The sequence below is a fragment of the Patiria miniata genome, unplaced genomic scaffold (genome assembly GCF_015706575.1).
Source record: "Patiria miniata isolate m_02_andy unplaced genomic scaffold, ASM1570657v1 HiC_scaffold_29, whole genome shotgun sequence".
NCBI lineage: Eukaryota > Metazoa > Echinodermata > Asteroidea > Valvatida > Asterinidae > Patiria > Patiria miniata.
The window spans coordinates 22,414,269-22,475,216 of record NW_024037068.1 but is presented as its reverse complement, the minus strand read 5'-3'; the positions used below and the strand labels follow the sequence as shown (position 1 = coordinate 22,475,216).

General features: G+C 39.9%; 2 protein-coding genes and 1 long non-coding RNA gene across 5 annotated transcripts in view; 1 reads left to right on the top strand and 2 right to left on the bottom strand.

Annotated features, from left to right (window-relative positions):
- The first annotated feature begins 507 nt into the window (after positions 1–507).
- LOC119735123 (adhesion G protein-coupled receptor E5-like) lies at positions 508–14,107 on the top strand. The gene is made up of 13 exons (XM_038208816.1): positions 508–747; positions 1,004–1,053; positions 5,544–5,659; positions 6,831–6,927; positions 8,260–8,353; positions 8,494–8,644; positions 9,363–9,429; positions 9,664–9,730; positions 10,073–10,158; positions 10,587–10,713; positions 11,148–11,189; positions 11,527–11,599; positions 13,341–14,107. Exons 1-13 carry the CDS (start codon positions 574–576, stop codon positions 13,367–13,369), a joined length of 1,173 nt encoding a protein of 390 aa, XP_038064744.1. The 5' UTR covers positions 508–573; the 3' UTR covers positions 13,370–14,107.
- A 6,654-nt stretch (positions 14,108–20,761) lies between these two features.
- LOC119735464 lies at positions 20,762–37,477 on the bottom strand. Its single transcript, XR_005272178.1, has 4 exons — positions 37,350–37,477; positions 30,566–30,726; positions 29,790–29,878; positions 20,762–21,588 (listed from the first exon to the last, which is right to left on the bottom strand). It is a non-coding gene; the product is annotated as an uncharacterized LOC119735464 (long non-coding RNA).
- A 19,474-nt stretch (positions 37,478–56,951) lies between these two features.
- The window catches only part of LOC119736238 (calmodulin-like protein 3), a 12,151-nt gene continuing 8,154 nt past the window's right edge, over positions 56,952–60,948 (bottom strand). For 2 of the 3 annotated variants that reach the window (XM_038210278.1, XM_038210275.1), the window contains exon 5: positions 58,744–59,357. The gene's annotated coding sequence lies outside the window, so the exon portion shown is untranslated. Of the gene's footprint in view, positions 57,038–58,743; positions 59,358–60,948 lie in introns of those variants that run through there. The other variant, XM_038210276.1, reaches the window with a different exon arrangement.

The window sequence follows — 60,948 nt, the reverse complement described above, 5'->3', positions numbered from 1 at the left end:
ACAGTAGCAGCAACGCCGCGACAATAGCAGCAGCATCAGCAGCAATCAAAGCAATACTACTTAAGCAGCAAAAACAAATGCAACGAAACATCAGCATGCACAAAAACATTAGAGGCAGCTAGCAGCAGGTAATAGCAACAGCAGCAACAGCAGTATTAGATGCAGCAGTGCCAAACGGAGATTGGTAGGCCTTGCAGTGGCAGCTTCAACAGCAGAAATAGCAGCAGTAGCAGTGCAACACCAATACAAGCAGCATGAGCAAGACCAGTGCCAGTGACAGCAGCAGTAACAACAATAGCAGCAGCTGCTTCAACACCCGCGATGACATTTTATAGCAACATCAACAGCGTCAGCATCATCACCAACACTAACAATGTAAGAGGAGGCAGCGGCAACAAGAGAAACGCTCAAGTGCAATATCAGCGACAAGCAATGCAGCAGCCCAGCAGCATGGCAGCTTTCTGTGTCTGTTGGCAAAAATCCCTTAAAAACACGAAAATCCGGCATTCGTACCGACATAGGGCCTAAACCAATTGAAACAATTTCATATTTCCTCGTATAGCTGTTGTTATCATGGCCGTGTACACATCACTGGAGAGTACCTCAGCCCCTCTCCTCAAAAGCGACTCCAAGCAACCTGCTCGATTCGGTAGTCTGATCGTCGATTTGACAATCATAAGTGAAAATGGAACGCCGTTCACTGACTTCAAAGAGGCGCCTTTCAACCTGACACTGCCAGTTTTTGAGGTGAGTCATGAGTGTAGCATGCATAACTCTGTTTTCTGTATTCAGTGATCTTCAAAAGGTTTTTCCAGTAACTAAATAGACAATCAATTCATACTGAAAACAGATAGACCCTACCTTGATGACCATTGTAATCTTTAAAACACATTATATTCTGTAAATACTTCCATAGGAGAAAATATTTAAAATTTGAAATATCACGGTCACATTATCTGTAGGAGTTTAAAAACGTAAGCCCTATTCTGTATTCCCTTTGTAGATCTATGACAACGAATTCGCAATTTGCTCTTTTCGTTCTGGTGACGACCCGTAAGTAAACATTGTTCCTTTTTCATCTTTCTTGGACATTTTTCGCCCATTTACATTCGAAGCCTCATTCCCTGTGGATATTTCCATCTTTAGGCAAACTGAAAATTTTAAATACTTTTTTACTTTTGTAGAGAACCGTGTTTACACCGTTTTCTTTGGTAAAAAAGAAAAATAACAGTGCGTAGAGAAAGAAAATGGCATTTCAATTAAAGATGTCTACCCCGTGCTCTTCAAAAGAAAAATTCAAATTCAAATTCAAAATACTTTATTTATCCATAAAAGGCAATTGCGAATGGTTGGACATCTCATAAGTAGATTACAAGCCGAGTAAATATATAACATTTGAAACAATCACAAACAACATGCATGTACTTATCTCGATTTTGATTGGTGTAAAACTTCTCTAAAAACATACTACCTTATACTTTATATACAAATAATTAGACGATGAATGTACACACGACGGCATAAAATGTAAAATGGCAAGTAACAAAAATAAATTCAAATGATGGACCTTTAACATACAGATATCCATTACTTTATGGTATAATGGCCACGATCTGAGTGAGGTTAAAAAAAAACGACCGACAGCAATTTCTGAAATGAAGTTCATTATTTATGTGTTATTCATTTCCAATTTATTTGCTTGAAAAGCCTGCATTGTCCTCCTGTCAAAGGGAGTTGTGACAGAATATGAATTACCAATAAATATCAAAATAATCAACGAGAGCACTGTGCGTTTGTCACATATTCTCGGTAAGTCCAAAAAAAGTCTCCGGTTTCTGGTATGCGCGCGCGTCGCCGTAGCCATGCGCATCGGCCAATTTTTTTTTCTTCATTTTTTTTCATTGTGGATGATGTCTCAAAACCACCAAAACTCACTGGTTTGACTGGAATCCTGCTGCTGCACAATTTTAGAGTGTTTTTAGATGGGGTTACGATCGAGTAAAAGCTTTATGTGGCCTCTCTAGGCTCCCATATATTTTGCACTTAATTTAGTCGGGCACATTTTATAGTCATCTGCAACATCAGCCGACATTTGAAGCAAAAAAAAGTATTTAAAAAAAAAAGCCGCGTCGCCGCACCACTTTTGGGGCAAGCTCCATACCAGAAACCGAAGACTTTTTTTGCCTAATGGAGTATTATAGCTCTTGTGTGTTTTTTTAATAATATTTTGGCTTCGTCGTGGTCTTGCCACTGAGGGCAAAAGAGCCTGAACTAATTAGACAATGAGCGCATCAATAAATGCCCGTTGTCTTGGTTGCATTGTTTGTCTGACGTCTCGTTAACGAGGAGACAGAAAAGGTAGCATCTACGATCTATCAAGATTGTCACATGCCTCGAATGAGAGCCATAACTAGCTCTTTTAGTAAAAGAAAGGAGAAATGAACCTTTGATGGTAAACACGGTGTAACAAGATGCATTTCGTTTCAGGCTTGATCATAACGCTCCTGTAGGGAACGAATTTAGTAAATTTACCAGTGTTGTAGTCGAGACCGGATAGTCCGAGACCGAGACCAAGACCAAAACCTGAAGTTGCGAGACCGAGACCGAGACCGAGACCGAGACCAGCCCCTTCAAGGCGGACGGAGACCGAGACCAATATGGTCCGAGACCGAGACCGAGACCGAGACCGCGGATAATAAATAACAATAATCTAAATAAACAACAAGACACTAATTACAGCTGAACAGTCTGTCCTTGAGATGTTGATGTTCATGGGGATGTGAAGGAAGTGATTGAAAGTTAGGAATCACTTGTACCTGCTTAATTGTATCATGCGAGTGCTCTTCGTGTTTGCTTCATGCCATAAATTACAACATGGCAACAGAATTTGTTATTGTCACAATCAATTAAAAAAAATTGGAAACAACCTAATTCAAAGAAGGGGAAAACCTTATTTGATGAACTCCATATATTTTGCCACTTTTTTAAAATGTTTTTTTTTAAATATTGTTTAACTACTATAAAGTATAAATCTGATGAAGAAACTCTAACTTAGGAGTACGACAATTTGTACTAGTTTTTGCAAAACTTGAACATGTTGAAACTTGACAAAAGTAAACAGTTAAAGGTGGATGTTTCATCTGTTATAGAAACTCGGACCCTAAACTCCACAGCCACCCCTTGGTTTCAGCAATGACCACTAACGGATATTAAAATGCAACTTTAATTTTACATTGGACCTCCTTGTAAACCTGATTCGAAAAAAATTTGGAGCAAGAAAATATTGATTTATTTTTTCAGTCATGGAATATAGATGTGTACATGTAGACCAACAAATTTAGAGATGGTAGCCAGATATGGATTGGTCTGCCCCCCCCCCCATCCCTCTTTGTGATTCTCCTTCCAACCCTGCATGTTTGTGTGTCCCCTACATGTTTGTTTCTTGTTCCTCTACATGTTTGTTTCTTGTTTACCTCTGAAGAAGGCCTGGCTAAGGCTGAAATGTAATGCCACTTTATTTTTGTTTAATGTCAATAACGTTACATTTACTATAGAAGATTGATGAACCATATTTGCCTGATCTATCTTCTGTTAATCTGCCCGCCGTCATCATCGTCATTAGCCTATTTGAGAATATGGCCGACACAATATAGAAGGGCGCTGTCACAAACTGAATGTTGTGGGCGAGATGTACTCGGCTACTTTGCTGGGCAATTTACTTGAATATTTTAGTGATTAACAAGTACGACATATTGCCAATATATTAATAGTCTATTGTGATGGCCGTAAACAGCATATAGCGATTAATGGAACACAATTCTTCTCGACTCATGCAAATGCAATTGACATTTAGAAAGGAGACGAGGCAGGCAATTAGACTCTATTTTTGTGTGGCCATGGCAGTAGCTAAATTTGTGTTTATCATAGATGAAAAGATGAATACATGGCGAGTCAAAAAGAAAGTGACCGTATGATAAAAACAATGGCACGCTCCATTTTGTAAAAAATATAATTGGGATAAAGAACATGTTATTGAGTAGTAACTGTGAACCTTTCACGTAATTTGCATACTCTATTCCCAAGTCGTGTCTATTTTAATAAAGAGATCACAAAATTGAGCTGTCCACCACTAATACCAATTTAACGGTCTACGAATGGATGAATATCCATTAATAAATATAATGAAAAAAAAACGTTTTCCCGCCTCCACGAATAAAGGAAAAAGTGAAAACGGAAAATAGAAAAAAATCACCAATATTTCTAGGGGAAAAGAGTTGAATTGTTCCCCATATTCAAAATACAAAATCTGACGGTAAAAATAATGTTTCAGTCTTGATTCATAAGATATAAATCTCAGTTGTATTTGGAATTAATGAGGATGGCTATAAAGTGCTTGTTTCAACAGACCATCCCACAATAAAAACGAGAAATAAGAAGAGGAGCAATGGTTATTGGACTATGCCTCACTCACTAGAAAGTGAAGAGAGACATGTCCATTAACACCACACTGCAGTCACATTTGCCCTAAACTGATTCTTTACTTAACCCTAAAAGGGCCGGGGGTGGAATCCGCCCCCTCACTTTTTGGCTGGTCTCGACTCGAGACCAACCAAAATATCGAGACCAAAGAGGACCGAGACCAAGACCGAGACCACAGCTCCCGAGACCGAGACCGAGACCGAGACCGGCAAAAAGTAGTCTCGAGACCGAGACCGAGACCGAGACTGGTATCGAAACATACAACACTGGAATTTACCTTACGTTTTTCGTAACCTTAAACCATCTTTTCCCCCATACCCTATCGCCCCAACACTCAAAGACAACTTTCATGGTTCATTTAATTTCTGGGTTTGCGGTCATAAGCATAATTGTAACCAAACGATCTGACCTTGGTTAAAAATGATACCGATTCCTAATACCATTTGTTACGCTTCGTGAAAATTGTACATGCATTTGATTCACATAGGACTATTGTATAACTACATTTGAGGAAAAGTCATTCCTATGAACATAATAGCGACCAGGCCCCCATGGATGTACAATGTGCATATCTCATAGTCTGAGCATTTGATTTAATTGTTAATGAGTATTGTTATACCTCTGTCTTGCATACTGTATTTTCATTGGCCTAGAACAATCACGTGTTAAGTTTGTAAAAAGTCATGGCGCACTCCCTGTGGGATATCACGTGATATCCCACAGGGAGTGTGCTATGAGTTTCTGCGTACGGTACGTACGTGTCAAACGCTTGTATTGTTGGTACCCACGCTATTTTCATCATGTTTTTACACATGAGTGGGAGCAGCGAACTAGCAGACGATCAGCAGTTTCGAGCACACTACATGCATGTGAGTTGACGTTCGTTTGTCATGATTGCTGTGTTTACTGCTGTTCAGTGTTTTCGTGATTTTTGCATCAAAATCAAAAGAATCCAAGACAGAGGTATAACAAAACAATTGTTTACTGTTATGCGTCCCGCGGGTGTTCAAAACGTCATATCCCACATCACAGCAGTCAACAATTGTTAAATGCTTCCTGAGCAGGATCTGGTATACTGATGGTTGCTGGGTTACCAGCGTTGCTGCCGATGACGTCACATGCAGCTGTGACCACCTGACACATTTTGCCATTCTTCTGCAAGTGAAGGAGGTGCGATCATAAATCCAGTGATGCTATATGTTATAGTACAACTCCCAAATTATGAATGAATGTATTTGAACTTTGACTTTCGAACCTTATTTGGCAATCACTAAAACAAAAGTTGTCTGCTTGAAATTTTAAATGTTTATCTGTGTATTTTGGCATTGGTTGTATACATAACATTATCCCTAAGAATCTTTGGAACTTGCGAATTGAAATTAAAGCAAAGACATTAAGTTAATTATAAATTAACACCGGTCTGCCCCGATGAGTAATTTAAAATTTGTGATTAAGCGTACCCTAATGTTTTAAGCCACATAAAAATAATAAAGTGAGACTAGGAACGCATAAATAGTCTGGTACCATGCCATTCAACAGTTAACATTAATATACATTCAGGGAACACGATCAAAAATTGCTTCCTCGTGAAAAGGGGCGCAACCAAAATAGGCCAAAAATCCGTCCGCCGAGCTCATGAAAAAAATGTATACACTCAAATTCTTCTATATTAGAGAGTTCTTAGAGCCATGAAATTGGGAAATTGAAAAGATATGGCAATGCACCTCTGGCCCGCACTTGGGGCTTGCAATTTCGAGCTATTTGGATGCAATTGGGCCCGACTGTGACGCTATTTAGCAATGTTGTGGAGGGATCTTCTTTTTTTCCAAGAGGGCTGCCTTCCCACGTTCGGAAATATCACTCGTTTTAGGGGTCGTCTTCCTTAGGTGAGAATTTCTCGAAAAGTCATCCGTCAACCCATTAAAAAGTGAAAAGAACATTAAAGATGACATGCTGATCATCATTTTTCTGTGCAACCTGAATACCTTCGAGAGTTCTGATTATTTTAAAAATATTTTTGAAATATGGGGATTTAACACCGGTGTCTATGGGAATTTATTTGCCTGGGTGTACCCATAAGGCGTAATAAAACTATAGTCAACAGCTTAACTGGAGTTTTTTTGTAATAGTGTAGCTGGATTTCAAGCCAGCTCTCAAAGAATTGACTCTAATCCCAGTCGCTGTGTGAAGTTGCAGACTGGGACGCTGATTGGGAATCTAGTCTCTGGTGCTACCAAAAAAAAAACCAAATTGACTGCAAGTTAACGAGTGTGTAAGATTGTTTTATTCTTCCGTATGATCGAAACAGGATTGAAATCGAGTATCTTTTCTTCTAAAGGTGAATCTTGATGACAATCACACCTTTATTCTAAGTCTTCTGACGCGTATTGGCCTCGGTCTTTCCATTGCGTGTCTCGTTGTCACACTGATGACGTATGTATTCTGTCGGTAAGCCATCTTTTGCTAATTCTTCTAATATGCAATCTGACAAAAAATGCAACCCTAAAGGGGTCAGTGGATTTTTATGTTTTGGGTATCAGATTAAAGCTGAGAGCTTTTTCTTTCAAATACTGAAGAAAAAAATCATGAAAAGAGCACTTTGGGTTGCTGAGAAAGCTTCAAACAGTGAAACGTTTTACTGTAAGCTTACTGTGCAATTAGCCTTCATGCTGAAAGGGTTTAAAATAGGACTAAAAAGGATGAGATACCTGTTCATTTGGAAAATAAAAGGTATTTTCATCAAATTCATTTGTTCTCTCGTCATATTATGTGCCATGTTGTTTGTAAGGATTAGGACATGCATAAATAGGTAGAGTGAAAATCCCTTACTGTGGTAATTTTTTTCAGGATGAAAAATGACTACTTTACATAATTGGCATTTTCTCTGCAACATAAAGTGCTATTTTTACATTTTTATTCTCAGCATTTGAAAGAAAAAGTTCATGATTTTTTCAGTATTTGAAAGAAAAATCTCTCAGCTTTAATGTGATACCAAAAACATAAAAATCTACCGATCCTTTTTTTAAGGCAAATGTTATAGGGTTGTATTTTTTTTGTCACCCTGTATTTTGCCGGAAGTATTTTTTGTAAATGAAACTGCTCGAGCATTGTAAACAGAGCTACGGAAGACGGATAGTGCCACTCAATGAGTGTGAATATATTTTGTTGGTGCGTGTGAAAATATTTTTTTGTACAGCGGCCGCCACTTATTATGTGGCGGCCGCCACATAATTAGTCGCCATAATAAGTGGCGGCCGCTGTACAAACAAATATTTTCACACGAACAAAAAACATATATTCACACTTTTTTATGTGGCGGCCGCCACATAAGTCGTCATAATAAGTGGCGGCCGCCACATAAAAAAGTTTGAATATATTTTGTTTGTACGTGTGAAAATATTTTTTTGGACAGCGGCCGCCACTTATTATGACGACTTATGTGGCGGCCGCCACTTATTATCTGGCGGCCGCTGTACAACAAAAATATTTTCACACGTACAAACAAATATATTCACACTTTTTTATGTGGCGGCCGCCACTTATTATCTGGCGGCCGCCACATAATAAGTGGCGGCCGCTGTACACAAAAATATTTTCACACGCACCAAAAAAATATATTCACACTCATTGAGTGGCACTATCCGTCTTCCGTACAGAGCAAACGATGGACCATGTAACAACTTTAATTGTCTAAAATGTGTCTCTGATTCATCCTATTTTCAGTGATTTTACACGAGAGTAACCGTAAACTAATATACATAAAATGTTTTGTACCTACAGACTGACCAGTGATCGCATTTTAACCCATGCGAACTTGGCATTGTCACTGATGGCGTCACACGTTACATTTCTGTTCACTGGAACGTCAAATGAGGTGGGTTTCTGGGAACAAATTTGAATCAAAACTTTTAATAAAAGTGAAGACTATATACCAAAATTCAAGGATTGGTAACGATCTCAAATCGTGTTGGGTTTTGGTTATGATTGTGTTTTCTATTTTTCTTTCCTTTTTAGACCGCGTGCACGGCGGTCGCCATTTTGCTTCATTTCTTCCTGCTGGCAGCTTTTACCTGGATGGCACTAGAGGGCGTGTTTCTCTACATCAAGTCCACGCCCACATTCCGCTGGACGATCCGAATTCCAGTCTGGCTTTCGATTGGATGGGGTGATGTTTTTGATCAACAAAAATTAAACCAATATACTGATAATCATGAACATGTTTCATCAGTAAATCTTACATTGTAAAAAGGCGAGAACTGAAGGTGCAAAATATTGTTCACAACGAGATGAATATTGTGAGGAATTTCTCAAACTGCTGGTAAAAGAACAATTAACAATACTTACATAGCCCGCTAAAACATGAAATCTTGAACTAAAGTAAGGGAATAGAAAGATCATACATCTCTGAATTGACAGATCGAAATTTTTGTCCAGAATAGAATTTTGATTTGAGCACTTTAAGATGATACAGCTTATCAGAATGTGGTTTAATTATGTCACTACAAAAAAAACACCCCTGTTTTATGTCAATTCATCCCGTCACCACGTCCTATTGTTGTTCAATCCGCTGTTATTTCCTCCCACTTTTTGCTGGTCCCAGAGAGGCTGGGCCGGCCTAAAGTCCTCTTTGTATCTCAACTCACTGACTCACTGTTCACTTGCGAGCCGGGTAGTGCTATCGTATAGAATTACCCCGCACCCCGCAACTCCAATGGATATGCTAAATCAGGCTCATTCATATAAAGACTTTTATTTGAAAGCCTTTTTGAATCGATTGAATAGACTTTACCACACCTCTAGTTTTGGCTTGTCTGGTCTTGTTTTCCTTTTCTGAAGTTCACCGTTATTTCCATTTTTTACGTATTTGAATTTGACTTTGGCAGGATGCCCAGCGGTTGTAGTTGGTATCTCTGTCGCAATCCGGTCACGTGACTACACAAGGCCCGGCAGGTAAACCCCCTGTTGCTTTCTCGAAACTCGCCACATCACTTTATTCAGTATCATTCTCCATTCAGTTTTCGTGTATTTCAAACTGATTCATGGTCGTTAGGGAATAAAACGTCTCGTGTTGTCCAGCTTCATTCAAAGCAGGGGGCCCGTGTTCTTATGGTCAGTGATTGTTACATTACTAGACTGTATTTTTGCCGGTAAAATTGTTTCTTTGTATCTTTTTAATTTCATCAGCTGCTGGCTGTCCTTTGATGGAGGGTTGGTCTGGGCCTTCTTGGCTCCGGTTATCTGTGTTCTCATTGTAAGTATATATAAACCAAGCCTTGGCTGTATTCAAGATCCCAAAAACCTTAAAATCGGTCGGAGACGTAGACGGAGACGTGGTTTGCTTAAATTGTGGACGCCATCGTGGGGATGTCTTTAATCCGCCCGGAAACAAATTGTGAAACTGAACAAAATGTTGCCGAAGTGATCCTCTGTTTTCCATGTTAAATTATTTCAACACTGTTCAAAATAATGTTGATCTAAAACGGTTTACAATGTTTTACAAGGTAATCCTCTGTTGTTTTAAAGACTGTGTTGTGTAAATAATTTCGAATCTTCATTCGTTTTTTTTTTTTTTTTTTTTTTCATTTTCTTGAAGGGGAATATTTTCGTTCTTATTCGACTCATCCGGATATTCTACTCGCTGAAGAGCAACCAGGACAAATCGAAAGTAATGAAACTGAAGTAAGTCACTTCGTTTAAAACGATCGCTATAGGTTGATTGCATTAGAACAAAACATTGTTTATCTAATCGCTTAGGGCCTACTCGTTGATCAGGAAACTCAGCGGCTAGATATTGTGACAAAACGCCCAATTTCACACAGATTAATCTGTCGAAACTATCAAATTGATTTTGTGATGCCGCCAAGACACGGCTGCTTACATGATGCCCACTTGCGGTCTTCTTAAGATCGTTGGTTCAAATTCTTAAATCATTATGTTTTTTTGCAGCCTGATACAGTATTTTTTTCGGAGAAAATTGGTCGTTAATATCGCTCTACCTTTGCTTTACCCGTTGAAAAATTACGGTAATTTTAAGAAATGCTGATATCTACTTATGTTAATGGGAATCTCAGTTTGTTACTGTCTCCTTTTTAATTTTTTTTCTCCAGGGCCGGACTCCGAATGATGTTGGTGTTGGAGCCGCTTCTGGCCATGTCCTGGATTTTCGGTGTGTTCTTCATCGACGAAGCCACCATCTTCTTTGCGTATGCCTCTGTAGTCTTGAACACTCTGCAGGTATGCAATTCACATGCAATGTTGGCATAACTTTGATGAGCCCCACCCAAATGTTTCCATGAAATACCTCAAAGCATCAGACTCACAGAACAATTAAAAAAAGGAGATGTTTGATCCAAACATCACTAAGTAAGATCCAAATTGAACTAAGATTGTTTTGAAATACTAAGATCAAGAGACATGAGGCGTTGTCAACAATGGTGTGGCAGAGCTTCTTACTAATTTGCAGGGGGGGGGGGCGGGCTTGGGATACCGCTTTGTATATTGGGGCACTCAATGAGCTGTAAAAAAAAAAGCTCAGTTCTGAATTCCCCAATTTCAGAGCGGGAAGGTGGCGGGGAGCACACGGCCAACTCGAGCAGAAGAGGGGTCTGAAAACTGTTCCTTGTTATAAAACTGCGTCGTTTCGGTTTTCTGTTTTTCTTAATCAACAGGGCGTTTTCGTGTTTTTGTTCCAGTGCGTCTTTGATCAAGAGGTAGGTATTAACCGACTATTTTCTCATTTAATTTTTATTTATGCAAATTTGGGACCAAATCACATACTCCCTATATACTAAATATTATTTTTAATCTGTCAGCAAAACAAATGGCGACCCCTAGCGATAACCTTGATGATACTTCGTCCAGTGTTACTTCATCCCACGTTTATCGACGTTTATTTTTTTTTTTTTGCACAAACATGTTTACAGCCGAGCCTTAGACAATGTCCAATAAAAAAAAAAATAGTTCAGCGCCACATCACCCTGCATTAGTCACAAAGACAAACGTAAACCTCCAGTTTTCCAATTATTTTGATAAAATATTTATGTCTAGGTGAGGCAGGCATTTGCGATGAGAGCATCCAAGGTCCAAGCGATTAACATCCGTTTGGAAAACACTGCCACGAGTAAGTTATATTCAGATAAAAAAAGACTAGTGAAGCGGGTCTTAGAGTGCACAAATATATATATATGTGATGGACGAACTTCAACCGGCCATCCGGGATTCAAGTTGACAATTTAACTATAAAGGACTCGGTAAATTAAAGGCAGTGAACACAGACTTTTCCGTACTCAATAATTTATTAATTAAACAGAACAAGACGTACCGAATCCATAAATACACAAACTGCAGTCTACAGGGAGCTATGGTGACCACACGCCTCTGGAACACAGACAACCAGCGTGGGGCTAGACCGTGGGTTTTATACAGAATTAATACGGCTGGGTTATATAATCAAATTCCAAGGGATATAGTGAATTCGGATTAGGAAGCACATGTACTCGTTCCGCAATTACGTAAGTAAATAATCAGGTGAAGGCACTGTAAAATAATCAGGTGCATCACACTATTCAGAATGGTTATTATGTAACGGAAAGTCTTGGCGCGCGTGCGGCCTACACAATGGCCGGATTTGACCCATTCATTGGCGTTACTTTTTGTTGCTGTATACAGGGCGAGTCAAAAAAAGCGGAACCCAAACCCCAAAAATATATTTCATATGTAAAAAAAATATGTAGCACCAAAATTAATAATGACTGGAAAGCCAATTTCATAAGCTACTTTTAGATGAAAAGAAATACTGAAATTGCTCATTCCGTTCAAAGAATATCACCATTTAAATGCAACGACCCTAATAAAACCTTTCTCGTCCAAAAAAAAAAATTATTGTGTGTTTTGACTGTTTGGAACAACAAAGAAAATGACACAGAATACTTGTTTCAACAACTGTACAACTGTCACCACCTGTAGTGCACAATATCTTTATTAACAACCCCGGTTAGGCAAACAATATAATTTATAAAATCAACCTTTTTAAAAAAAGACGGGCCTTCAAAAAGACTGTTGAATATTTAAACGTTTAAACTGAGATCTTATCGCTGGTGATGTTTAAAGACAATTGTGACGACGATTCTTGAAATCGCATTTTTTTTGGACGAGACAGGTTTTAGGGCCATTGTGTTTAAATGGTGATGTTCTTTGAACGGATTGACCAAGGTAGCTTATAAAAGTGGCTTTCCAGTCATAATTATGTTTGGTGCTACATATTTTTTTAAACATGAAATATAATTTTTGGGGTTTGGGTTCCTCTTTTTTTGACTCGCCCTGTATTTCAGACTTTGTGGCAAGGTAAGAGTTATAGCAAGTCTAATTTTATAAGGGTCAGTCAGTGGGTTATGAGTCGGGGAGTGAGTCAGTCAACGAGTCAGTCAGGTACAAAGAGGACTAACAATATTTAGATTGTCACACAGTCTTTTTTATGAAATTTGCTTGTGTGCACTTCGGAAACGTGAGATGTGATTTTTTACCGTCAGAGCCATAAGGAGCGTCCAAGGATTCCTCAAAATAAAGACGATGCAAGTGTGTTATATTACAGGAAGCAAAGGGGATGTTCGTTATAGCTGAATGTTCGTAATAGCGGTGTTCGTTATAGCGGCGTCACAATGTCATATTATATTATACTAACTTCCGGGCTGGACGGAATACTTACAATTTTCACAGTGGACAGGGTTTTAGTGTGGGATCAGACCCCGTACAAAGAGACTTTGGGACTTTTTCCACTACATTTCCATATGCAGTGTAAAACGAATAACTTGCCATTTAGTTAATGTACGACATTTTGTTGTTTATTTTTTTTTTCTGAACAGCAATGGCAGGATCCACGTCTCAGCATTGATCTGATCAGCTCTGGTAACAGACACCAACAAAGATGACTGAGGAGGAACGCAGGAGAAAGATGCGAATAAAATACTGCTATTGGCTGTTTAACCGTACAAATTATTTGAGATTTTAGTTAGCATCTATAGTGAATGCATTATCATAACGAGTTTCATTCTCGACCAAATGACGAACGCAATATGTTGTCAATGTTCCAGAATATTGAAAATATAAATTTAAATGGTCTTTTTTTCTGAAAACATACAAAAAAAATTCGGATTTACTTTTAGTAGAAAACGTTTTGCCGTATTGACAAACAAATTTGTGTGTAGTTAATTGTACACCAGTCCTGACTCGGGCTGATTTCACGTGTTCAATCAGATGAATGTAATTGGTTAGCTTTAATCAACGATGTGGAGTACATAGGAGCTATGTTGAATTCCCATAATCCTTTATTGTGTCCATACGACAATCTGTCTTGAAAATTGACCTGCTTGCTTGCATTAGCGATGGGCATGAATACAAGTGAAAGCTGCGTAGTTTAAGCGTTCGTGCTATGTCATGCTCTTAGTAAGTGCTTTGTAATGCTCTAAGTGATTACTATTTAAGGACTCAGATTTTCAACCAATTTTATTGTCTTGAAACAAATTGTATTAAAATGTTGAATGTTCGTACAAATAGTAGTTAACCCTTCGTTTTTAAAGAAGCCGAGTCACAGCAAGGGCGGATCCGGGAGGGGGGGGGCCAAAGGGGGCCATGGCCCCCCAAAAAAACGAAACCATTTTTTTTTTTTTTATGTGACATCGCAATAAAGGCAGGCAATGAGTACACCACCATCTTTTCCTCAAAAAAACATTGGTTAAAGTGGTCAGAAATTGCCTCAGATCGCACCACAGAGCATCTAGAATCCAAAAAGTTTTCGGGGCCCTTAAGCGGGCCCCGAACCCCACGCCGTAATTTTTTTGACCCACTTTTTTGGGGAACCAAATTTTTTTTTGGCTCCCCCAAAAATTGTGTTCTGGATCCGCTCTTGAGTCACAGCGTCATGTAGCAATTGTAACTATGCTTGCTTGTTTTTAATACCGCTATTAGATGTCTGCCCTCGATAGGGGAAAGAAGGCCTGGATCGGGTGCTCAATCGGCCATTAAAGATTGTTTTCAAAACGTGTGCTTGTCTGCAGCTTTAGGTTGCGAATCACCTCTCATAATCACTTAGAAGCTAATGTCGTCCAAGCCAAATAGAAATGCACTTATTAACTCCGGCCACGTATAGCAGGATTTTATATTCTTGCTGCAAAATACACAAACCAATGTTGGAGTCCCAACATCAGGGGTCCTAAACCTCTCGAAACCACAGCCGGAGACAAACCAAAGCTTTCAAAAACCAAATCTATTCGGACGAATTCAGTTTATATATAGTATACAAATATTGAATGCTTCGAGTGGTGTAGTAAAACTAGCCTCCCGAGGTGATCCATGGACATTCTATTTTAGAATATAAATTGGTCCATGGATCATCGAGGGAGGCTAGTTTTACTTTTTAGTTTTTACTAGTTTCTCCACGAGATAAAGCATTCAATATTTGATTTATAACACTTCACCCACAGATTCTGCTTGATTTTAATATTTTAAATTATTTAAATCTGAACACAGTTGAAATAAACTTCAATTTCAATACAAAATTGATGGAAATGTATTTCTCTCTTCCAAACTACCCCGTCACGAAATGTTTGAACCCAAGTCTGCGGCGCGCTCTCTTTGGAACAATACGCGCTACGCGCAACGCGCAACGCACACACAAGCATCCATTTGCACACAAATACCGCGCCGTGGAAATAGTACTTTGGTTGCCAATGGTATAGTACTTTGGTTGCTACGGGTATAGTACTTTTGGCCGTGCACAGAAAGTTAGCAAAATTAGAAAGTAACATGTGACTCGCTCTCGGCCAATCAAGACACAGAATCTGTGGGTGAGGTGTTATAATTACAGTTAGGGGTTGTACCACGGTCTTACATAGGTGGTACACACTAAATGCGACCAATAGGGTTGCCAAAAAATGCACGTGCGTCTCACTGCGTGTGTTCTATGCGGGCGAGCGAGTTACCATCTCAGTATAGCTTATAAACTATAGTATAGTTATATACTCTATTATAGGACCTCCCTTGTTACGCATTGGGAAATAGGCATTTATCAATACGATGAAGGCAAGTGTTGCACGTGTTAATACCCGCAAAATGAATGTATTACATTATTACATTGTAGGCTCAACTGTACCGATGTTTATTTTTTTCAACTACACATCCAGCTGAGCGTAATTTCAATTATTTACTCAATTATTACTTATTATACAACACCTGAATAAATCCCCGTCATCTGATTGGTGAATTGTAGATCACGTGACATATTATTATTCGGTATAATGCACGGTGCGACCATGCGTTATACCCATGCGTTATACCGTTTCACTTTGCGCTTGTTCCATGACGCGGTATTTGCGTGCAAAATGCATGCTGGTGTGCGCGTTCAGCGTAGCGCGTGTTGTTCCAAAGAGCCAGCGCTACAGCGTTGGGTTCAAACATTTTCGTGAAGGGGTAGTTCAACATCTTTAAAATCAAAATAAATTGTAGTTTATAATTTACCAATCAAATGACGAGAATTTATTCAGAAGTTGTATAAAACAAATAACGAATGTTTTACGTTCGTGCGATGGAAAGAATAATTTCATTCGGTGACAGATTGAATGTTCTATTCCACTCGGCTTCGCCTCGTGGAATAGAACATTTAATCTGTCACCTCATGAAATTATTCTTACCATCGCACTCACAAACATTCGTTATTTGTATACTGACAAGTAACAACTGCGTGTGCTCTGCACTAAAAATGACTCTAGGATAAATTAAAAAAAAAAAGCCATTAAGATACCCGTATTTTGTAAAGGTTTAGGTGTGTAAATGTTCATAATCTACTTATTTGTTTTGATTACTCTTTTATTACTCGGAGACACGTTTTTAAACCGAAAGTGTTGCATTCCACACGAAATGACTCCTTTGAGTTTAGGCCTTAGTTTTACTTTTCTACGCTCCACTTGCTTGGTGTATGCCAGTGTTCATGCGCTGCCACATGATCCTTTATAGAATTGAAGAGCGCTCTCATTTCAAAAGTGTTACAAGTTTATTCTCCCCATGCTTTGGAATGGAATCGGTGGCGCTGTTTATATATAAAGCACTAAATAAGCAGCTTGCCTTGGTTCTTACATTGATAGGAAAGACGGCTTATACCTTCATTTGTACCTGGTAACGGTTTGTGTACCACACTCCGAAGAAGCGTCTAATTGTATCTTAATCACATAATACTTTGCGTCTTTTGCGAGTCTTCACAAATTTAAAGGAGTCGCCAGTAGGTACGTGCGAAGACTTGTCAAGACGAACGGCGAAAGTGAGAAGGCGTCATCATGACCAGCCCTCTCAACACGCGTTCGTCTTCATTACCTTTTGTAGACATTTCTATGTTCCGTGTAGTTAAGAAGAAAAAAAACACACATTTCAAGACGTTGTCACAAGCGCTGTAAACATCTTTGAAACTGATTTTTTGACCGTGATTTCCTTCAGTGTTTTACTTCATTTTGCGAAGGATAACCATAATTGAAAGACTGTTTTCAGAAAAAAGAAAAACGTTAACATCTTAGGCCTACGGTCCATGCAACGTGAGGAAATATTATTTTGTGCACAGGTACACATAATGACTGCAATGATGTATGTGCAGCTTTACATACATATGTTGCAAAGAGCTTTGTTTCCTACTTGTTTTCTCCTTTGTTTCTATGAAAATCTCTAACTCCATAGCGTTTCAACATTATATGGGACACATAGATTTAACTAGAGGGCCGGTGTAGCATAAATTTAGGTATTATGAAATACGTACTCATTGGTGGTATTGCGCATGCTCATGCATAGATAATTGGGAGAGGGACCGGTCACGTGAGAGGGTTTAACCAATAAAAGGGGAAAGAGTCAGATTTTCATACGAGTCAGATTTTCATATGACATCAGCCTCCTTGTTGCCGTCCCACTACATAATTTATATTTCTGTTTTTCGCAGTGGAGGGATCTACTCGCGTCCTGCTTGGCCAAAGTATCATGACTGTAATTGGTTCGTGCAAGACCTGTGACTTTTTTAAAAAATCGTTCATGAGGAATAAAGAAGCAGAATATGCAATTCGAGCGATTCACAATGCAGTGCGCCACCAAGAGTTTGCCGTGGAGAGTCCTCTTTTTAAGTTTACGGTCGACAGAACATGGCCCATTTGAACGAGTGTCAGTAGACAACTTGAGCTAATTTATTATAGATTGGGGCATAGTGGTTCTGCCGTCTTACACAAAAAAACACCATATTGTTGAAAAGAAAAGAAAAGGGTAAACAGAATACCAATCATACGCTTACGAAACTACTGACCGGAAAAACTAACAATTTCAAATGCCTCCCAATCGCCCCCACTGAACATTTGGCATCCCGAGAAAAGCACAGCCATAGGAATTTCCATGATTAGCTAGAATAACATAAAGTCCATTTTTCCGCGATTTTGTGCGTATTTTTCACCAAAACTCTTCTTTTTTTTGCGCGCGAGTGGCTGTTTATTGTAACGTCCCTTGGAAAGTGAATAGCGATAGTCATTGTCTAATCTATCAGTGGTATACGTTTTTGAACAGCGCCCCCATGGGAAGATGGTGTCCAGCCCCAGGACATGTCCCATGTGGGTCTATCTTTAGAAATGAATTTAAAATTCTTACCCAAATTTTAAATCAGTCATTCCTCCAAGAGTGATTACGAATTAGCAAACTTTCTACCCAACAAATAAAAACAAATGAAATTCTCAATGACACTTGAATGGTAAATTACAAAGTACCGCACGGCGGTAACAGACACAGGAAACATGAATGTCACACTCTGGACCCTTGTCAACGTTGTGGGTGGGGGTGTGGGGTAGGGTGTGTGTGTGTGTGGGGGGGGGTGGGGTGAGGGGAGGTGGGGAGGGGGTCGGGGTACCAGCAGCCTGGGAGCTCCAAAAAAGCGGCCGGGGCGAATGATTTTTTTCCCAAACAACATCCGCGTTACATGGTTGTTGAGCGCCCTCTACGATACTGTACCCGATTTATTTTCTTTTCTAATCTGAGGCTTTGGAGTTGTTTTTTTTAGAGGGAAAACAAGTCCCAATTTCATTACGTTCGAATTTATTTCTTGTTTTCTAATTGTATATTTTGTTCTCATGTTTTTAAGAGAAGTAAAGTCCAAAACGTCATAGCGTATACACTATGGAGGGGTGCTGGACACCATCTGACTATAGAGGGCGCCATCTGACTATACATGCACGTTGCAGGGTGCACGCCTGTAAATCCGTCCGCCGAGCTCATGAATAAAAGTTATACTTTCAAAATATCCTATATTAGAGAGTTTTGAGAGCTATAAAATTGGGGAATTGAAGAGATATGGTAATGAACCTCTGGCCCGGACTTGGGGCTTCTAATTCCGAGCATTTTGGATGCTATTGGGCTCGAAAGTGGCGCTATTTTGCCATGTTGTGGAGGGATTGTTTTTTCAAGATGGCTGTTTTTCCGCTTTGGGGAAAATATTGGTCGTCTTCTTTGGGTGATAAATATCTCGAAAAGTCAATCGTCAACCCACCAAAAAATGAAAAGAAAATGAAAGATGACACAATGATCATCATTTTTCTGTGTAGCTTGAATACCTGTGAGAATTCTGAATATTTTAAAAATAATTTTGAAGTATGCGCATTTAGCACTAGTGTCCAAGGGATTTTGTTGTAAGGATGCACCCTGTAAGAGACTGACAATTAAAGATGGCCGCCGCGTTTGCGCTTTGCTGCGGCGGTGTTTTTGCAGTGGGCGGAGCCTATGGGGAGGGGGGCAAAGTATTTTTAAAGGTATCAACAAGGGCTTTTCCGTAACGGATGCTCCCAAATCGTATACTCGTAGGCCATCAGCTGATTACAGCAATTTCGAGTTGAAAAAGGGTGGGGGAGGGGGCATTTTGAGCTTCAAAGTAGCTGAAACTCAAATAATTGTCGTTGGGGGCGCTCTATAGCTAGCAGAGCAAAAAAGGTCACTATTTGAGGGTCAAATTTTGATCTCGGATAATTTTTGTCTTTCAATTTTTTTTTTAAAATATTGACTTTGGAGATTGCCTGCTATTTGAAGTTGCCTGCTATTAAAGGGTGCACGCCTGTAAATAGGCCGAAATCCGTCCGCCGAGCTCATGAATAAAAGTTATACCCTCAAAATATTCTATATTAGAGAGTTTTGAGGGCTATAAAATTGGGGAATTGAAGAGATATGGTAATGAACCTCTGGCCCGGACTTGGGGCTTCTAATTCTGAGCATTTTGGATGCTATTGGGCTCGAAAGTGGTGCTATTTTGCCATGTTGTGGAGGGATCGTTTTTCAAGATGGCTGCTTTTCCGCTTTGGGGAAAATAGGGGTTGTCTTCTTTGGGTGAGAATATCTTGAAAAGTCAATCGTCAACCCACCAAAATGAAAAGAAAGTGAAAGATGACACGTTGATCATCATTTGTCTGTGCAGCTTGAATACCTGTGAGTATTCTAAGTTTTTAGTTTTACCAGTTTGCGTCTGAGGGCATGATGGCCCCATTAATTGTCATTTAAAAAAAATCATCTAAACTCCTGCAAACAGAATGAAATTGTCTCTCAACACTAGATTTATTGCATGTATTGGATTATAATCATGACAACATGTACCGATGTCTTTAAATGGAAAAAAAAAATCATACTCAAATAAATAATAAAATGATAAAACTGATTTTGTCACCTCAATCATTGTTTTCAATTAGTAAAAGAAAACTGAGTGAAGTGAGATTTGACACAATACTGAAAAAAAAGAAGAACAGAGATGCTACAGAGTGATCTCAATGTCTCAAGAGCACAACAATCTGGTTTTATTCAAATTGGTGTAAAATGAAGGCCGTGAATTTCTTTGGAGTTCTGTTGTCGAATTGCAAATGAGGCCCCACCACTGAAAACAAAAGCGTCTGTATCATGCAGAAATACCTGCAATGAAATTTGTAATTAAGGAATCGTCAATAAGCGATGCTGATTCGACCAATGTGTTCATGTATAAGGCGGTCCGGATTGCGCATGCTCTGTTCCCACTTTTAGTGGCAAACTGGAGGTTCATTATTAATGAACAGTGCCGTTATTCATACTCTAGTCTATTTCATATTTAGAATATTAAACAGAGGTATAGGTCTCATTTCGTACCAATATAAATTACCAGATTTTAATGGAAGTTCTGTAACAAGAACGCTTCTCTGAATCTGTCTCCTCGTTGGAACAAAATATGTATTTTAATATATATAAAATTGAACTCGTATTCTGTATTTTTTTAATAACATGTTATTTTTTCCAAGGCCACATGTTTATCAATACAATTCAAACCAACGTGAAAGAACAAAACACCAACACCAAGAGAAAACTAATAATGGAAACGAAATAATGTCCCACCATCCACCTGAAATTATAACTTTCTTTTCTTCTGTAAATGAATTAAATAACATGCAACCTGTCAGCCGTCATTTTTGTGTCTTCGGGTATTTTCCGGAATACATCGTGTCCCAATACACATTCTGCATGAAAAAATCATTAAATTCATCACAAAAATAGGAATAATAGATTTTCAATTTTTAAAGCTCTGCAAAGTATATAATCATGTCTTCAACTACTCAAATTCCCATGAAAACCGTGAATGAAAACCAGATATATCACAGCTCTTAAAATACTATTCATTTTCCCCCATTGGATGGATATCACACAATAAAGGGTTTTGGTGGCACAGCAAATACTGCTGTACAATAGGAATGTTTAGTGTCAGGTGCTAAGTCTTACAAATTGGTTTTGAAGGCACAAAATACCTTTTGACAGCTGACCGGACAATGTTCAGTTTTTTTGAATGGAGCAAAATCAGTTTTACAAAGGCCTCTATCAAGTCAAGCTAGCATCGACAGATTATCGTGGGGATTTCACCATGCAGTTATGAATATGACTTCGCGCCTAGCAATTCTTAAAATAACTAAATCAACGTCACTAATTTTGTGAGAAATAGAGCCGTTTCTTCATGCACAATGTTTATTTGGACACGCCGTAGATTAAACCAATGTTTTGCAGCGAGTGCGTGTTGTTGTTGTCACGGTCGTTCTTTCCTCTTTTATGCTGTTGACGATAAAAAGGGAAAACAGAGAATACATTAAAATCATCCACAGTTTTTTTTTTTTTTTGTTCAGGTGTAACGACAAAAAGAATGCCAATGCTAAGAACAGCAAAGTTAAACTTTGCTGTTCTGATAATGGTTTACATTGTACAAACAAATCCCATGTCGGATTGACCCGGAATCCGGGTCCTGTTTGGCCTGACACCTTTCCGGGTCAGAAATGACAATTTTCCGTGGAAAAATGACTACAAACAAGTGTATTTTTTGACCCGGAGAGTGTCATTTTTTACCCGGAAAAGTGTCATTTTTGACAAGGAAAAGTGACATTTTTGACAAGGAAAAGTGTCATATTTGACACGGAAATATGTAATTTTGGACCCGGAAAAGTGACATTTTTGACAAGAAAAAGTGTCAATGTCGACACTGAAAAGTGTCATTTTTGACTTTTTTTTTATTTGTTTTTATTGTGTATCAGACATAGATTTAAGAAACGTCAGGGATCGTTATGCCAGGGCACCAGACTATATTTTTCTCTCAGCAATGCACACCGGTTCCCCAGGCTGAAAGGATTCCACAGAGGATTTTTGGCGCACACTAACCATAAACACATCAAAGTGTTATTCTTCTAATAAGACTCGATGCAAAGTGTGGGTTTTTTTTCGTTCACGGGGATTGGACTTGGAAATCTCATTTCCGTCTCATCAGCTCTACGACATCGATTGATCGAGAGAAGCCAAGCTGAAAGTGTTTAGATCTGATACAACTCAGCTACGGGTACAGCTAGACCGGAGATTTATCAATATCCGAGTTAGCCAGCTAGAGAAAAATCAATGGCCAGACAGCTTAGAGTCCCAATATCCCATAGCCTGAGGAAAAAAACAAAAGAACAAAATCCTTTGTATATTTTGTTTTACTTCCATTATGACACAGTTTCGAATCTGAGGTTTTTTTTCCCGAGTTCCTTTTACTGAGGAATTTCTTTGTATTTCAACATCTGCGAATTCACCGCCGGTAGCGTTCCAGATACAGAGCGTGCAAAAAAAAGGTGCAACCTTCAAAAAAATGTGCAACATTATTTTGTGTTGGTCATTGTGTTACCGGAATCTATGGAATCTTCTTGAGATATCTAGGGGATGTGTAATAAATACTCAAGGGTGTGTCACGTGCAATGTGGGAATCTGGGTAAATTCGAAATTTGCCAAGGGCAAAGTGGGAATTCCAACACTGCGCGGCAAAGTGGAAATTATGTCTTTATGTATGCTATAGGTTTTCCCGGCCAATTTCGCCAAAAAAAAGCATTCGAATTCATCTTGGTAGTGGCCAATTTGAAGCGAAGTAGCGCCCTGCTGTCATTCCCGTGGTTCGTTGAAGAAAAAAAGAAAAGAAAAGAAAACAAACAAACATTGAACCGTTTTAATGATTTGTTTTCTGAGTGCTGCATTTGTGGGCACACCCTGTGGTGTTCGGTATGCCCTACTGCACCATATAGGTATACCATCAGCACCAATTTCATGTTGCTGCTTAGCTAAGCAAGCCAGGCAACACTGTGATATTTTCGTAGGCCCTCAAATTGTTCGTAAGCCCCCGAGTTTTTCGTAGGCCCTAGGCACAGTGAGCCTATTGGATAATACTGTCTGCAAATGCTCAAGTTCGCAAAAATAACGATCGTGGCAATTTCTGTTTCCCCCTAGGTATAGTTCCAACACTTGCTCTTGTCTTGCTTCCGGTATGGTGGGCATATAGGTATGTTAAAAGCAACGTCCACACAAACCGACGTCCACACAAACCGACCCGAAACAGCTATATGAGATTTTTTTGCAGGGAGGCGTGTAGCCTTTCGCCCAGGCCATCGTGCCTTGGAGCGGCGGAGTTACGAAGACCCGAAGCGACTTGAGCAAAGATTAAGTCAGCTAGCACCAGTGGCAAAGCCACGAGGCCTTTCTCAACTTGATTTTGTTGAATTATTCATGTTTTATGCAAATAAGTTTAACCAATCACAACGCGTATTTTGCCTAGTCGCTTCCATTTTTAAAAGAAGGGTGAGTAAGGAAAACGCAAGAGCAAATCACTGTAGGTTCAGATGAAAAATAAGTTCATACAATCAAATAATTTCTTGAAATACTTTTGTAAGTAAAGTTAAAATAAGATAATGTAAGAACAATTACGCTGTCACGATCTCGTGGAAAACTAGACTCGCATTTTTTGTTTTAAAATTTTGTGCAAGCATCCGGGCGCGTCGACGCGTCCGAGTATCAAGGCACGCACGCACGCACGAAAAGGTTGATGATTGGTTGGAATTTTGCTACCCTTTAGGGGTAACCAAAATTAAGATTATAAAGAAAAACATTAGAATTTCTCGACAAGTTAGAAAAGGCCCAGTCGCAGTTTCGCCGCTTTGAATGCGGGCAAGTTAAGCCACGATGGCCTTGGCAAAAGGCTAGGAGGCGTGCTGAAATGTAGACTGGTATTTTTCCTCATAGGTCCAACGCCTCATAAGTCCAACGCCTCAGAAGTCCGACAGCCATTATTAATTAATACAAATATTGCGTAAAATGTCAGACTGTTAGCGCCTCTAATTGTTAGAGTTAGCGATTACACATTGACATTAAGGGATGCACCAGACCCCCCCCCCCCCCCCCCCCGGATTTACGCCCGTAGCATCAACCCTTGCGCCACAAACTGCGCGCTGGTGGACTGATTTGCGGCCAGTAGTCCATGCTATGCACATTTTTATGTTATTGTTTTTAAATCTCGTTCTTGCCTTGTCTGACAAATTAACCTTTTCTAAACGGTCCATAGCTCTGATGCCTCATAGATCTGACGCCTTGGTTTTTTTTCCGACGTCGGACTTATGAGTCGTCGGACCTATGAGGCGGAATAAATCAAATTTATGCCTCATAAGTCCGACGCCTCATAAGTCCGAAATATCGGACTTATGAGGCAACTATGAGGCGTCGGACTCATGATACGGCCCCAACCTCGTCCCCAGGGTGTCGAACAGTACGCGCCCACCACTACCTGCTCTCTCACCCTGGTATTGGATCACTTGCTTGTGCAAGATTTTTTTAAGACGTATGCAAATGAGGAATAGTCTGGTGCCTGCATGTGCGTTACATTATCGTTCGTTTTTGTATGCAGTGTCTGGGGTAAAAACAGAGTCAATTCGTCGCAGCACGAGCACAGCATAAGTTATGAAAACACGATTTAATACGGGCGATTCACAATAGTGCGCCTCCAAGAGTTTGCAACACGTTGGCCAATCACAATGCGCGAAATCTGTCGACCCAATGCGCGTTTGGAAAAGGTCTAGTCTGGTTCCCAGACCAAAAGATTCTGACTATTCTCGATGAATCTTAGGTCCGGCAGCCTCCGGTAATACATTGTATTACAATTTACGTCACGTGACTAAAACGGGAGGAATTCCTCCTTTTTCCGAAAATTTCCGAAGTTTGCCGAATTCGTTTCGTCGACAATCGGATAGCGCCCGAGTATTTCCGAATATAATATAGGTTTAATTAACTGCTTATTGCTTGTTAATTTTTTTTTAATGAGTTGATTCATTGCTTTCATTTAGAAAACTTGAAATTCAACGACGATTTTGTGCATCAAATATACTCGGATCGTATGGGCGAACCTTTTGCTGCGTCATGTACAATTTTGAATTTGACGACCGTTACTGAGATTTTCCAAAACTCGGTCTTCATTCGGCTTCGCCTGCTAACAGTGCTATTTAGGTGCCTAATTTTGAAGATTCCAGATCAACATTAGTCAATGATATCTTACAGAAACATCAAACTGTATTATCATAACTGTATGATATTACGAAGCAAGTGATTTACTTAAAAATTTGATCTGATCGAACATTAAAAGCTAAAAGTGATAAAGCGAAATCGGAAGCCGAGCTTTGAAAAAGGACCATCAATGTCGTAATGTTTATTTTTAGCCGCGGAGGCTGCCTGACCTAAGATTCATCAAGAATAGTCAGAATCTTTTGGTCTGGGAACCAGACTAGAAAAGGTCGACAGATTTCGCGCATTGTGATTGGCCAACGCGTTGCAAACTCTTGGAGGCGCACTATTGTGAATCGCCCGTATTAATTAAACTGTTACGATCTTATCGAGACAACATGCAGTATCACATGTCATATTAATATGAACAAATTGGGAAAGGAAAGGAATTTTTTTGAGAAGGCGTGGACGAATGATCGTGTACAAATGCTCCTTCTCACGAATGTTTTTTAAGGATTTTTTTTGGGGGGTGATAGGCTTTGGGGGGGGGTTAAAGGCTCCCCCCACCCCCCCTCCCCCCCCCCCCCCCACGATGGCCTTGGTAAAAGGCTAGGAGCGTGCTGAAATGTAGACTGGTATTTTTCCTCATAGGTCCAACGCCTCATAAGTCCAACGCCTCAGAAGTCCGACAGCCATTATTAATTAATACAAATATTGCGTAAAATGTCAGACTGTTAGCGCCTCTAATTGTTAGAGTTAGCGATTACACATTGACATTAAGGGACGCACCAGACCCCCCCCCCCCCCCCCGGATTTACGCCCGTAGCATCAACCCTTGCGCCACAAACTGCGCGCTGGTGGACTGATTTGCGGCCAGTAGTCCATGCTATGCACATTTTTATGTTATTGTTTTTAAATCTCGTTCTTGCCTTGTCTGACAAATTAACCTTTTCTAAACGGTCCATAGCTCTGATGCCTCATAGATCTGACGCCTTGGTTTTTTTTCCGACGTCGGACTTATGAGTCGTCGGACCTATGAGGCGGAATAAATCAAATTTATGCCTCATAAGTCCGACGCCTCATAAGTCCGAAATATCGGACTTATGAGGCAACTATGAGGCGTCGGACTCATGATACGGCCCCAACCTCGTCCCCAGGGTGTCGAACAGTACGCGCCCACCACTACCTGCTCTCTCACCCTGGTATTGGATCACTTGCTTGTGCAAGATTTTTTTAAGACGTATGCAAATGAGGAATAGTCTGGTGCCTGCATGTGCGTTACATTATCGTTCGTTTTTGTATGCAGTGTCTGGGGTAAAAACAGAGTCAATTCGTCGCAGCACGAGCACAGCATAAGTTATGAAAACACGATTTAATACGGGCGATTCACAATAGTGCGCCTCCAAGAGTTTGCAACACGTTGGCCAATCACAATGCGCGAAATCTGTCGACCCAATGCGCGTTTGGAAAAGGTCTAGTCTGGTTCCCAGACCAAAAGATTCTGACTATTCTCGATGAATCTTAGGTCCGGCAGCCTCCGGTAATACATTGTATTACAATTTACGTCACGTGACTAAAACGGGAGGAATTCCTCCTTTTTCCGAAAATTTCCGAAGTTTGCCGAATTCGTTTCGTCGACAATCGGATAGCGCCCGAGTATTTCCGAATATAATATAGGTTTAATTAACTGCTTATTGCTTGTTAATTTTTTTTTAATGAGTTGATTCATTGCTTTCATTTAGAAAACTTGAAATTCAACGACGATTTTGTGCATCAAATATACTCGGATCGTATGGGCGAACCTTTTGCTGCGTCATGTACAATTTTGAATTTGACGACCGTTACTGAGATTTTCCAAAACTCGGTCTTCATTCGGCTTCGCCTGCTAACAGTGCTATTTAGGTGCCTAATTTTGAAGATTCCAGATCAACATTAGTCAATGATATCTTACAGAAACATCAAACTGTATTATCATAACTGTATGATATTACGAAGCAAGTGATTTACTTAAAAATTTGATCTGATCGAACATTAAAAGCTAAAAGTGATAAAGCGAAATCGGAAGCCGAGCTTTGAAAAAGGACCATCAATGTCGTAATGTTTATTTTTAGCCGCGGAGGCTGCCTGACCTAAGATTCATCAAGAATAGTCAGAATCTTTTGGTCTGGGAACCAGACTAGAAAAGGTCGACAGATTTCGCGCATTGTGATTGGCCAACGCGTTGCAAACTCTTGGAGGCGCACTATTGTGAATCGCCCGTATTAATTAAACTGTTACGATCTTATCGAGACAACATGCAGTATCACATGTCATATTAATATGAACAAATTGGGAAAGGAAAGGAATTTTTTTGAGAAGGCGTGGACGAATGATCGTGTACAAATGCTCCTTCTCACGAATGTTTTTTAAGGATTTTTTTGGGGGGTGATAGGCTTTGGGGGGGGGTTAAAGGCTCCCCCCACCCCCCTCCCCCCCCCCCACGATGGCCTTGGTAAAAGGCTAGGAGCGTGCTGAAATGTAGACTGGTATTTTTCCTCATAGGTCCAACGCCTCATAAGTCCAACGCCTCAGAAGTCCGACAGCCATTATTAATTAATACAAATATTGCGTAAAATGTCAGACTGTTAGCGCCTCTAATTGTTAGAGTTAGCGATTACACATTGACATTAAGGGACGCACCAGACCCCCCCCCCCCCCGGATTTACGCCCGTAGCATCAACCCTTGCGCCACAAACTGCGCGCTGGTGGACTGATTTGCGGCCAGTAGTCCATGCTATGCACATTTTTATGTTATTGTTTTTAAATCTCGTTCTTGCCTTGTCTGACAAATTAACCTTTTCTAAACGGTCCATAGCTCTGATGCCTCATAGATCTGACGCCTTGGTTTTTTTTCCGACGTCGGACTTATGAGTCGTCGGACCTATGAGGCGGAATAAATCAAATTTATGCCTCATAAGTCCGACGCCTCATAAGTCCGAAATATCGGACTTATGAGGCAACTATGAGGCGTCGGACTCATGATACGGCCCCAACCTCGTCCCCAGGGTGTCGAACAGTACGCGCCCACCACTACCTGCTCTCTCACCCTGGTATTGGATCACTTGCTTGTGCAAGATTTTTTTAAGACGTATGCAAATGAGGAATAGTCTGGTGCCTGCATGTGCGTTACATTATCGTTCGTTTTTGTATGCAGTGTCTGGGGTAAAAACAGAGTCAATTCGTCGCAGCACGAGCACAGCATAAGTTATGAAAACACGATTTAATACGGGCGATTCACAATAGTGCGCCTCCAAGAGTTTGCAACACGTTGGCCAATCACAATGCGCGAAATCTGTCGACCCAATGCGCGTTTGGAAAAGGTCTAGTCTGGTTCCCAGACCAAAAGATTCTGACTATTCTCGATGAATCTTAGGTCCGGCAGCCTCCGGTAATACATTGTATTACAATTTACGTCACGTGACTAAAACGGGAGGAATTCCTCCTTTTTCCGAAAATTTCCGAAGTTTGCCGAATTCGTTTCGTCGACAATCGGATAGCGCCCGAGTATTTCCGAATATAATATAGGTTTAATTAACTGCTTATTGCTTGTTAATTTTTTTTTAATGAGTTGATTCATTGCTTTCATTTAGAAAACTTGAAATTCAACGACGATTTTGTGCATCAAATATACTCGGATCGTATGGGCGAACCTTTTGCTGCGTCATGTACAATTTTGAATTTGACGACCGTTACTGAGATTTTCCAAAACTCGGTCTTCATTCGGCTTCGCCTGCTAACAGTGCTATTTAGGTGCCTAATTTTGAAGATTCCAGATCAACATTAGTCAATGATATCTTACAGAAACATCAAACTGTATTATCATAACTGTATGATATTACGAAGCAAGTGATTTACTTAAAAATTTGATCTGATCGAACATTAAAAGCTAAAAGTGATAAAGCGAAATCGGAAGCCGAGCTTTGAAAAAGGACCATCAATGTCGTAATGTTTATTTTTAGCCGCGGAGGCTGCCTGACCTAAGATTCATCAAGAATAGTCAGAATCTTTTGGTCTGGGAACCAGACTAGAAAAGGTCGACAGATTTCGCGCATTGTGATTGGCCAACGCGTTGCAAACTCTTGGAGGCGCACTATTGTGAATCGCCCGTATTAATTAAACTGTTACGATCTTATCGAGACAACATGCAGTATCACATGTCATATTAATATGAACAAATTGGGAAAGGAAAGGAATTTTTTTGAGAAGGCGTGGACGAATGATCGTGTACAAATGCTCCTTCTCACGAATGTTTTTTAAGGATTTTTTTTGGGGGGTGATAGGCTTTGGGGGGGGGGGGTTAAAGGCCCCCCCCCCCCCCCCCCCCCCCCCCCCCCCCCCCCCCCCCCCCGCCGGTAGAACTGCGCCTGGGTCAACGTAAACATTGGTAAATGACTCCACCAAGCTAGCGTCTGTATCAAAATCGTATGTATACATACCTAATAATGCACACAGTTCGTGTAACGTTGGGGATCATTTGGACCTAACCGATAGTCGCATAGGCACGTCATCCCCTCGTGATAACATTCTGTGGAAACAAATTAACAAATCCAAGAACTTGTTTAGGTTGTGTTGCAGTTTATAATAGGGCTCAAATTTTAAACTCTTTAAATTTGCTTACCCATTTCTGTTTTGCATGTTAAGCCTCAGCCGTGTTACGGTTTTTTGCACAGTAGGATGCTATTACTACTATTGCCTTCGATGCTGTTGCAAGGGACTCTCAGAGCATGAACGATGCCCTCTTGCGAATAAATAACTGCCTCATGGAGTCCTGCATTGGTTGGCTAAGACGCAGACTCAATGACAGCTAGCAAGACGGAAATGCTCTAGTTTTTATCAAAATACACCGCCTCTAAGTTTTCGTTCATTGTATTCAAAGGGGATTCGTATTGGTAAGTTGTGGACAGCTGTATCTGCCCCGATGGGCCCAATATGGGCACCCATATGGGCATGCATTATAATGTGTGTGCCCAGATAATTGGCATATTGGCCGCGCCCCATCTGGGAATGTTACCTGGGGTGGGGACGACGGTTTCGTAGCCCCGTAGAAAAGGGCACAAGTAAACAAAGTGTGACGTCATCACTAATCAGTATTGAGGCTTATTGACGAAAGAACATTGATCCTTGCTGAAGCGTCAATTATCACCACAATTTCAAAAGTTTGTTTTTCTGCTAATCAGCTAACTCCATCCGTTTCTTTCTTTCTCAGACTCACTTCTTGAGGATCCTCCTCGCCCCCTCTTCGCCATTGCCTCGTACAGCTCAAAGAGCGCCTCGGTGTCGTCCTCGTTCCCAGCGCTAAGCGCAACCACCATTAAAGTGGCAACGGACAGGATCAGCAGGAACGTGCGGGATGCCATTGTTGGTTTAAATCACCTGCATTGGAGGGGGAAATGGTTCAGATCATTTCCAAAAGTCCTAACTTCATGGTGCTATTACGGAAAGGGAAAAATATATCGCAGTTCAGTCGTCATTGGCGGAGCTAGGAGCTAGGGGATTCCCCTCCCCCAATTGTCTTCCTTGCCTCCCAGTTTTCCCCGCCGACCAAGATAATTAAGGTAAAAAAAAAGGAAAAAGGAAAAAAGGGTCTCGAAGTCAAAATTTTAAGACTGGAAACCCTTGGAAATGTCCCTAAAGCGCACATAAACACGTACATGAATTGATTTTGAACAGCGCACCAAACGTCAAATGATGTTCAGCCCCCTTCGATTTTTTTTCCACGGCACAACTACACACGCATTTCGTGATCTGCGCGGCGCCCGACTATAATCAAAACTATGGGCAAAATCACCACTCTGTGCAGGGAGTTTTCACACCATTGAACTAACCCAGTAAAACATCTATGAAGTTATTTTCCGATTGTAAAAAGAAACCCTTGTGTATTTAGTATGACTTCGGTGGATTGAAAAACAATAACGAGCACACTTTTTTTTGTTCAATTAAATTGTGAGTAAAGCCTTTTTTAACTCAAAAATTTGTGTTTTGTATTTCAATGTATGTACTGTCCTAAGCGCGTATCTGTATCTATATAAAGACTGGATAGCGAATAGAGAGCCGCACAATTAATAGACTTGACTCAAGTCGGAATTGCCTTAAGTCGGTATCTTAATTTTTTTAAAAAGTAGCAACAATCACTTAGTTTACGTCTTTCCAGAAGCCCGACAAGCAGTGACAAGGTACACTTCAGCGCGCGTTCCACTTCAGTGCCGTAAAACAATGCGCACACACTGTATGTACATTGTACAACACGCGTATTACACGTACATGTGTGTGCATGTATTGCACAGCATGTGCATACATGTGGTGCAAAAGTTAGCAATTCCGACTTGATCAATCTGGGTTGCTGCATCACTTGAAAATAACATGTACATGTACGTTTTTAACATGATGGTCCGGATTCGACGCATGAGGGCGCGCGTTATGTACTGTTAGTATGCGATATGCGCTGTGAGTGGATTTACTATTATAGGCTCAGACCGAGCGCAACCCAGACTAGGCCAAGTCTACACAATGAATGAATTTGACGCCAAATTGGTGAGACCGGTGAAACCGGCTGGTGATCTACACAGGACAAGTCGCCGTCTTTATATACAACATGATTTCTTTTGTAACATCGCGGTTCACTTGACTTATATTTTGACCACCACCACCACTGACCAAGGTTTACAATTTTTCTAACGACGTGATTTACTTTTTTAATGCCGCACTTCACTTTTTCGGCGTTTTGGATATAATAATCACTACGGAAATGTGTCCCTTTTAGAACATCATAATATGTGTACGTGACTAAGTGCGCGTCAACTGTTGATACAGCGCGCGCGTATTTACGCGCTGAACGTTCGTATTATACGCAGCTATCTTCGTGAGACCGGGGGCGAATTGTTCAACATGCAAAGTCTACTGTGACTGGTGTATGGATATCCGCTATCCAGTCTTTATATAGAGATCAGTGATAGATATAGAATAAAAAGACTAGATCGGCAGCGCGTCCACACGCGCGGACTTTCATGGAGGGTCACGTGCTGGAGGAAAGATACAAAATGCGCGAAAACGTGACGAACACAACGACGTTTACGTGCACAGTGCACCATTATCACTAACTATACTCGGTGTGCATTTCTTGCTTCACGCGCGTTGAGCTTGGTCACGTGCTGGAGGAAAGATACATTTAGCTTCATTACTTTACGTTAATTTGTTGCACTGATCTCTATATAAAGACTGGATAGCGGATATCCATACACCAGTCACACAGTAGACTTTGCATATTGACCAATTCGCCCCGGTCTCACGAAGATGGCCGCTTATATACGAACGCAGCCTCGACTCCAGGGGCGCGTGCTCGTTCCTTACACTAACCCCTGGCTGTGATGATGACGTAAATGACGCTGAATGGCTATTCACAGCGTACTGCGCGGGCATTTCGAAGATTGCACGCCGGGCGCGCCCATAATGCGCTCGCGCTCGCGAGCTTAGCTTTGCACGTAACGTCACGTACGAAAAAAATAATTATGATTCAAAAGTCGCGATGCCTGTACGATATGGATTATGTCAGCCGCGTTTTTCGCTAAAAAAACCCATGTATCTGTGGTTGTAAAGGCACGAAAGGGGTACGTACATTTAATACAAATCTTTGCTAATTAACACAACGTCCAAACGTTGTGTTTGAAAGGATTGATTCTTCAAAATCACAACTTTAAACATTTTAAAGATGGCGTCGGCACGTAAAACGGATAAACTGCAGCCCTAATTATAATGTACCGTATTTTGGTATATTTAAATTACACAATTCCAGGGGTTACGATCGCGCAAGGCATAATGGTAAACAACATGGCGCTGCAAGATCGTACCCACGGGGCACGAGGTTGATACGAACGTTCTACGCGAAAGTTGATGCGCATTTCGGTCACGTACACGAATTATGATGTTCTAAAAAGGACACATTTCAGCACTGATTATTATTTCCAAAACGTCGATAAAGGAACTCCGGCTTAAAAAAAAAGTAAACCACGACGTTAGAAAAATTGTAAACCGTGGTCAGTGGTGGTGGTCAAAATAAAAATTCAAGTGAACCGCGATGTTACAAAAGTGATCATGATGCCTATAAAGACGTCAACTTGTCCTTTGTAGATCACCAGCCGGTCTCACCGGTCTCACCAATATGGCGTCAAATGCATTCATTGTGCGGCTCTTTATCCGCTATCCAGTCTTTATATAGAGATCAGCAACCTCGTCCCCTGGGTGTCGAACAGTACGCGCCCATCACTACCTGCTCTCTCACCCTGAGAGAGATCATTTGCATGTGCAAGATTTTTGAACACGTATGCAAATGAGCAACAGTCTGGTGCCTGGATAATGCGTTACATTAACGTTTGTTTTTGTATGCGGTGTCTGGGGTAAAAACAGAGCCAATTTGTCGCAGCGCGAGCACGGCGTGAGTAACGAAAACACGATTTTTAAAATTAAACTATTACGATCTTATCGAGACAACATGCAGTATCATATTTCAGATTAATATGAGCAAATTGGAAAGGAAATTAGTATTTTCGAGAAGGCGTGGACGAATGATCGCGAAAACACGTACTCAACGTTGTGAATAATAGCACCAAGCACACGATAAAAATCCATTACTAGCCAATTGCGGTATCGAATCAGGATACAGGAAGAAAGTTTGCTATCCAGGGTTTACTATTGAAAACAAGGTTGGAAATAAAGTGAGCACTGGGGACGAGGTTGAGAGATCAGTGATTTGTTGCGCGTCCACGAGATGTTTAAACAATAAAAATGGCGGAGATTTATCGCACAGTGAATGGGCGCGTGTGGACGCGCTGCCGATCTAGTCTTTTTATTCTATATCTATGAAGACTAGATCGGCAGTGCGTACACAAGCGTACGTGTCCAGCCAGCGAATTTTTTATTTACACAATAGTACAGGGTGACAATTGTTCAGGCGACTTGCCCTGTAACCTTTTACCTACGCGCGCGCGTATACTCTCTCCACGTGTGTGAAAGTATATAATTTAGGAATTGCTTAGATTGGTCGAGCACCGCCGTTGCCTAGTGGTTAGGCATGCTGGCTAACGATCAGAGGTCCCGAGTTCGACTCCCTGCTTTGCATAGTGCAAGTTTTGCTCTTTTTTTCAAAAATGTCAAGTTTTATCTTAGAAACGTTATTTTTCAGTCGGATACTACTTGTATAGCAGCAATTTTCTTTTTCTTTTCTGATCCGAGGCTCTGGAGGATTTTTTTAAAAAGGAAAATAAAGTCCGAAATCCGCACCAAGTTGAAAAATAGTAGCCTCCACACAAGCCTGGTTATTAAAACCATGCCCCATAGGAAAGCGCACAAAGTACCCCAGATAGTTGTGTAATAAAAAATATCGCGTTCTGTCATCGGCGGCGCCATTTTCAGCGCGTGGGGCAAAAGTTGCGTTACGAGCACTTTTTTTCCGTAGGTTTGTATGGTATACAATTATTGAGTGGATCAGCGAAGAATGGGAGGAATATTATCGCAAGGCAAAATCTGGACTTTTCCATTTCACGAGGCGAAGTCGAGTGTACTGGAAAAGTCCAGATTTTACTGAGCGATAATATTCCTCCCATTTCACATTTTAAAGCCACTCAATATTTGTTCTATATAACTGACATAAAAGATCCTTGACATTTGATATATTTGAACTTTCATTTCAATACAAAATTGGTGAAAAAATATATTTCTCTCTTCCCAGGCCAACAAAAAAAATCTCCGGTTTCTGGTATGCGCGCGCGTCGCCCTAGCCATGCGCGTCGTCAAAATGAAAAATGTTTTTTTTTTCAATAAAAGATGATGTCTCAAAACCGCCAAACTCACTGGTTTGACTGGAATCCTGCTGCTGCACAATTTCAACGTGATTTTAGATGGGGTTATGATCGAGAATAAGCTTTATGTGGCCTCTCTGGACTCCCGTAATTATATTTGCACTAAGTTTAGTCGGGCACCATTTGCAGTCATCAGCCGACATTTGAGGCAAAAAAAAACAGGTAAAAAAAAAAGCCGCGTCGCCGCACCATTTTTTGGGCAAGCTCCATACCAGAAACCGGAAACTTTTTTGGCCTTTATGCTTCAGAATTAAAACAGAGTATGTATATTGCCCCCTAACCTTCATCAACTTACAGAATAATGATCATTTGAACGTCTTTTTTTCTCGTACTTGTTGCGTTGTCCTTAAAGTTAAATTCAAGGCAGTCTTTAAGGGCAACACCCAAAACATTTGTTCTTCATTGTCCCTCCTAAGGACATGACATACGCTGTTAGATTGAGATCAAATGTTCCCCATGCTTTTTCGAAATATACACAACAATCACACCCATCATCTGTATATACCCCTCAACCCATCCTTCTATCCGCCAATGTATTCAGAATGAACAATCGAAAACGCATCTTCAAGTTTTCAGGGGCATTATTATTGTCATTAAAAGTCATACATATAAAATGTATTCCAAGTAAATTGTTCTCATCCAAAAAGGATAATAATATTGACATATCTAAAATCATCCATTCAAACATTTCACAATTTATATTAAATAATTCAAGTACGAGGTAAAAATGAAGCAAACTTCGAGGTGACTATCCAGCTTGATTATTGAATTTTGTTTGAGACACAATTACTACTGGTCAAAAATGTTACTTTACGGACACAAAAATACACGTTAGTGCACAAACCTACGGGAATGTAGGTGCAGGTAACGCATAATATAGTACTGTTATTTCACCCACAACCGGGTACACATGTCCACACTCGTGTTAAGGGTCTGTTTATTTTACAGAACGAAAAAAGACCCGGAAATTTTGCTGCGGAAAACGAAACGTTCCGGCAGCAACATTTCTGGAACAGTTTTTCATTCCGTATAAAATAAACAGAACATTAACACGAGTTGGGACATTTGTACACGGTTGTGGGTGGAATATCAATATGAACTTACTATGTTATGTGTAGGTGATTGGGTAGATGTGGTTGATTGTAATCACGCTAATTAGCATATTTAAAATTTGCATTTACGGAAAGATCCGTATAATTACGCCGAAAATACGGAATATTTCACTTTACGGAGTAAGTCAATTTACGGGCATGTTTAACAGTGTGCTCTATTCTTATAGACAAATTTCAAATGAGCACTGAAGCCGAGGGCCCCATTGCTGTATTTTGTTGAGAGGATTAAAAAAAGAAAAGGTCCTCAATTCATACAATGGCTTATCCTGGAGAGCCTGGGTTTCAACGTTAATTTGAAATGTGTCTATTGCCGATATCCCCTAAATAATTTAACAAGCATTTCTTCCCAACCTCCATCAAAAACTATAAAACATTTCTCTCAGTGAGTTCAAGCTTTCAGGGTACAGCGTTTGTTTATGGTGTAAATCGAGAACACACACGTGCAACATCATCGCTGAATCGAGGACAGGGACCAAATCGAGGACGACCTCGATTAGAAAACGTGTACAAAACCATGGAGAGCCTTTGCGAAAAAGTTAGTATAAACAAAGGAAAAGGGAAGAGGAACAAAAGAAAATCCTCGATTTACACCATAAACCAACGTGCTAGTGATTTCACGTCGGCGAAGGGCAAAATTCAATTTGAAAACGCTCAGCAGTGTTTGTTCTACCCGATGCTAAACGTTCTGGCGTGATGCTGGGTGGTCAGAGAATTATGTCGACCTTTGCAATTGAATTGCCAAAATCTTTGCGAGACACCCAGCAAATGTTTAAGGGCAGAGATCGAAGTTGGTCAGCGTGTCAGCGTTTGCTAAGTATCAAATGGCCACTCCATATCGTGGGAGAGTATTTTATCCATGACCCATAAATATCAAAAGTGAGACATACAAACTTGTTAAGCGAGAGGCAAAAATAATACGATACAGGGTATAGGCAAACATATGGTGCGGCTCGTGCTGCCAAACACATCTCGGTCCATTAAAACGAGTCCAGCACACAGGGCATACACGAGGATAACAACAACAAGACCTTACCTTTTGTCATGCAATCAGGTGTTTCTGGCGAGCTCCAAGATTGGTGTGTTCCAGCAAGTGTCGTTAGCAGCCACTCGTGGAAACTTTATAACCACGCCGTTGGTCGGCGTTTTCTTTCCAACGTGCAGTTGGTGTTCAATCACGTGATGAGACATCAACCACTTGGGTTATTATTGCTTTATTCCCGAGACGGCAATGGCTGGTAGCGATTGGGGCGTGCTGTGGTTGTTTTCTCCCAATTGAGACATTCTCATTACTGTTAATCCTCCCTCCGGGGAGATTGCCACCTCCTCCATTCTAGCAGGTGAGGCGAGTTGATTTGTTTGCTCACCAGCAGCCAATAGTGGAGATTTGGAACTCTTTGACGTCGCACTTTACAAGGGTAAAATGACCAATCGTAGAAATGTGTTCTTATACGTCATTGCAACGTGAGGGCATCACTGTAAAAACCAACGCACGTCACCATGAAGCCCGGTTCATACTTCACGCGAAAGCGAAAGCGAAGCGAAATTCGTGATGTCAACAATACATTCGAAGCGCGTCTACCATTGTTGACGACATGAATTTCGCTTCGCACAAGCTTTCGCGTGAAGTATGAACCGGGCTTTAGGCCAAAAAAAAAAAGTCTCCGGTTTCTGGTATGCGCGCGCGTCGCCGTAGCCATGCGCGTCACGTTGGCAAAATGAAAAAGTTTTTTGTTCAATGAAAGATGATGTCTCAAAACCGCCAAACTCACTGGTTTGACTGGAATCCTGCTGCTGCACAATTTTAACGTGTTTTTAGATGGGGTTATGATCGAGAATAAGCTTTATGTGGCCTCTCTGGACTCCCATATATTTTCACTAAGTTTAGTCGGGCACCATTTGCAGTCATCAGCCGACATTTGAAGCAAAAAAAGTCAGGTAAAAAAAAAAAAAGCCGCGTCGCCGCACCACTTTTTGGACAAGCTCCATACCAGAAACCGGAAACTTTTTTTTTTGTCCCTATACAAATATTGAATGCTTCGAGTGATGTAGTAAAACTAGCGAAGCCGAGGGAAAATAGAATGATCCATGGATCACCGAGGGAGGCTAGTTTTACTTCACCACGAGATAAAGCATTCAATATTTGTTTTATAACACTTTACCCACAGATTCTGCTTGGTTTTAATATTTTAAATTATTCAAATCTGGACACAGTTGAAATAAACTTCAATTTCAATACAAAATTGGTGAAAAATGTATTTCTCTCTTCCAAACTAGCCCTTCACGAAATGTTTGAACCCAACTCTGTGGCGCGCTCTCTTTGGAACAAAACGCGTTACGCGCAACGCGCACAACAGCATGCATTTGCACACAAATACCGCGCCGTGGATAAAGTACTTTGGTTGCTAATGGTATAGTACTTTGGTTGCATGCTACGGGTAAAGTACTTTTGGCCATGCACAGAAAGATAGCAAAAATAGAAAGTATCATGTGACTAGCTCTCGGCCAATCAAGACACAGAATCTGTGGGTGAGGTGTTATAATAATAATTATGCGCTTTATTTCTGGTCATTTGATTCATTTGATTGACTTCCTCTGTATTTTTACTGACGTATCTTAAATAGTGCGCGCAGTCACCCTTACGCCCAAAGAAACAAATAGAGAGAAGACGACGACGACTGATGTGGTTGTGGAGGTGGCGGCAGTGGCTTAACCGGGGGAGGGCTTAGTTTTTGTTTATGGAAATCTGTTCATGCAAACCAGATATCTACAGATTATACAAGGCTATAGGTTTTTCACCCATTCCAATGGGATAGGATTTCTCTCTCTGATAACTGTCAATTGGTCTTATGGTGCATGTGGTACAAGGCCATTTTTGGCATGTCATTTACATTATTTGGTGCTCAGTCATCCGTGACGGTAAAATGAAGTTCGTGGTGTCAAGAAAAAGAAGAAATGGGTATGTAACAGATGGTGGTTACCATTTTCCTAAATAATTAGTCATACCTGAGAAATCAACAAAATAAGCTCGGTTTCCTTTTTTGAAACACCCTGTACAATGTAACTGATTGCCATCATTCCTCATATTTCGTCTCGTATTATATTGCAGCAGATTAATATTTTGCAAGTGTATAACCACGAACCATTCTTCGTTAGCTAAGAGCAGAATATTATTATGCCAATGCAAAGACCCCCCCCCCCAAAAAAAAAACCCAATATATTTATTTTAAGATGATATAAGCATATGTTGCACATGCAGACGAATAATATTATTTTTGTAAGTGTAACCACAAAAGATTCTTTCGTTAGCTCAAAGCAAAATTTTATGATACCATTGCAAAAACAAAAAAAGACATAAAAATATGTATTTTTAGGTGATAAGCATGTGTTGCATTTACTCCCGGGACATGGTGGCGCCGGCAGATTCCAAGGTCTACCGATACTTTTTCTATTTTTGAGTACATGTGCAGCCATATGTGAAACGCCAGAAATACTCTTACAAAATTTACATAATGTCTTCCATTTGCTGAGGCAGCAACAAACTTCAAATAGAGCAAACACTAAGGCCAAAAAAAGTCTCCGGTTTCTGGTATGGAGCTTGCCCAAAAAGTGGTGTGGCGACGCGGCTTTTTTTTTTTTTTACCTGATTTTTTTGCTTTAATAAATGTCGGCTGATGACTGCAAATGGTGCCCGACTAAACTGAGTGCAAACATATGGGAGTCCAGAGAGGCCACATGAAGCTTATTCGCGACCATAACCCCATCTAAAAACACTTTAAAATTGTGCAGCAGCAGGATTCCAGTCAAACCAGTGAGTTTGGCGGTTTTGAGACATCATCTTTCATTGAAAAAAAAAACTTTTCCATTTTGCCGACGCGCATGGCTACGGCGACGCGCGCGCATACCAGAAACCGGAGACTTTTTTTTTGGCCTAAACGGCGACCAATTTTCTTTTCTTTTAATAATTTGGTTGATGGGTTGGTTTTTTCACAATTTATCAATGCAAATTGATAGTCATGTATATCAAGCAGGAAGAATAATTCATTGAAAAACATTTTTTAGCAAAGAGTTATTTCTAAAGGCCTCCCCCGTGTTGCGAAATCCCCAACCGCATCAGCCTCTTTTTCACAACATGACAGATTTTCCACAGCTCACATGACACAGGACTGAAATTGATTAAGGCAAGGAACTTGGTCTCACTGTCCAAAAATGTTGTTGTGGTCAATTGACCATTGTGCAGTGAGGCGTGAAGGAAATAAAATAACACTCGTAGGGGTTTCAGCCACGGATTAGGAGTCTCTGCACAATTACAAATTGTCAAAATTTACTCGGTGGTTTTGTTGTTATTTCAAAAATATTCAGACGGACACTTTGTGGGGGCATACTGTAGTTCATTTGCTAAGTAGTCTAGTCAATTAATTTTCGCCTTAACTGATTGCAATCTTACATCACCAGTCTTCCTCTCATAACTAAATGCAGAGGATTATTATTTCGAAAGTATTTTAGCCACAAACTAATCTTCCGTTCTCAGAGCAGAATTTTATTGTGCCCATACAAAGACAAAAAAGCCATAAAAAAAGTACTTGTGATAAGCATAATTATGTTGTATAATCGCCAAGAACGTCGGCGGCTCTGTCAAACTCCATATGGAAGTCTAGACGATACCGGCATTTCTATGTTTGAGTATAGTCATAATGTGTAGCACCAAAAAATACGTGGCTCAAAAATTAGATCACGTCTTCTCTTCCATATGACTTGTTTGTCCGTCTTCCGTATTTTTCTGGCCAATTCCCGAATTTATCTAATTGTTTGTGCTCTTGATCAGTTAGAGTTGCACGAAGAAAACGACTTTTGCTTCAGCGGGTACTTATTCCTGGGGGAAATCTATGGTGCGCCTTATTGTAGTCCTTTTGTTGTCAAGGCATAACGAGAACGTTACGCTAATTCCCCATCTGCCTATGGATGCACCCCTGCCCATAGACACCAATGCTAAATACTCAGAACCCTCACAGGTATTTAAGCTGCACAGAAAAAAATGATGATCAACATGTCATCAGTTCATTTTCTTTTCAATTTTTGGTATAGTCTATTGACTTTTCGAGAAATTCTCACCCATAAAAGACGTCTCCTATTTTTTCCAAAGCGGAAAAAATACTGAGCCATCTTTGAAAAAAACCCGATACCTCCACAACATTGCAATAAAGCGCCAGTTTAGAGTACAATTGCATCCAAAATGTTCAGTATTGGAAGCCCCAAGTCCGGGCCAGAGGTTCATTGCCATATCTTTTCAATTCCCCAATTTCATGACTCTCTGAACTCTGTAATGTGGAATATTTGGGGGCATAACTTTTATTCATGAGCTCAGCGGATAGGTTTAGGCCTATTTACAGGTGTGCAAACCCTACGATTCTTGAAAATTATCCATGTAAGTCGCGATATTTGTTGATGCGTTTGTTAGTTGATTATTTCTTTACTCGTACACACGTTGCGAGCATGCGCATTCCTAATTATAAACAATGTTTAACGACACTAGCACAACGCGTGATTTTAAACGTCGCGTGCTACTGCCGAGTCGAATGCAATTTCAATTCGAATTTGGCCGGCCAACTGCGAAATGAAATTATATTCGACACGGAAGTAGCACGACGTTTGAAACTGGGCCGTGCTACTGCCGTACTAAATTGATAAGCACGGCGACCCTGTTTTCTTTGGGGACATACTGTAGTCAATTTGCTAAGTAGTCTTTAGTCAACTTATTTTCACCTTAACTGATTGCAATCTTACGTCACCATTCTTCCTCTCTTAACTTAATGCAGAGGATTTATATTCCGTAAGTGTTTTAGCCACAAACTAATCTTTCGTTCTCAGAGCAGAATTTATTATGCCCATGCAAAGACAAAAAACCATTACAAAAACCCACTTATGATAAGCATAATTATGTTGCATAAACGCCAAGAACGTCAGAGGCTCCGTCAAACTCCATATGGAAGTCTAGACGATACCGGCATTTCTATGTTTGAGTATAGCCATAATGTGCAGCACCAGAAAAAAACGTGGTTCAAAAATTAGATCACGTCTTCTCTTCCATATGACTTGTTTGTCCTGAAAAAAAAAAACCCACCAGTTTTATGAAGCTCGGTACTCAGCAACCAATAACTGTATTTTTAATATATTGGTTTTCCTACAGAAGACGGATAGTGCCACTCAATGAGTGTGAATATATTTTTTTGGTGCGTGTGAATTTTTTTTTTTTGTACAGCGTCCGCCACTTCTTATGTGGCGGCCGCCAGATAATAAGTGTCGGCCGCCACATAAGTCGTCATAATAAGTGGCGGCCGCTGTACAAAAAAATATTTTCACACGTACAAACAAATATATTCACACTTTTTTTATGTGGCGGCCGCCACATAAAAAAGTATGAAAATATTTTTGTTTTGTACAGCAACCGCCCCTTATTATGTGGCGTCCGCCAGATAATAAGTGGCGGCCGCCACATATAAGTGGCGGCCGCTGTACAAAAACATATTTTCACACTTTTTCATGTGGCGGCCGCCACTTAAAAAAGTGTGAATTAATTGTTTTTGTACGTGTGAAAATATTTTTTTGTACAGCGGCCGCCACTTATTAATGACGACTTATGTGGCGGCCGCCACTTATTATCTGGCGGCCGCCACATAATAAGTGGCGGCCGCTGTACACAAACAATATTTTCACACGCACCAAAAAAATATATTCACACTCATTGAGTGCCACTATCCGTCTTCCGTATTTTTCTGGCCAATTTCCGAATTGTTCTAATTGCTTGTGCTCTTGATCAGTTAGAGTTGCACGAAGAAAACGACTTTTGCTTCAGCGGATACTTATTCCTGGAGGAAAGCTATGGCGCGCCTTATTGTATTTCTTTTGTTGCCAAGGCATAATGACAACGTTACGCTAATTCCCCATCTGCCGATGTATGCACCCCTGTATTGAAATTCCCATAGACACTATTGCTACTTCAAACTTCTGTTTTAAAATACTCAGAACCCTCACAGGTATTTTAGCCGCACAGAAAAAAAATGATGATCAACATGTCATCAGTTCATTTTATTTTCAATTTTTGGTAGGTTGTCTATTGACTTTTCGAGAAATTCTCACCCATAAAAGACGTCTCCTATTTTTTCCAAAGCGGAAAAAAATACTGAGCCGTCTTTAAAATAAACCGATCCCACCACAACATTGCAATAAAGCGCCAGTTTAGAGTCCAATTGCATCCAAAATGTTCAGAATTGGAAGCCCCAAGTCCGGGCCAGAGGTTCATTGCCATATCTTTTCAATTCCCCAATTTTATGACTCTCTGAACTCTGTAATGTGGAATATTTGGGGGCATAACTTTTATTCATGAGCTCGGCGGATAGGTTTAGGCCTATTTACAGGTGTGTACCCCTACGATTCTTGAAAATGTTTCCTGTAAGTCGTGATATTTTTTGATGCGTTTGTTAGTTGATTATATCTTAATACTCGTTCACACGTTGCGAGCATGCGCATTCCTAATTATAAACGATGTTCACGGCACTAGCAGGACGCGTGGTTTCAAACGTTGTGCTACTGCCGTGTCGAATACAATTTCAAATCGAAGTTAGCCGGCCAACTGCGAAACGAAATTATATTCGACACGGCAGTAGCACGACGTTTGAAACCCGGGCCGTGTTACAGCCGTACTAAATTGATAAGCACGGCAGACCCTGTCGAGCGAAAGTCTTCTGCCGAGTCGCAATCAATTATTGGTTTCAAACGTCGTGCTTGTGCCGTGTCGAATAAAGAAAATTCAAGTTTATTTGTATTCGACACGGCATGCTCGACTTCTGAAACAGGCCTGAAGTTGGGCGGGAAAAAGTAAGCATCAACTTAATCCTCTCCGGTTGCCCAGGAACGACTCTTTAATGTTAACCTTTTTAATATTAACATTCAAAAATTTGCAATATGAACTTTTACTTTTTTGTTATATTTTTGAGTACAAGTGTAGCCATATGTGAAACGCCAGAAATGCTCTTACAAAAGTTACATAATGTCTCCCATTTGCTGAGACAGCAACCAACTTCAAATAGAGCAAACACTAAACGGCGACCAATTTTCTTTTCTTTTAATAATTTGGTTGATTGGTGGTTGTTGTTTTTTTTTACTTTATCAATGCGAATTGATATTCTTGAATATCAAGCAGGAAGAATAATTCATTGAAAGCATTTTTTAGCAAAGAGTTACTTCTAAAGGTCTCCCCCGTGTTGCGAAATCCCCAACCGCATCAGCCTCTTTTTCACAACATGACAGATTTTACACAGCTTACACGACACAGGACTGAAATTGATTAAGGCAAGGAACTTGGTCTCATTGTCCAAAAATGTTGTTGTGGTCAATTTACCATTGTGCAATGAGGAGTGAAGAAAATTAAATAACACTCGTAGGGATTTCGGCCACGGATTAGGAGTCTCTGCACAATTACAAATTGTCAAAATTTACTCGGTGGTTTTGTTGTTATTTCAAAAATATTCAGACGGACACTTTGTGGGGGCATACTGTAGTTCATTTGCTAAGTAGTCTAGTCAATTAATTTTCGCCTTAACTGATTGCAATCTTACATCACCAGTCTTCCTCTCATAACTTAATGCAGAGGATTATTATTTCGTAAGTGTTTTAGCCACAAACTAATTTTCCGTTGTCAGAGAAGAATTTATTGTGCCCATGCAAAGACAAAAAAGCCATTAAAAAAAGTTCTTGTGATGAGCATAATTATGTTGCATAAACGCCAAGGACGTCGGCGGCTCTGTCAAACTCCATATGGAAGTCTAGACGATACCGGCATTTCTATGTTTGAGTTTAGCCATAATGTGCCGCACCAAAAAATACGTGGCTCAAAAATTAGATCACGTCTTCTCTTCCATATGACTTGTTTGTCCTGAAAACAAAACACAGTTTTACGGGGCTCGGTACTCAGCAACCAATGAATTATTAAGTAATTTGGATTTATTTTTTTGGCCAATTTCCGAATGTTTTCTTATTGTTTGTGCTCTTAATTAGTTATGCACGAAGAAAACGAATTTTGCTTCAGCGGGTACTTATTCCTGGAAGAAAGCTATGGTGCGCCTTATTGTAGTCCTTTTGTTGTCAAGGCATGACGAGAACGTTACGCTAATTCCCCATCTGCCTATGGATGCACCCCTGCCCATAGACACTAATGCTAAATACTTCAAACTTCTGTTTTAAAATACTCAGAACCCTCACAGGTATTTAAGCTGCACAGAAAAAAATGATGATCAACATGTCATCAGTTCATTTTCTTTCAATTTTTGGTAGGTTGTCTATTGACATTTCGAGAAATTCTCACCCATAGAAGACGTCTCCTATTTTTTCCAAAGCGGAAAAAAATACTAAGCCATCTTTGAAAAAAAATTGATCCCTCCACAACATTGCAATAAAGCGCCAGTTTAGGGTACAATTGCATCCGAAATGCTCAGTATTGGAAGCCCCAAGTCCGGGCCAGAGGTTCATTGCCATATCTTTTCAATTCCCCAATTTTATGACTCTCAGAACTCTCTAATATGGAATATTTTGGGGGTAAAACTTTTCTTCATGAGCTCGGCGGATAGGCCTATTTACAGGTGTGCACCCCTACGATTCTTGAAAATTATCCCTGTAAGTAGCGATATTTGTTGATGCGTTTGTTAGTTGATTATGTCTTTACTCGTACACACGTTGCGAGCATGCGCATTCCTAATTATAAACGATGTTCCCGGCACTAGCACGACACGTGGTTTCAAACGTTGTGCTACTGCCGTGTCGAATACAATTTCAAATCGAAGTTGGCCGGCCAACTGCGAATTGAAATTATATTCGACACGGCAGTAGCACGACGTTTGAAACAGGCCTGAAGTTGGGCGGGCAAAAGTAAGCATCAACTCAATCCTCAACGGTTGCCCAGGAACGACACTTTAATGTTAACCTTTTTAATATTAACATTCAAAAAATTGCAATATGAACTTTTACTCTTTTTTTTTTATATATTTGAGTTCATATGTAGCCATATATGAAATGCCAGAAATGCTCATCCAAAAGTTGCATAATGTCACCCATTTGCTGAGGCAGCAACAAACTTTACACAGAGCAAACACTAAACGGCGACCGATTTTCTTTTCTTTTAATTATTTGGTTGATTGGTTTTTTTCCCACAATTTATCAATGCAAATTGATATTCATGAATATCAAGAGGGAAAAATAATTCATTGAAAGCATTTTTTTTTAGCAAAGAGTTATTTCTAAAGGCCTCCCCAAAAATCCCCAACCACATCAGCATTTTTTTCACAACATCACAGATTTTACACAGCTTATGAAGTTGGGCGGGAAAAAGTAAGCATCAACTCAATCCTTTACGGTAGCCAACGAACGACACTTTAATTTTAGCCTTTTTAATAATAACATTCAAAAATTTGCAATATGAACATTTACTTTTTCTTTTTTTGAGAACCTCATTTTTGAGTTTTTCCTATAAAATCGGAAAAATTATAATTTTTTGACATAATTATGTGGCTCTTCGTGAAAGCGGTGACGCATTGTGCAGTGAGGCATGAAGAAAATTAACTAACACTCGTAGCTGGGGTTTCGGCCACGGATTAGGAGTCTCTGCACAATTACAAATTGTCAACATGTATTCGGTGGTTTTGTTGTTATTTCAAAGATATTCAGACGGACACTTTTTGGGGGCATACTGTAGTTCATTTGCTAAGTAGTCTAGTCAATGAATGTTCGCCTTAACTGAATGCAATCTTACATCACCAGTCTTCCTCTCATTACTTAATGAAGAGAATTAATATTTCGTAATTGTTTTAGCCACAAACTAATCTTTCGTTCTCAGAGCAGAATTTATTATGCCCATGCAAAGACAAAACCCTTTACAAAAACCCACTTATGATTTATGTTGCATAAACGCCAAGGACGTCAGAGGCTCCGTCAAACTCCATATGGAAGTCTAGACGATACCGGCATTTCTATGTTTGAGTATAGCCATAATGTGTAGCACCAAAAAATACGTGGCTCAAAAATTAGATCACGTCTTCTCTTCCATATGACTTGTTTGTCCGTCTTCCGTATTTTTCTGGCCAATTTCCGAATTTTTCTAATTGTTTGTGCTCTTGATCAGTTAGAGTTGCACGAAGAAAACGACTTTTGCTTCAGCGGGTACTTATTCCTGGAGGAAATCTATGGTGCGCCTTATTGTAGTCCTTTTGTTGTCAAGGCATAACGAGAACGTTACGCTAATTCCCCATCTGCCTATGGATGCACCCCTGCCCATAGACACCAATGCTAAATACTCAGAACCCTCACAGGTATTTAAGCTGCACAGAAAAAAATGATGATCAACATGTCATCAGTTCATTTTCTTTCAATTTTTGGTAGGTTGTCTATTGACTTTTCGAGAAATTCTCACCCATAGAAGACGTCTCCTATTTTTTCCAAAGCGGAAAAAAATACTGAGCCATCTTTGAAAAAAAATCGATCCCTCCACAACATTGCAATAAAGCGCCAGTTTAGAGTACAATTGCATCCGAAATGTTCAGTATTGGAAGCCCCAAGTCCGGGCCAGAGGTTCATTGCCAAACCTTTTAATTCCCCAATTTTATGACTCTCAGAACTCTCTAATATGGAATATTTGGGGGTAAAACTTTTCTTCATGAGCTCGGCGGATAGACCTATTTACAGGTGTGCACCCCTACGATTCTTGAAAATTATCCCTGTAAGTAGCGATATTTGTTGATGCGTTTGTTAGTTGATTATGTCTTTACTCGTACACACGTTGCGAGCATGCGCATTCCTAATTATAAACGATGTTCCCGGCACTAGCACGACACGTGGTTTCAAACGTTGTGCTACTGCCGTGTCGAATACAATTTCAAATCGAAGTTGGCCGGCCAACTGCGAATTGAAATTATATTCGACACGGCAGTAGCACGACGTTTGAAACAGGCCTGAAGTTGGGCGGGCAAAAGTAAGCATCAACTCAATCCTCAACGGTTGCCCAGGAACGATACTTTAATGTTAACCTTTTTAATATTAACATTCAAAAAATTGCAATATGAACTTTTACTCTCTTTTTTTTTATATATTTGAGTTCATATGTAGCCATATATGAAATGCCAGAAATGCTCATCCAAAAGTTGCATAATGTCACCCATTTGCTGAGGCAGCAACAAACTTTACATAGAGCAAACACTAAACGGCGACCGATTTTCTTTTCTTTTAATTATTTGGTTGATTGGGTTTTTTTTTCCACAATTTATCAATGCAAATTGATATTCATGAATATCAAGAGGGAAAAATAATTCATTGAAAGCATTTTTTTTTAGCAAAGAGTTATTTCTAAAGGCCTCCCCAAAAATCCCCAACCACATCAGCATTTTTTTCACAACATCACAGATTTTACACAGCTTATGAAGTTGGGCGGGAAAAAGTAAGCATCAACTCAATCCTCTACGGTAGCCAACGAACGACACTTTAATTTTAGCCTTTTTAATAATAACATTCAAAAATTTGCAATATGAACATTTACTTTTTCTTTTTTTGAGAACCTCATTTTTGAGTTTTTCCTATAAAATCGGAAAAATGATATTTTTTTGACATAATTATGTGGCTCTTCGTGAAAGCGGTGACGCATTGTGCAGTGAGGCATGAAGAAAATTAACTAACACTCGTAGCTGGGGTTTCGGCCACGGATTAGGAGTCTCTGCACAATTACAAATTGTCAACATGTATTCGGTGGTTTTGTTGTTATTTCAAAGATATTCAGACGGACACTTTTTGGGGGCATACTGTAGTTCATTTGCTAAGTAGTCTAGTCAATGAATGTTCGCCTTAACTGAATGCAATCTTACATCACCAGTCTTCCTCTCATTACTTAATGAAGAGAATTAATATTTCGTAATTGTTTTAGCCACAAACTAATCTTTCGTTCTCAGAGCAGAATTTATTATGCCCATGCAAAGACAAAACCCTTTACAAAAACCCACTTATGATTTATGTTGCATAAACGCCAAGGACGTCAGAGGCTCCGTCAAACTCCATATGGAAGTCTAGACGATACCGGCATTTCTATGTTTGAGTATAGCCATAATGTGTAGCACCAAAAAATACGTGGCTCAAAAATTAGATCACGTCTTCTCTTCCATATGACTTGTTTGTCCGTCTTCCGTATTTTTCTGGCCAATTTCCGAATTTTTCTAATTGTTTGTGCTCTTGATTAGTTAGAGTTGCACGAAGAAAACGACTTTTGCTTCAGCGGGTACTTATTCCTGGAGGAAATCTATGGTGCGCCTTATTGTAGTCCTTTTGTTGTCAAGGCATAACGAGAACGTTACGCTAATTCCCCATCTGCCTATGGATGCACCCCTGCCCATAGACACCAATGCTAAATACTCAGAACCCTCACAGGTATTTAAGCTGCACAGAAAAAAATGATGATCAACATGTCATCAGTTCATTTCTTTTCAATTTGTGGTATTGTCTATTGACTTTTCGAGAAATTCTCACCTATAAAAGACGTCTCCTATTTTTTCCAAAGTGGAAAAAATACTGAGCCATCTTTGAAAAAAAAACCGATAGCTCCACAACATTGCAATAAAGCGCCAGTTTAGAGTACAATTGCATCCAAAATGTTCAGTATTGGAAGCCCCAAGTCCGGGCCAGAGGTTCATTGCCATATCTTTTCAATTCCCCAATTTCATGACTCTCTGAACTCTGTAATGTGGAATATTTGGGGGCATAACTTTTATTCATGAGCTCCGCTGATAGGTTTAGGCCTATTTACAGGTGTGCAAACCCTACGATTCTTCAAAATTATCCATGTAAGTCGCGATATTTGTTGATGCGTTTGTTAGTTGATTATTTCTTTACTCGTACACACGTTGCGAGCATGCGCATTCCTAATTATAAACAATGTTTAACGACACTAGCACAACGCGTGATTTTAAACGTCGCGTGCTACTGCCGAGTCGAATGCAATTTCAATTCGAATTTGGCCGGCCAACTGCGAAATGAAATTATATTCGACACGGAAGTAGCACGACGTTTGAAACTGGGCCGTGCTACTATCGTACTAAATTGATAAGCACGGCGACCCTGTTTTCTTTGGGGACATACTGTAGTCAATTTGCTAAGTAGTCTTTAGTCAACTTATTTTCACCTTAACTGATTGCAATCTTACGTCACCATTCTTCCTCTCTTAACTTAATGCAGAGGATTTATATTCCGTAAGTGTTTTAGCCACAAACTAATCTTTCGTTCTCAGAGCAGAATTTATTATGCCCATGCAAAGACAAAAAACCATTACAAAAACCCACTTATGATAAGCATAATTATGTTGCATAAACGCCAAGAACGTCAGAGGCTCCGTCAAACTCCATATGGAAGTCTAGACGATACCGGCATTTCTATGTTTGAGTATAGCCATAATGTGCAGCACCAGAAAAAACGTGGTTCAAAAATTAGATCACGTCTTCTCTTCCATATGACTTGTTTGTCCTGAAAAAAAACCCACCAGTTTTATGAAGCTCGGTACTCAGCAACCAATAACTGTATTTTTAATATATTGGTTTTCCTACAGAAGACGGATAGTGCCACTCAATGAGTGTGAATATATTTTTTTTGGTGCGTGTGAAATTTTTTTTTTTTTGTACAGCGTCCGCCACTTCTTATATGGCGGCCGCCAGATAATAAGTGTCGGCCGCCACATAAGTCGTCATAATAAGTGGCGGCCGCTGTACAAAAAAATATTTTCACACGTACAAACAAATATATTCACACTTGTTTTATGTGGCGGCCGCCACATAAAAAGGTATGAAAATATTTTTGTTTTGTACAGCAACCGCCCCTTATTATGTGGCGTCCGCCAGATAATAAGTGGCGGCCGCCACATAATAAGTGGCGGCCGCTGTACAAAAACATATTTTCACACTTTTTCATGTGGCGGCCGCCACTTAAAAAAGTGCGAATTAATTGTTTTTGTACGTGTGAAAATATTTTTTTGTACAGCGGCCGCCACTTATTAATGACGACTTATGTGGCGGCCGCCACTTATTATCTGGCGGCCGCCACATAATAAGTGGCGGCCGCTGTACACAAACAATATTTTCACACGCACCAAAAAAATATATTCACACTCATTGAGTGCCACTATCCGTCTTTCGTATTTTTCTGGCCAATTTCCGAATTGTTCTAATTGCTTGTGCTCTTGATCAGTTAGAGTTGCACGAAGAAAACGACTTTTGCTTCAGCGGATACTTATTCCTGGAGGAAAGCTATGGCGCGCCTTATTGTATTCCTTTTGTTGCCAAGGCATAATGACAACGTTACGCTAATTCCCCATCTGCCGATGTATGCACCCCTGTATTGAAATTCCCATAGACACCATTGCTACTTCAAACTTCTGTTTTAAAACACTCAGAACCCTCACAGGTATTTAAGCCGCACAGAAAAAAAATTATGATCAACATGTCATCAGTTCATTTTATTTTCAATTTTTGGTAGGTTGTCTATTGACTTTTCGAGAAATTCTCACCCATAAAAGACGTCTCCTATTTTTTCCAAAGCGGAAAAAAATACTGAGCCGTCTTTAAAATAAACCGATCCCACCACAACATTGCAATAAAGCGCCAGTTTAGAGTCCAATTGCATCCAAATTGTTCAGTATTGGAAGCCCCAAGTCCGGGCCAGATGTTCATTGCCATATCTTTTCAATTCCCCAATTTTATGACTCTCTGAACTCTGTAATGTGGAATATTTGGGGGCATAACTTTTATTCATGAGCTCGGCGGATAGGTTTAGGCCTATTTACAGGTGTGTACCCCTACGATTCTTGAAAATGTTTCCTGTAAGTCGTGATATTTTTTGATGCGTTTGTTAGTTGATTATTTCTTTACTCGTTCACACGTTGCGAGCATGCGCATTCCTAATTATAAACGATGTTCACGGCAGTAGCAGGACGCGTGGTTTCAAACGTTGTGCTACTGCCGTGTCGAATACAATTTCAAATCGAAGTTAGCCGGCCAACTGCGAAACGAAATTATATTCGACACGGCAGTAGCACGACGTTTGAAACCCGGGCCGTGTTACAGCCGTACTAAATTGATAAGCACGGCAGACCCTGTCGAGCGAAAGTCTTCTGCCGAGTCGCAATCAATTATTGGTTTCAAACGTCGTGCTTGTGCCGTGTCGAATAAAGAAAATTCAAGTTTATTTGTATTCGACACGGCATGCTCGACTTCTGAAACAGGCCTGAAGTTGGGCGGGAAAAAGTAAGCATCAACTTAATCCTCTCCGGTTGCCCAGGAACGACTCTTTAATGTTAACCTTTTTAATATTAACATTCAAAAATTTGCAATATGAACTTTTACTTTTTTGTTATATTTTTGAGTACAAGTGTAGCCATATGTGAAACGCCAGAAATGCTCTTACAAAAGTTACATAATGTCTCCCATTTGCTGAGACAGCAACCAACTTCAAATAGAGCAAACACTAAACGGCGACCAATTTTCTTTTCTTTTAATAATTTGGTTGATTGGTTGTTGTTGTTTTTTTTTACTTTATCAATGCGAATTGATATTCTCGAATATCAAGCAGGAAGAATAATTCATTGAAAGCATTTTTTAGCAAAGAGTTACTTCTAAAGGTCTCCCCCGTGTTGCGAAATCCCCAACCGCATCAGCCTCTTTTTCACAACATGACAGATTTTACACAGCTTACACGACACAGGACTGAAATTGATTAAGGCAAGGAACTTGGTCTCATTGTCCAAAAATGTTGTTGTGGTCAATTTACCATTGTGCAATGAGGAGTGAAGAAAATTAAATAACACTCGTAGGGATTTCGGCCACGGATTAGGAGTCTCTGCACAATTACAAATTGTCAAAATTTACTCGGTGGTTTTGTTGTTATTTCAAAAATATTCAGACGGACACTTTGTGGGGGCATACTGTAGTTCATTTGCTAAGTAGTCTAGTCAATTAATTTTCGCCTTAACTGATTGCAATCTTACATCACCAGTCTTCCTCTCATAACTTAATGCAGAGGATTATTATTTCGAAAGTGTTTTAGCCACAAACTAATTTTCCGTTGTCAGAGAAGAATTTATTGTGCCCATGCAAAGACAAAAAAGCCATTAAAAAAAGTTCTTGTGATGAGCATAATTATGTTGCATAAACGCCAAGGACGTCGGCGGCTCTGTCAAACTCCATATGGAAGTCTAGACGATACCGGCATTTCTATGTTTGAGTTTAGCCATAATGTGCCGCACCAAAAAATACGTGGCTCAAAAATTAGATCACGTCTTCTCTTCCATATGACTTGTTTGTCCTGAAAACAAAACACAGTTTTACGGGGCTCGGTACTCAGCAACCAATGAATTATTAAGTAATTTGGATTTATTTTTTTGGCCAATTTCCGAATGTTTTCTTATTGTTTGTGCTCTTAATTAGTTATGCACGAAGAAAACGAATTTTGCTTCAGCGGGTACTTATTCCTGGAAGAAAGCTATGGTGCGCCTTATTGTAGTCCTTTTGTTGTCAAGGCATGACGAGAACGTTACGCTAATTCCCCATCTGCCTATGGATGCACCCCTGCCCATAGACACTAATGCTAAATACTTCAAACTTCTGTTTTAAAATACTCAGAACCCTCACAGGTATTTAAGCTGCACAGAAAAAAATGATGATCAACATGTCATCAGTTCATTTTCTTTCAATTTTTGGTAGGTTGTCTATTGACTTTTCGAGAAATTCTCACCCATAGAAGACGTCTCCTATTTTTTCCAAAGCGGAAAAAAATACTAAGCCATCTTTGAAAAAAAATTGATCCCTCCACAACATTGCAATAAAGCGCCAGTTTAGGGTACAATTGCATCCGAAATGTTCAGTATTGGAAGCCCCAAGTCCGGGCCAGAGGTTCATTGCCATATCTTTTCAATTCCCCAATTTTATGACTCTCAGAACTCTCTAATATGGAATATTTTGGGGGTAAAACTTTTCTTCATGAGCTCGGCGGATAGGCCTATTTACAGGTGTGCACCCCTACGATTCTTGAAAATTATCCCTGTAAGTAGCGATATTTGTTGATGCGTTTGTTAGTTGATTATGTCTTTACTCGTACACACGTTGCGAGCATGCGCATTCCTAATTATAAACGATGTTCCCGGCACTAGCACGACACGTGGTTTCAAACGTTGTGCTACTGCCGTGTCGAATACAATTTCAAATCGAAGTTGGCCGGCCAACTGCGAATTGAAATTATATTCGACACGGCAGTAGCACGACGTTTGAAACAGGCCTGAAGTTGGGCGGGCAAAAGTTAGCATCAACTCAATCCTCAACGGTTGCCCAGGAACGACACTTTAATGTTAACCTTTTTAATATTAACATTCAAAAAATTGCAATATGAACTTTTACTCTTTTTTTTTTATATATTTGAGTTCATATGTAGCCATATATGAAATGCCAGAAATGCTCTTCCAAAAGTTGCATAATGTCACCCATTTGCTGAGGCAGCAACAAACTTTACATAGAGCAAACACTAAACGGCGACCGATTTTCTTTTCTTTTAATTATTTGGTTGATTGGGTTTTTTTTCACAATTTATCAATGCAAATTGATATTCATGAATATCAAGAGGGAAAAATAATTCATTGAAAGCATTTTTTTTAGCAAAGAGTTATTTCTAAAGGCCTCCCCAAAAATCCCCAACCACATCAGCATTTTTTTCACAACATCACAGATTTTACACAGCTTATGAAGTTGGGCGGGAAAAAGTAAGCATCAACTCAATCCTCTACGGTAGCCAACGAACGACACTTTAATTTTAGCCTTTTTAATAATAACATTCAAAAATTTGCAATATGAACATTTACTTTTTCTTTTTTTGAGAACCTCATTTTTGAGTTTTTCCTATAAAATCGGAAAAATGATAATTTTTTGACATAATTATGTGGCTCTTCGTGAAAGCGGTGACGCATTGTGCAGTGAGGCATGAAGAAAATTAACTAACACTCGTAGCTGGGGTTTCGGCCACGGATTAGGAGTCTCTGCACAATTACAAATTGTCAACATTTATTCGGTGGTTTTGTTGTTATTTCAAAGATATTCAGACGGACACTTTTTGGGGCATACTGTAGTTCATTTGCTAAGTAGTCTAGTCAATGAATGTTCGCCTTAACTGAATGCAATCTTACATTACCAGTCTTCCTCTCATTACTTAATGAAGAGAATTAATATTTCGTAATTGTTTTAGCCACAAACTAATCTTTCGTTCTCAGAGCAGAATTTATTATGCCCATGCAAAGACAAAACCCTTTACAAAAACCCACTTATGATTTATGTTGCATAAACGCCAAGGACGTCAGAGGCTCCGTCAAACTCCATATGGAAGTCTAGACGATACCGGCATTTCTATGTTTGAGTATAGCCATAATGTGTAGCACCAAAAAATACGTGGCTCAAAAATTAGATCACGTCTTCTCTTCCATATGACTTGTTTGTCCGTCTTCCGTATTTTTCTGGCCAATTTCCGAATTTTTCTAATTGTTTGTGCTCTTGATCAGTTAGAGTTGCACGAACCCTCACAGGTATTTAAGCTGCACAGAAAAAAATGATGATCAACATGTCATCAGTTCATTTTCTTTTCAATTTGTGGTATTGTCTATTGACTTTTCGAGAAATTCTCACCCATAGAAGACGTCTCCTATTTTTTCCAAAGTGGAAAAAATACTGAGCCATCTTTGAAAAAAAAAACCGATAGCTCCACAACATTGCAATAAAGCGCCAGTTTAGAGTACAATTGCATCCAAAATGTTCAGTATTGGAAGCCCCAAGTCCGGGCCAGAGGTTCATTGCCATATCTTTTCAATTCCCCAATTTCATGACTCTCTGAACTCTGTAATGTGGAATATTTGGGGGCATAACTTTTATTCATGAGCTCCGCTGATAGGTTTAGGCCTATTTACAGGTGTGCAAACCCTACGATTCTTGAAAATTATCCATGTAAGTCGCGATATTTGTTGATGCGTTTGTTAGTTGATTATTTCTTTACTCGTACACACGTTGCGAGCATGCGCATTCCTAATTATAAACGATGTTTAACGACACTAGCACAACGCGTGATTTTAAACGTCGCGTGCTACTGCCGAGTCGAATGCAATTTCAATTCGAAGTTGGCCGGCCAACTGCGAAATGAAATTATATTCGACACGGAAGTAGCACGACGTTTAAAACTGGGCCGTGCTACTGCCGTACTAAATTGATAAGCACGGCGACCCTGTTTTCTTTGGGGACATACTGTAGTCAATTTGCTAAGTAGTCTTTAGTCAACTTATTTTCACCTTAACTGATTGCAATCTTACGTCACCATTCTTCCTCTCTTAACTTAATGCAGAGGATTTATATTTCGTAAGTGTTTTGGCCACGAACTAATCTTTCGTTCTCAGAGCAGCATTTATTATGCCCATGCAAAGACAAAAAACCATTACAAAAACCCACTTATGATAAGCATAATTATGTTGCATAAACGCCAAGAACGTCAGAGGCTCCGTCAAACTCCATATGGAAGTCTAGACGATACCGGCATTTCTATGTTTGAGTATAGCCATAATGTGCAGCACCAGAAAAAACGTGGTTCAAAAATTAGATCACGTCTTCTCTTCCATATGACTTGTTTGTCCTGAAAAAAAACCCACCAGTTTTATGAAGCTCGGTACTCAGCAACCAATAACTGTATTTAAATATATTGGTTTTCCTACAGAAGACGGATAGTGCCACTCAATGAGTGTGAATATATTTTTTTGGTGCGTGTGAATTTTTTTTTTTTTTTGTACAGCGTAATTTGGTTGCATAAACGCCAAGAACGTCAGAGGCTCCGTCAAACTCCATATGGAAGTGTAGACGATACCGGCATTTCTATTTTTGAGTATAGCCATAATGGGCATCAAGTGGGATGCTGCCTTGTTGTTCGAAGATATTAATATTTTACACAAACTGTCTAATTTACATAAAATGGCCAAACACCCATTCCTGCAAGATTACCAAGACAACAGCGAGAAAGTAAAATAACAATTATGAAAGGGCGCTCTACAACAATGCCACAATCACTTTTGATTACTGACGTCTTGGCCGAAGACTGGCACTTTGCTTCTTCGCAGTTCGAACCATGTATGCCTTCGCATTGTTAACATTCGACCTTGCATCTATACCTGATGCTAATGTTGAACCGTGCTCCTTCGTGATGTGAACGATTTGTACTGAACAATCGGGAAAAGGTGTACTATGTCCTCGCCAAACCATATAAATAAACCAACTTGTCGATAGGATATTATTCCAATATGACGGCTGTTTAATGTCACTTAACCTCTCATACCCGGGGTCTAGGTTATTCAGATATTTGGTCTCACTTTATATCATTTATTTTGAGGTCGTTGAGCTGTTTGGCTGCGAAAGTGTTCATGAAATCAGACTAATTATTACAGTTGATGGAGAGTCTGTCTTCAAGCAAATAATTAGTCTAGGGGCCATTCAGAATAGTCAATGTTAAAAAACGTCGATTTTTTTCTCGAAATTGTGGGTGTAGTCCAGTAAGAATAATTGACAATGACCCTGAAATTTGAGTTTACGAGCAACTTTTGGTGCTAAAGCATTTATTGGGACTCCAACTATCTCCAAAACAAATTTTACCAAAATCAAATTTGGGGAAGTACACAATGAATGTTAATTAATTACTAATTAAAAAAATGCTCATACATGTGCACAGTGTGTATATATAGGCATGTATTTCCGACACCTATTAAAAAATCCTGCCCCTTGGAAAATTCTGAGACAAAACTTGGTAGAATTTGGAGTTAAATCCTATTAAAAAGGCTTATAAAGACACAAATAAATGCACTGGTCATGAACAAAATTATTACCAAAAAGAATACATGATGTAACTTGGTAATAATGGATGAGTAAAAAAAAACCGAAACCAAAATGTTGGGACCATTGTTTTAGGGAAGTTCTGCATGTAGCATTTTCAAAATCTCAGATGTGAAAGCCCAATTCATAAGCTTTCTTTGAGTACAAGAATCATTCAAATCATCTATGTACTTTTCAAGTTGCGGAATTTTAAACACAACCACCGTTTTAAGGTTCTGTCCACATAGGGATGTGTGTGAACTGTTCTCGTTTTGCTGAAAGAACGCACACCTTTTTTTGTGATCCGTGGACGGAACCTTAACTGATGGTTGTGTTTAAAATTCCCCTACTTGAAAAGTACATAAATGATTTGCATGATTCTTGTACTAAAAGAACGCTAATGAATTTAGCTTTCATATCTGTGATTTCGAAAGTGCTACATGCAGAACTTCAATAAAACAATAGTCCCGACATTTGGGTTTCTTTTTTTTCTCACCCTGTATTTTGAGTTTTACTGTAGATAGTGGAAAGCTGAAGATAAGAAGATGAAATGATGGTGGTTTGGGTGTTGAAAGTAATGACACAGGACATACAATCGGCAATTCGGTTGTAGTTAACACATTATACTTATGATGGGGGGGGGGGGGTTCACCAGCAAATCAATGCTGAAATGTAGACAGGTTTTACTTTTTCTTCGGAAACAAAATTGGAGTCCGTAAAAACAATCCTTCAATGGGGGCGCTGTTCAAATCCGATGATCATAACACTCTTGTGTACAAATTATAACCCCGTTACAAAGCGGGCTCTGTCCGAATTTCGCACAGGCGGACATTATTTGCAGTATAATTTGTGTTAGTGCAAGAAAGGGGAAGGGGGTTCACATTTTTTTAAGGTATTTTTATGGAAGAAACTTGAGTCAGGGCTGCCCCCCCCCCCTTTGGATCTGCACCTGAATGGCATCAAAAATATTCCGTTGTATGTATAATGTCGGGACCAAAATAATGCCTAGCTTCTTGTTGCGGTCGAACTCATGGAAGATCAGCTAGGTTCCTTATGGGAATCCTCTCTCTTATTTCTTCTGTTCGGACATCAAAATGCTGAGAATCAAGAGAGAAAAAAAAAGAGATTAATTTTCAAAAAGGAAGGTACAAATAGCTAGACTTGATTCTAGTTCGGCCTACTTCAATTTCGGTAAACCATGACTGTCAAACAGAGAATGGTATCATTATAAAAGATGAACATTTTGCCAGTGATAATGTCAAAAGCCCACAGCAATCAAGCCTAAACAATGTTGTCGTCAGTAAATGTTTTTGTGGCCGTTGTAAGAGATATATTTTACGACGGCCATTTTAAAATCTATTGTATGTAAAAGATCGCCTCGTGGGATCTTATGTTCAGTATTAAATTTGCCCTGTGAAAACCTTCAAATGTCTAGAAATCAAGCGGAAAAGTGACACATGAACGATCGAAACAACTGTTAGATCACACGTTGAGTAACACTATACAGAAAAACAAAAAGAGCACACGGCTGTTGAATGAAGAATCATGTAGTTGTATTTTTATAACACTACATGATACAACAGCCGTTTGGAAAATAGCATAAAGTTTGTCCTCGCCTTGGAAAACGCACTGAACACACTTGTCTCACAATCACTCGGGACAACACAGCGTGTACAGTGTTTATACAAAATATCAGTGTCGGTGAAGGTCAAAAAACCAATCGCAAACTCTATCGTATAAAAGGACTGAAAATTGTTATACAGGGTGAGTAAAAATCCAGGACATGAAAGCCCAATTCAAAAGCTGTCTTTTAGTACAAGATTCATTCAAATCACTCATGTACTTTTCAAGTTACGGAATTTTATACACAACCACCGTTTGAAAGTTCTGTCCACGGATCATAAAAAAGGTGTGCGTTCTTTCAGCAAAACAAAAACAAATCACACACATCCCTATGGGATTTGTTTTCGTTTTACTGAAAGAACAATTAACTTTGTTATGGTCCATAGACAGAACTTTAAAACATTCATTCATTCGTTAGACGTAGGCATTTGCCCGTGGTCTCCTCCTCAAATTATACAGAGTTGGGATCACTGACGCCGCTCCCACCACAGCCCGTCTTTCCAGTGCTGCTGCTTTCAGTTCGTTGGTGTGACACCCAGACCATTCACGGATGTTGTCCACCCAGCGCATCTTTGGCCGGCCCACGGAGCGACGACATCCCACTGGCATCCCATCCACAACAGCTGCCGCCATGCCGCCATGCCGAACCACATGGCCCAACCATGCTGCCTTTCGTTCCATCACAGTGCTACTGCTGAAGCACCACCGGTCGCCGATCATCTCCATCAGTCTTTCATTTGTCACATGATCTTGCCACTTGATGTTGAGCAGGTGACGCCAAATGGTTCGGCCAAAACTGTCTAGGCGTTTGATGTCAGCTGCCTTCAACGACAGGGTGGTGGCACCATACAGTACCCTTGATATGACTAGGGCCCGAGCAAGCTGTACCTTTACCTCAAGGCTGACGCGGGGGGAGCGCAGATACTTGCACTGCCGAAGAGTGGATCTGCCCATACCTAACCGCATCCGAACCTCCTTGCTGTCGTCTAGTGTGTGGTCGATCAACACTCCTAGATACTTGAAAGATGTGACACGAGGTATTTGTGCCGAGCGGTATGTGATGGT

What these genes read in the sequence shown, in the direction of transcription:
- LOC119735123 (XM_038208816.1), top strand. Translation starts at nt 574, where the DNA reads ATGGCCGTGTACACATCACTGGAGAGTACCTCAGCCCCTCTCCTCAAA. An exon ending in CTGGCTTTCGATTGGATGGG is followed by an intron (nt 8,645 to 9,362) that starts GTGATGTTTTTG and finishes TGACTTTGGCAG; the next exon opens with GATGCCCAGCGGTTGTAGTT. An exon ending in GACTACACAAGGCCCGGCAG is followed by an intron (nt 9,430 to 9,663) that starts GTAAACCCCCTG and finishes TAATTTCATCAG; the next exon opens with CTGCTGGCTGTCCTTTGATG.